The sequence below is a fragment of the Cupressus sempervirens genome, chromosome 10 (assembly GCF_028749045.1).
Source record: "Cupressus sempervirens isolate cs-2001-9-10 chromosome 10, ASM2874904v1, whole genome shotgun sequence".
In the NCBI taxonomy this organism is placed as follows: domain Eukaryota; kingdom Viridiplantae; phylum Streptophyta; class Pinopsida; order Cupressales; family Cupressaceae; genus Cupressus; species Cupressus sempervirens.
Window position 1 is genome coordinate 668,622,002 of NC_143127.1, and position 72,089 is coordinate 668,694,090.

Below are 72,089 nucleotides of genomic sequence, written 5' to 3' on the forward strand. Positions count from 1 at the left end.
GAGGATCATTTCCAAGCATTAAAAAAGCCACTAGCAATTAATGGTAGACATCAATTATGAAGACATGGCAGGGAGATTAAAGAGTATGAGAAGGATCAACTCACGCATGCTGAAAGGACCAATCATACAAACTATGAAGAAACCAATGCATACAGGCAAGGAATAGGGTAGAACACAATTAAAGTAGTCAAAGCCATTTTAGAGGAACTAGCCTACAAAATAGACATGAAGAAGTCATTCCAAAGCTCACTATTTTATAAAGGAAGTTCACACCATAAAAATAGCGAAACAAGTCACTGCTAAAAAAGGAAAACTCCACATGCTAGCTGAAGGGGACATATACAATAAAAAACACAAAGAAATAGTGGCATCAAAAGTAGAGAAGATGTATAAAAGAAAATCTCACGCCATTTTGAAGGAGATTCTCAACATTTTAAAGTGGCAGACCCTATGGAGATGCTTACGCAGAAGCCAGGTAGGTGAAAAGGAAGCCCATGTTAATGTGAAGGATCACTAGATAAAAATGCATTGCCGATGCAATAGTGGCAGTCAGAGGTAAGAAGCCAAAAAAATGACATTCCACATACATTCAAAAAAGGAGATGGTGTGAAAGAACAACCCACAGCTTCATTCTTTGAAGAGGGTCACACCAAATAATAGCCACAAGAAGGTGTTTCATAATAGGGGCACAAGAACAGTTAGCAATATTTATCCCACATTGGTTATATGCACAAACATGAAAATGTTTAAATATAGAAGCAATCATAAAGCCTAGTGTCTTCAAAATGGGCTCTTTTGATAGCCACAACCTTGGAGGAAGGGACCCACCCGTGCATCTGGTGTATGCTACCTAGAGGCAATGATGTCACAATTTTAAATGAAAAAACAAGTGAGATGATGTGGCAAAAGTGAATGAGATCATGACACGTTTCTTCATCCGATGGATGGTGCAAGCCCATAAGATGAAGATTCGAGGGAGATAGAAAATGTGGGAATGCAGAAAATTGACACATGGCATGGGTCCTAGCTAGTTGTGGGTGGCACCAAAGGAGCAAGTTTAGGTGGGAAACGTCTAGATTGTGACATGTGTCATGATCCCATGGTTGGCGCTATCCTACAAAAGAAAGATGCATGCCAGTTACGAAATGCGGGTGAGCGGGCATGTGACATGTGTCATTGGGCCCAAAGAAGAAGGTGACCTGGTGGATGCTACAACTCAAGTAGCCAATCCAGAAGTGCCAGGTGGCATCTGGTCAAAGGGAGGCTTGACCTCGAGCTTTAAGGGAAGGAAAAGTTTTAAAAGTCATAAAAAAAATTATTATTTCCTTCTTATGTGGATGCATGTTTAGTGATTATGCTTTAAGTTCAAAAAGGGTCATTTTCCATAGTTCCAACCTTAGAGCATTTTAAATTTTTGAAAATTCAAAATCAAAGTTACAAACAGACCTGAGTCCCCTACCAGAGGAACATTTTTCAAACTAACTTTCTAGAGGTTCCTGGTATGCAAAATAAGTTATATTATATATCACAAGAATCGGGAGAAACCAAACTTTTCGATTTTGAGGTCAGTTTTTGTATAGAATGCCACTGGTTCAAGCTATAAGAGGTTTTCTTTCAGATTCCTATCTTGCAACCGAATTTAGGTATCAAAGTTCAAAACTAATTTTTTCTAAGATAATGACCTGAATATAGGTAAAAGACCATGGAACTAAAGTTTGGGTTGATTTTACTCACATATTCAATAAAAATTGTGATGTCACCAGCACTTTCACGAAGTTATCAGATATTTTGATAACTCAAGATTTTTCATCATTGAACAGAACATATTTTCAAATCAATTATAGAGTAATGATGAAACCAGATCAAATAAAAATGGAAGAAGGAAGATTGAGGTTATTTAGTTGAAAGGGATTGAATTCCAAGTGGACAAATGTCAGGCATAGATCAGATCTAGGAATTCATCTTCCTCTATATCTTTCTTTCTTCGTAGGGGTTGGCAGTTTTCTCTGGGTAATACCAGTAGGGTTCTAGTGTTCTACTGTGAAACCATGGATGCGATTGGTTTTGCTTCCTATTTATTGAGCTGAGCTCTAGCATTGAAGACCACACACCCGCACCTGTGGAGATTTAAATTTCATTTTCATGCATTGTTTCTAAGATATGATAATGGATGCTAGATTATGTGACATATCCTAAGCTTCATTTCGTGTTTCCAATTTGTATATTGCATAAGAATGGGTTTTGGGGATTTCAGTTGATAAACTTGATTGTAATGCAAACAAGTTAGGTCATCCTGCTAGTAATGACTCTATGTTTCAATTGATAAGGCACTGATCACTAAATTAGATGTAAGCTGATATGAATGTCATTTGCACAAAATCTTTTATTCAAAATAAATTCAATATTTCATGTTTTGTAGTGGGCTGAAAAGAATTGACCCTCACTCAACTTATGAGATTCATAGATTTGCATTTAGCTACTATAGATCTATGTCATTTCATGAGTTAATAGGAGATATAAGGTTTTTCATCTGTAGTAAATAGATTCACATTTATGTTTTAAATGCACTAGTGCCATATATCAGAATGTCAAGGTTAACCTGCCTAGGTCTTGCAGAGCCTGAAGTGAAGAAGGGTCAAGCCTTATAGTTGGCCCAAGACTGTAGTCAAGTGCATTCATCATAGGAATTTGCTAGCCTTAGATGCATTTGTCTAGTTTCTTGGTTGTTTGTAAAACTATTAAATCAGGAGTCAACATTTTGATCAACGATATTCTTAAAATTTGTCATTGCTAATATTACTAATGGTGTAATATTTGTCATGTGTTTATCCTCTCTAGCTAAGAGGGAGTGTTGATGTTTTGTAACATAATGATAAGATTATGATTATATTAATGAATAGACATGTCTCATGAAGGGACATGTCTACTCTTTACTCACTTTTATATATAAATATGAGATTGTTGTAAATTGGAAAACACATACTGAATATAATGGTACTGCTAATACGTATGCAATAGATCTATGAAAATAAACATAAAGAACATCCATCTACTATTGCAAACTTCTCTCTTCTCTCTTTCCTCAACTAAAAATCAAATCCCATCATTTTGTTTGAAAAATATGCTTCAGGAACGATCCAAATGATGGAGAAAGAACTAATTGAAAAAGATGTCAGATCTACTCTTGAAATACATACCAAAATGAATTCTTAATGACTTTAGAGGCAAAATGATATTCTTAGTAATATTTTCGCAAATTTGGAGCCGATAAACTTCTCTAGTTTCTTCTTAACTAATTTTGAAACCCCATTAGGAAAAACATGTATTCTACTGAGAATGTCCCTATTTTCACAAATCTTCCTATATCATTTACTATTGATGACCTACTCATATTCTAACTACAAAAATTTAATTTTCATCTTCTCACCTTTCTAATGGTATATCACACTCCATATTTTGCCAAAAAATGTGGTCATTGGTGTGCATTTGAAAATTCTATCCCTCGACCATGATCAAAGCATTTAAATGTTGAAAGTATTTAAAATACCATATAGTCAAAATTATACAATATATTGCAAATTTATTTTAAACTTTCAAATCTTAGGATGAGTGCTTAGTATTTGAAGGAATTTCTGAATTTTTTTTATATTTTAATACTTTGAATTATTCATTTACCTTCAATTCTAACTCATTCTTAATCAAACCTTGAGTTGACTATCAAATGATCATCACCCTATTGGTCAAATCCACTAATTCATCACTAGCTCACCAATTCCTTACCACATGTCACATTTTTGGGCGTATGAAGCCTTTAACTACCACTATTGATTAACTGCTATGATAATGCGATAATCATGATCACACCCTAATCATGGTTAACCTTAACCAACCTCTAATTGTCATGATAGAGTGAATCAGTCCTATCGCCTCATCATTGTGGTTAACCTTGACTTGGCATTAACTATTGTAAAGTTGCACTTGATAGTTAACTACCCTCTATTGCAACTTTGTCATGGTTAAACCTAACCACTTAGTGATTAATCCTAGGTCACAAAATCTGGGCCCACCTCAAACTATGTTCCATGTGGTACTCACCAATTTTTCCTTCTATTTCCATGTCACATCCTACCACCTACATGCTGCATCAAAATTTTGTTGATGTCTTTCTACTAGGTTTCCATTCGAGTGGGACCCTTACATGTGAGCCTTGCCTCTAACTTGCATGTATCTTGAAAGACATAATGTTAGTGGATGGTAGGGTATTTAAACATTAAAACATTTGCCTTCCTTGTGAATGTGGGATAATAACCCCTCTATCTTTAAGCCATTCCAAACACTCATAGTAGTGGCTCCTCCATTTTTTGTGGTTATTTTCAAAAGAAATCTAAAGTGGTTGACATCAGAGAGAGATTATTATAGATTCAAGATTTTAAGTTGATTCATGGAAATCATTGTAGTATTAAGGCCAAGTTACAATAGGAAACCCTAAACACACAACTTGAATAATATGTTATGATAATAATAGGGTTGAATCCTCTAAACCAAAATAAGAGGGTAGTATTAAATGTGAAAATGTTCTAGGTTTTCAATTGCATCTAGTCCATGATAAGTACTAAATTTGGAAATTTATTTTTATGTAACAACATACGAGAAAGGATTTGTTAAAGTAATTCAAGGCACCTAGGCATTGTTTGAAATGGTGAGTTTGGAACCTGTAATTAGTCAAGACCGAACGACCTCTTTATGTTCTCTTAGTAGCGTTGTAGGTAGATCACTTTTCATGATAGTAGTAGGCTCTTGTACTTTTCTAATGCACAAAAAATTGACTACTATAGTGTCTTAATCATCCTTCATAATTAGCTATTTCATGGTAATTTTTTCATTCATTTAAACACTTTGATAAAACTTGACTATGTTCACTATGCAAAAAACCCTAAAAATAGAGAAATTAAAGACATCTTCATTTTTTATGATTAAAAAACCCCATTGATTCCCAAATATCTTACCAATCTAACAAATTCAGTTGGGCCCCTAAAGTGGGTCCGGCTAAAAAATATTCCAAACTAAAACACCCAAGGCTTCAAACTAATCAATTAATCATCTCACACTGATTAAGTTCAAATTTGATCAGTGAATCACCATTTAAAACTTATTTCACCTTGTTTTTGCAAATTTGTATTTCATGTTGAGAGGCCTACAAGCCAACTTTAAAAATTAACATAAATACTTGATTGATCCCTGAAGATAACCATATTGATTCTTTGTTCCACATTCTTGTACCCTATCAGATTTTGTGTCATGATGACATATGGGTCAAAAGATATTCATCATCAAATTTGCCTACTTAAAAGTGTTTGTAAACAAACATGTTTGAAAATCATAAAGTGCATTTAGTTTTGGTTTTGAAAATAGGTCAAACAAACACTTGGGAACATAAAAATTAGGGTATTAGTTTACTATCTTAAGAAAAGAAGAAATATGTGATTTGGGCTCATGATGAATAATTGGGCACATTTGGCAGGTGTACAAAATTATGTGCTTAGAATTGCAGAACTGAGAATATTAGTAGAACATTCATTTGCACGAATGGAAAGGACCTAGGAAAGTATTCAAATAGATTTGTCAAAACTTGAAAACTAGGAAATTTGATGTATTTTTAGATTAGAATATAGTGGTACAATCTATTTTGTCTCATCTATCATAGACTTAGAGTTATGACATCCATACAGAGCTACCAATCAATTTACATATTTAGATACCATAAAAACTTTATAAATTGCATTTGGAAACTAGTCAAACTGATTTTTCATAGGCTCAAATATGGAACATATCATCTATCTGACCCCTAGAATTCAATTTAAAATGAATTTTATCATTTTTTTAACTTGCTCAAAGTTATAACTAGTCAAACAGGGCTTCTTAGAATTCTAAGAAATATGCATCAGCATGACAACAATAAACAACCAACTACAAGAGATTCAAAACCTAGTCAAAATACATCTAAATGACTTGATAGCTAAAACATAGGTTCTATAATATGTGTATTGAAAAATCCCAAAGTGGTGAGTCATGAAACTTAAGAGGGTACAAGATATTCAGTTGCAAACTAAGCTTGCTCTCATTGTTTGATACTTAGGAAAAAGTGTAGATTTGAGCAATGCTCAAAATGAAACTTCATGAAATGAGTGGGAATGATAGTTTATAATAATGGGATGCATTCTCATGCTGAATGAAAATTGTTAGAAAAATAAAATACCTCATAGGCCTCAAAGTGACAAAAAGGTACACATGCATGAAAAAATGCTTATAGAGGATCAATTTCACTCTAATTTTTGAATGGTACTCAAAACAAGTGATGCACTTTTGAGTCCTACTAGTTAGAACTTATATAGAAGAATGAGATTATATATGTATGATCTATGAATGTGCATACCCTTTTTCCTTTCTTACTTTTAGTGGGTAGTTTCCTGTAGCTATGCATTATGAGCAAGGATTGATATACATATTTAATGTCTATCATAGATTAGTGAAGTAAATTTGTCTTAAGAATTATCTAATATTTTGTAGGAATAAGTCAATGGAAGGAAATTATGAAAACGTATTAATAATATAACTATAAAGTTACCTAATATGTATGAGTTTTTGAAGACTAGGTGAGCCTAACTTCTGACTACTACACAAATCCAAAAGTAAGTATGCCATGTGTTTAATAGTTGCATTTCTAAGCTCATGATGTTGAAGCTAGATCTTAGGAAGTTATTTTTTTGTAGTTTATTTAAATATGTTTTTGAATAAGGCTCTAAAGTTAATTCAATAGTGTCTGTAATTGCAATAGCATTTTTCTCTTAGATATAAACTATCATTTCTAATATATACTATTATATGAGTTGATATCAATACAACTTGTTACTATTGTGTGTTAATATTTGAAGTTTTTACTATAGTTTTTCACTTATCCAAGGGGGCCCACCTGGTAAGTGACCCTAATTGGTGGAGTTAGTTTCTCTTATGATAGGATTAAGTAAGATCCTTGTTGTTCCTATAGCCATTAGTAAAAAAACCAATAGTTGTTCTTGCATCAAAGATAAACAATGCAGTGTTATATTTGTATTTCATTTTTATCATTTACCTAAGGTTTCTTACATTTTTATATAGATTACATGTTCCAATTCTTAATTCCATAGGATATAAAATGATAGTTAAAGAGGTTTAAAGCATATTTTTTATGGACCCCATTTCAAGTTTACATCCCTAGTTAATTAAGTAAATTGGTCTAATTAATAGCTTAGGATGCTATGATGGATGTACAATCCATATGCACAAATCTTAGTTGCCAATGCAATTATTTCAACAAGCAAGGTGAATCAATTATCCAAGTTTCACATGTTCCAATTGATAAAATAAACACTTTTAGATATTTCCATTCAATTGATCAGCCTCTACTATAAAGTATTTGCATTGTTAATTGGCTATCCACTATTCTATAAATAAAAAACTAGTAGAATGTAAACTTCAAATCAGTAAAACAATATAATAATATTAACACAATTTTGACAATCGAATTTAATGTGGAAACCCAATTTGGGAAAAACCACCAGCAACATGTCAAATTAATTTTCAATCTTCTAAAGTGAGCCCTATTAAGAGCCAACCTTGTTAAAGGTTACAAAATACATGGTTAAATGTGACCTTGTTAAAGGATTTACATAGCCTATCAAGTCCTTGTGAATGTTAGGTCAATCTTGATTAAAGGATTTCAAATACTATTTATAATAGTTATAAAGTAACAATAGGTTTGATCTATATTAGTACAAGTCACTTTGGATGTTCATATTTCTATTTAGCTCCTCATAATGATTTACTATCTTGCCTCCATTCTAATCTCAATTTCAAATTTTCTTAGCAACCCTTCAAGAAATCACCATTCACTTGTTCTCAACTTAATTAAGCCTTCTTTTTAGATTCACTAGTCAACAACATTAGTAATAGCTCCAACTCTCTAGAACTCTTTCACATGTGCACAACTACTCTATACTCTACACTCTTCCACGCACACATGCATGACATAATGGCTATAAGTTTGCCTCTCTACCTCCTTAGATAGGCAGTTCTAATCTTTTGTCAATTAATCAACATTGAAGATCTTAGAGTTCATGATTTGATCCATCAAAAATAGTGTATCTAATCACCATTTTGTTTATCTCTTATTTTCTACAAACTTATCCTTGTATTCATCTCTTAGATCAATTTCCTAATCCTCTCCTAAAATTAAATGATCAAACTCATCAATCCTTATCTTGAACATGTTTTCCATATCCTAAGAAATCAACTAATTTGGCTAGAAATTAAGATTCCTTGCAAATAATTAAAATGTTGTTCTTTGGACAACACTAAGTTCTCACATTGGATCATCACTGAATTACTCAGTCTCTTGCAAAACTTCATGCTCGGCATCAACATTGCCACTTAGTGAATAGTGATGCTCAGTCAATATTGACTTTTCTCAGCACATACTATAGCTCAATTGACACTAGCATCACTAAGCATGTACATCAAAATTCCTTATTATTTTATTCTATTTCTCGGTCAAGTTTATATAAGTGATCTATCTTTTCCTACACTCTCAAGACTTTAACATTATTATCTTCTCTTTTATCAACATAAATTAAAAAAATCACTTTGTCTTGTCAAACTCTAAAACTAATCACATGTCTATTTGTAGTTTCATCTTCATAACTCAATCTTTCATCTAGATGCTCTTTTTATTAACAACTTCTCATATAATCTTCATCAATCAAATATATATGAGATTGAATTCAAATAGAAAACTATCTCACCAATATATTTGACATCAATGACAACACAAGAATTGTTCCAATTATAGTTTCCAACAATCTTCCTCTTTGGAAATGATGACAACATCTCAACAAATATGTTGTAGGAATACTTCAAGTTACCATATAATTCATGTTTGTATAGACTTTCAGTAACACGCTCAATTTACCAAATATTTTGATGAATATCCTTAGTTTCATTCTGATGCATATCTTTCTCTAAGTGATCACTCCCTCTTACTTAACACATCTCTGCCAGCATCCAATTTCTCCCTCTTTGAATCTCTCTCTCTCTTTAATATCTGGTATACCTTATGCAATCTCATGGAATCTCTCCCTCTTTGACAACAATGTGCAAAAGACACTATCTCTTGCTTATACATATTGATTATATAGATAATTTCATGTCATGCTTGAATTCTTCATCTCCCATCTTCATATGACTTGTTGGCGCTAAAAATTGCATGGTCAATTTTCAACACTATTGAAGAATTTGAGCCCTATAAATGCTTTTAAGTTCATATGTAACTGGCTGATGAGTTAACGCATAAATGGTGTTTAATATTTCTAGCACCTTTCATTTAGCCCATTCACATATTTTTTAATGATTAATTGACATCTTGAGCTATCTTGTGAAGTCTTGTTTTGAGAAAATGTCAAATCTGCATTTTTCACCAAACAACGACAAGAGGTTGTATTTGCAACTGAATATCTCACACCTAGAAATCTTTCATGACTTAACACTTTGAAAATATCTAGTGTCCATACCTAAGAACTTATCTTTCAGATTTTGAGTCATTTTGAGTCTGTTTCACTAGGTTTTGAATCCCTCAAAGTTGATCATTTAAATTTGTCATGCTGATGCACACTGCACATAATTCTAGGAAGCCCTATTTAACGTACTATAACTTTGACCCAATTGACCCAAATGTTGAAATTCTTGTTGCATTGCATTGTAGAGGTCAGAGACTTGTTATGTTTCAAGTCTTAGCTTATGACGAATCCATTTGATCAATTTTCAAATGCGATTCCAAATGCAATTTCTATCTTTTTATTGGTATCATAAAATGCAAATTGATTGGAACCATTGTTCGTGATGTTATAACTTGAGACCCATGATTGATGAGATCAGATGGATTTTACCCCTGTGTTTTCCTCCAAAAATAGTTTAAGTGTGTTAGTTTTTAAGTCATGATGAATCCATTTGAACACTTTTCCTGCTCCATTCCATTTGCAAAAAATGTTTTATGTCGGTGTTTCCAGTTGCTAAATTCTGAATAGCCCACTTTGACTAATCGGAAAACTAGCTCGATTATTCATCATGAGCCCAAATTGCAGATCCATAATTTCCTCATGAAAGAGAACCAGAATCTCTATTTTCATCCTCCCAAGTGTCCATTTGCCCAGTTTTTGATGCCAAATCTAAGCCCATTTTATTGTTTTCTGACATGTTTGCTTGCAAGCAATTTCAAATGGTCAACTTTGATGGTCAATATATTTTGACACCAAATTTTTCATGAGACAAGATCTGATAGGGTGAAATTATGTGGAGCAAAGATTCAGTGTGCTAATTTTCAAAACCTAGTCAGGTGTTCGGGTAAGTTTTTAAAGCCAGTCGATAGGCCCTGTTAACAGAAAGTGAAAGTTTGCAGAAAATGATAAAATGAAATTTGAATGATCAAATTAATGCTCAAAATCAATTTCAATCAGTTCAGGATGATCAAAGGATCAATTTAGCATTTTAGTTGTCCAGAAACAAAATTTTTTTTTTAGCCGGACCCACTTTGGGGCCCGATTAAACTTCTCTAGACCACGAGTTGAGGGGGTCTTAGCTATGAAACTTGGAGTGCACTGTCTTCTTATCAACATATTTATATTTCGGAAAAGGAATGAAGAGATGTTTCAATTTGTATTGCAAATGTCAAGTTTTGAGAAACTTAGAGATGTTGTTCTTGTGTCATTACAAGAAATCCATAAATAATGGTTAGATGCTACGAATATGTTTAAAGGACAGGTTTCATCTCTTCTTGGAGTTAATGGATTAGTTTCAAACTAGAAAGATGAATTTATATGCTTGAATTTGATTTAGATCAAATCTTATTCTCTCCATTCTTTTCTCCAAATGGGATTTTATTCTACACGATTCAAAGAGTAAAACCTAAGTTGAGCCAAAGAACAGGGGTCAAGATTTTGTTAAAGAAAAGATGTTACTGTCTCTTAGCTGGTAACCATGCACAAGGAGTTGCAGTGGCCACATAAAGACTCGGTTATAATGTAGTGATTGCAATGTCTATTACTACTATTGAGATCAAGTGAAAATCAGTTCAGCGTCTTGGAGTAATTGTAGTTCTTATTGGAGATTCATATGATGAAGCTCAAGCATGTGCTAAACATCGAAGTGAAAGGAAAGAATGCACATGTGCCAGGAATCAAAATGCATTTTTTAATGTTGAAGAAGCATGCACATATTCAAAAAAGGGAAACAAACAAGGATGATCCCTGCCAGTCAAAGAACATTTAAATTAAAAAGGAGGCTAGAAAGGCAAACATGAATTCGACTAAAATTTGTAGGTAAAAGTTAGCGTTCAGGGGCAAAGCTAGCTAACATAAAGGGATCATTCTTTTTTAAGGAAAAGAGACCCACATTAACAAAGAAGGAATAGGGGGCATCATATATAGAAGGAGATGCCATAAAAGAGGAAGCTCCACATAGATATAAAGAGACAATGCCAGTCAAAGGAGAGAACAATTAAAAAGGAATGCTTGGTTCCGTGAGCAGTAGGCCATAGTAGTTCAAAGACTAAAAGATCTGCATGAGAAGGCAGTGGCACTTGGAAATAGAGCAGCAAAGCTTGCAAGGGAGGTGGTCATAGACAAAGGAGAGGAGAACATGTCATACACCCTCTTAAAATGTTGTTAGAGGATCTTTATAATGGTGCTTCTAAAAAATTTATCATTTTCAAGGAATGTGCTATGCCCAAAATGTAAATGGAAAAGTTTTAACAAAAGAAAAACCACTGTTTGAAAAGGGGAGTCAACTTCAAAGAAGGAGGAGCAAAAGTTCAACAAATAATGACACCAAAGAGAGGAGTGAAGCCAATGGTGTCTGTGAAGAAGAATGTGGCCAAAGTGGTCAATCCTTTGTTTAAGAAGTGCCCCAAGCAATTTGGAATCAGAGGAGCACTGCCACCCAAGAAGGATCTGCACCACTTCATCAAATGGCCTAAGATCATCCGCATCCAACTAAAGTGCCACATCCTCAAGTAGCGCCTCAAGACTAGAAGACAAATCTGCAACAAAAGGAAAGACTCATAGTTTCAAGGCATGATCCACATTTCAACAAGAAATTGAGCAAGTATAAAGTGCAGGGGGACATCTTCAAGAGGTAGACGAATGATCCCACAGCTAAGAAGGAGACAGAGCAACAACTCATGAAGAGCAGGCATGGAGAACATAGGAGATGTCTAAGAACACACAGCCAAAAGAATATTTAAAAGAAATTTGCTAGCAAAAAGAAAGGCCAGTAAAAATAATATATCCCACATGGGTCATGGGAGAGAGATTTTAAAGGTTTCAATGCAATCCTAAACACTTTGCATTGTGTCCAATAGGACGTGGGCTTTTGTAAGCCATAGTTGTGTGGGTGTGGGGTCTGCCTATTGACAACCAATTGCAGATTAATGCTAGGTGATGTTAGCATAGTTTTACATGAAAAAGAAAGATCAATGACATGGCGCCCAAACCCAAATGCAACAAGATCATGCCACATGGCAAGATTTAGCAATGCTCGCTTCCTCACAAAAATAAAGTGCACACTAGTTAAATAATGTGAGAAAGCAGGATTGCACCATGTGGCAATGTAGGAACATGGCGAGATCCGGCAATGCCTACTTCCTCACAAAAACAAAGTGTGCACTAGTTAAATAATGTGAGAAAGAGGGATTGCACCATGTGGAAATGTAGGAACTAGGCATGGTGAGATGATGTTATAGAGCAGTTCAAATGGGAAGCATTCAGATTGTGACATGTGTCACGATCTGACAAACGATGCAATCCCACATTATGGAGATGCTTGACAAATAAATAATATGGGAAAGCAGGATTGCACCATGTGGCACAGGTCCCAGTTGGAGATGACATGGTGATTTCATCAGCATGATGAGGTGGGCAGTGACTGGGTAGTGACGAAGTAGCTAGATGACCAATCAAGGGCCACCACATGGCAATCTAGGTGGCACCTAGTGGGCCCAGAGATGAGGGAAAATTTTTTTGAATATAAAAAATAATGTTTTTTAATTATTTCTTCAAAAAGTGATTTCCACGTTCAAAAATTTTAAAATTCAAAAGGATTTTATTATAAAGTTTGATCTTTAGAATTGAATTAAAGTTTTGAATTTTTAATCTTTCCAAGATGTAGACCTGGTTTCTACCAAAGGAGTCATTTTTCGAATGAGATTCAGGGGGTTTCCTGAAGGCCAGATAGGCGATATTATATATCGCCAGAATCAAGAGAAGATGAACTTTCCGATTTCAGAGCCAATTATTACATAGAACATAGTTTGTTCCTACTATAGGGGGTTTTCTATCAGAGGTTGGTTGGCATGTTTTATTAGATGTTTTGAATCACCAGTTATAGGATTTAGTGAAAAGATGCCTAAAATTTATTCAATAACTTTTGTATCTGATTATTTTGTGTTTTCATGGTGTTTTAGCTAAAATTTGATCAATTAGCATGTGTTTGGATTCAGTTATCTAATTTCATCATTTAGCTGAGATATTTAGAAGTTAGTTGTAGAAAATGATGAAACAAGATCAGACCAAAATGGGAAGAAAGAAGAAAGAGGCTTTTTAGTTGCCAAAGGATTGAATTTCAAGTGGACACCTATCAGTTGTATATCGGATCCAAGAATTTCATTTTTTCCTATATCTTTTGTTCTTTCTTTCACTATAAGGGTTCTAATTTTTGTTACTAAGAAACCATAGGTTGGCAGTTTTCTCTAGGTAATACCAGCAAGGTTCCATTGATTTACTATGAAACCACATTCTTTCAGCATATTCTTTCTTGTATGAATAGTATTAGGAAGATATATATAGATAGTCTAGATCTATTCGGTGTTATTATGTTTACATTTCATGCATATGACTATATAATTTCAAGGAAATAATACAAAGAATAGCATATGGTTGAGTTTCATCTTTAATCCTATCTCCTTTATCAGATAATTTTCAATGTTTTACAATCTTTGACATAGTGCTTAGGTTGTATTTGCAGTTCCTTAAGGCTGTATGTTATTCATTTTTGCTTATGACCCAAGGGGTTGTGTAAATTCTTCAGGGAATCAACAGGGTTGCAAGTTTACTGATGAGGATATCATGTAAGAATAGGATTTAATTTGAGCATTGATGTCTATTTATAAGTTAAATAGATAGATAAGATATCTGAGTATATAAACAAGTATCAGATATCCATATGTATGCATTTGATTCATGGGACTGCCCAATGGTTAAGGCACTGATCAGCGACAGGATCACTAGGTCTTACTGCTGCATATTTGAGGTTTTTCTGAATTCAACATTATTAATCAAATGATCTTTACATCTTATGTTGAAGGACTTAATTGTTTTTCTGTCACTTAGCTTATGAATATTCTAAATTTTCATTTGGCTACTGTAGATTTATGTCATTTCATGAGTTACTAGGAGAAATAAGGGCTTGTATCTGCTTAATAGATTCAGGGATATGTTTTTGCATTGGTACATTATGATCAATTGAATTTGAGGTCTACCCACCTAGGTCTAGCAAAGCCTAAAGTAGAAGAAGGGTCATGCCTTATAGTTGGCCTATTGTCAGAAATGGCATGTTGAAAATGGGAGTTAGCTGCCCCTAGATGTGTCACTTTCTCAGTGGGATAATTGTAAACCCTCTAGCATTTTCAAAAACCAACATGACTGATCTGTTGTACTATTCTTCTTCTTTACTACTACCTTAGGAAATTCCTAAATTAGAACTATTTGTATCAATGTGTAGGATACTCTATTCAACACATTTGATGCAATGTTTCTCTATAGCTTAAGTAGCTTTGTCTAGGGGAATCACCCCCAATTTACCTCTAAGATATTCATAAGCATCCTTATATAAGGCTTTAGTGAATATGTTAGCAATTTTCTCTTATGTGTTCACATATTTCAATTTCACCTATTTTTCTTAAAGTAGCTATCTCAAATAATGATACTTGATAGCAACATGCTTTGTCTTTGTGTGCATAACAATGTTCTTTGATATATTAATAACATTTTTTTATCACAATAGATAACCATTGGATCAGTAATTTCTTCCTTCATTCCTTTCAACAATTATTTGATCCAATTAATATTTGAATAATTTACTATTTATGTCATATGCTCAGCTTCAGTTGTTAATTGAGAAATGCAATTTTGTTTCTTGCTTGTCCATGAAACTAGTCTCTTTCCTAGAAAGAATGCACCACCACTTGTGCTCTTTCTATCATCAACACTTCCTGTCTAATTAGAATGAGTAAATACCTTTAGTTCAAACCTATCATTCTTCTTGTAATAAAATCCATAGTCTTTTATTCCTTTCAGATATCTCAATATTATCTTTACTTCCATCATGTGATTGTCCTTAGGAGTTTGTAAAAATATAGCAACTATCTCAACAAATAATGCATTATTTGGTCTATTATGAACAAGATATTGTAGTTTACTATTGGAGTTGATGAAATCCAACTCTGAAGACGCCCAAGATCACCTACACGTGAAAACTTGTCAAAGAGAAGCCAAGGAGAGAAGAGCGTGGAGCAAGGGAAAAACCCTAAACAAACATGAGAGACCACAAGTATGCAAACACAAGAAAAAATGTATTTACAATATACAAGAAGTGATTATGAAAATACAATGAGGGAGCCTGAATATAAAAAGCTCCAGGAATCTTCTAGAAGAAGCTAGAAGATGTTAGGAGATAAGTGTCACAACTAAGCATACATCCACATAAGGTGGAAAGTCCTCAAACAAGGTGAGAGGATAAGTATGACTTAGGAGAGAACAAACTCTCATATTGTCAACAATTTATAACAAACTCCTAGGCTACAACTAATAAATAAAATGCATTTACCTAAGTAAGCTTAAGCAATAGAATAAATAATTAGTAAATTAATTATTTACTCTAACACCTCCCCTTAAGTGCAAAGGGCAATGCCTTAAGCTCACAAAACTAAGATGAAATGCAGAATGGGTCCTGGCAATGAGGCCATGTTAGGTACCCATGTACAATGCAACAAAATGCAACCTCTGTAAAATGGGGAAAGAGAGAAAATCACATGGGAAAAATCCTCCCCCAAAAAGAGGTGAAAACCTAGTGAAGAACTGAAGAAGCCTCCAACTAGGGAAATGTCCCCTAAAATAGGAACAAGGAGTGATCATGAAGCAGCATCACTAAAGCATGAAGAAGCCACAAATCTACCAAACTACTAATTTGAAAAACCTCCATGGAAGAAGATGGCACAAACCAAGCATGTCTATATGGTAGATAATCTATCTCACCAAAATGCATAGGTGGCCAGCCACTGCAATTGCCTTGTACATAGGATCAACCACGGAATACATAGTTCACACTATCAAACCATCAAACCATGGATGCATTAGAACAACAACATAACCCCCCCTTAATGCAGATAGGGTGAGATGACAGGCAACTGAGAAGGTGGGCCGAAGTCTCCTGTAGATGAACCAAGAATGACAAGAGAGGAAGAGATATAGACACCTATAAAGACATGGTCAAACTGACTCTGCATGGGCTAATGTCATGGAAGGGACACTCACTTGACAAAGGGAGAATGCCTAAAACAACAAACAACTATCCCCCCCCATGGTGCTTTATGAAAAGAGTGGATGTACAACTGACTCAAAAACAATGTTCATAACCCACGGAATGCAAAAGTGACACCTTATCTTAGTGCAATACATAAAAGTGCTTCAAAATGATAGCTACAATGATCAAAACTAAAAACAAGCTGATACAAAACATAGTACAACCTAAAAAAAAAGAAACCATGCTAGGAAAACAATCCTTGGGCCTAATACACTCAAGATATCCACCATATAGAAAAAATACCAAAACTATGATAGAAAGCACATGGGCCAAAAATTGGGAAAAAGGACCACATTTCTGAAAAGTACATAGAACCAACTTTTTAGAAATATAAAGTTTTCAAAAAATGGGCATGGGACACAAAAGATATGCTTGCCAGAGTCAAAAATATAACTTCAAAATTCAACCAAAAAAGGAAATAAAATGCATCAAAACCTAAAAATACCTACACCAATATCTCTATCTTAAAACTAGCTTTTCGGCGCTTCTTTCAGATCAGAAAACTACCTCCGTATGCTCAAGTTATGGCAAAAAAAGTAATAGTAGGTCAAAAAGTGACCCTGGAGATGTGAAAGCAAGGCTAATGTAGTATTGATGTCATGCTGACATCAGCAAGTCACAACTTTAAAATTGATAGCTTGGAGGTCATCAATGCAAAAAAGGAACCACGTGGCATGCTACGTGGAAGGTCCATGTGGCATATCACTGACATGGCAGGGGCCACGTGGCAAAGTGCCACATGGAAAACCTACCACGTGTCAGGCACTAACATGCTGCAAAATTCATGCGGGTGGACGTCTGGGCTGTTGAGTCTATGCTGATGATGTAGAAAACTACCAACTGTGCATGCTACTGATTGGACTCCATGCGGCTGCCGAGCTATCTGCTAATGGAGCGTACATGTAGGCAAGTAGAGAATAGACAAAGAATTGGAGGTGGAACCAGGCGGAGCAGTTGGGAGGCGGAGGTGCTACTGGCAGAGTGTTTGATCTGGCGGAGGTTGGGTGGCCCACTGGTAATAGCCGGGCCAAGCTTCTCACTGACAGCTCCACTAGTTGCAATGGCTAACAAGTGATGTGGAGGTGGCCACCTAGCGGTGCACTAGTGACACTCATAAATATATATTTTTTTAAGAAAAAATCATTGAAAATGTCCAACAGTCCTTACGGTAGCCTGTAGGGCTAAATTTTTTTTGCCTCCTAAAGCTCTATCTCCAAAATTAAAAAGATTAATATGAATCCTGACTGCAAATGGCCTTTCAAATCCAATGGCATTGTCTTTTTGGGCTGAAAGTGCTCCAAAAATTTGTTGATCCCCTGATTTGATAAAAAAATGCACAAACAAACTAGGGTTTGTGACTTCAAATCATGGCTTCAAAAATCTTCAACCAAGAAGTATCAAGGAGGCTCTGATACCATGTTGGAGTTGATGAAATCCAACTCCGAAGATGCCCAAGATCACCAACATGCAAAAACCTATCAAAGAGAAGCCAAGGAGAGAAGAGCATGGAGCAAGGGAAAAACCCTAAATAGACATGAGAGACCACAAGTATGCAAACATATGAAAAAATGTATTTACAATATACAAGAAGTGATTATGAAAATACAATGTAGGAGCCCAAATATAAAGAGCTCCAGGAATCTTCTAGAAGAAGCTAGAAGATTCTAAGAGATAAGTGTGACAACTAAGCATACATCCACATAAGCTGGAAAGTCCTCGAACAAGGTGAGAGGATAAGTATGACTTAGGAGAGAACAAACTCTAGTATTGTCAACAACTTATAATTAACTCCCAGGCTACAACTAATAAATAAAATGCATTTACCTAAGTAAGCTTAAGCAATAGAATAAATAATTAGTAAATTAATTATTTACTCTAACATTTACTAATTTTTGATCTGTATTGTGTCTAGTTTGCATCAGCAGAAATTTCATTCTTAGAAAGTTTGTGTCTAGTGACCATAGGTGTTTCCACTAGTTTAGAATCTTCCATTTGAAAAAAATTCGGTAACTCCTTGATAAATTTGGACTAATTAATGAAGATATCTTGCTTCATTTAATATACTTGTAAACTAAAAAATTATTTTTTCTCACCAAACATAGATATTTAAAATTCCTTCTTCATTTCATCATTAAATATTTTGCATAATTCTTCCTTTCCTCCAAATATTATATCATCAAAAAAGAATTGGATAACAAAACCTCTTTATTCTTTCAAATCATCAAATATAGATTGTTGTTATCATTTGTTCTTGCAAAACCAATCTTCACCAAATAGTTATGCAATCTTTCATACCATGCTATTGGGGCATGTTTCAAACCATATAAAGCTTTGTGCAACTTGCGAACCCTGGCCTTCTTGTCAAGGTCCACAAATTCTTCAGGTTGTTCTGTGTATACTTCTTCCTCAAGTATCCCATTGAGAAATGCATAGATGACATCCATTTGATATACCTTGAATCCTTTATAAGAAGAATATGAAATCAATGTTCTAACTCCTAATATTTGTACAAGGGAAAATGTTTCCCCATAGTCAACACCTTCCTCTTATGTATATCCTTTTCATACCAATCTAACTTTATTCCTTGTGACTTCACATTTCTCATTCATCTTGATCTTGAATACTAACTTTTTTCTAATAACATTTTTGTGTTTAGGTCTAGGTACTAGAGACTATGTTTTGTTCTTTTCAATATGTTCAATTTCTTCATTCATAGCTTGTATCTAATCTTCATTCTCCAAGGAATCTTTCATACATTTGGGCTCAAACTCACAAAGTAAGCATGTATCACTTTTGAGTATTTTTATTTTCTTAATACTAGACTCTTTATCTCCAATGATTTATTTAGGTGAATGACATCTTCTAACATATTCTTCTAGCACAAGCTCTTTCTTTCTTTGTTCTTTAATAGGTTCATTTGGAAAAATAATTTCAAGCTCATTATATCTTCCTTGATCAAGTTCTAGTTTGGGTTTTCTATGCTTGTCATTGCCTTCTTGTTGTTTATCTTCCTCTTTATTGGACTCAACATTGTTTATCTATTTCTTGACAACCATAGTCTATTGCTTGGCAACTAGCTATTGCAACTTGATATTCTTAGTCTATTGAGGATCTGTAGCTTTGATTCCTTGTTCAGATGGATTTCTTGGAGCACTCTCATTCACATATATGAATGAACTATAATCTTTAGGCTCTATCTTACATTTAGCTTCATTTTTCTCCTTAAATTCATCAACTTTTGGATTTTCATTTTCCACACACTTTATTAGTGTTAGAGTTTAAACACTTATAATATTTTCTCTTGTTAGAATATTCTAGGAATATACCTTCAAGATGGATTTCTTGGAGCACTCTCATTCACATATATGAATGAACTATAATCTTTAGGCTCTATCTTACATTTAGCTTCATTTTTCTCCTTAAATTCATCAACTTTTGGATTTTAATTTTCCACACACTTTATTAGTGTTAGAGTTTAAACACTTATAATATTTTCTCTTGTTAGAATATTCTAGGAACATACCTTCATCACTTTTAGAATCACATTTTCCATTCGAATTATCTTGAAGTATGTAACATTTACTTCCAAAAACTTTAAAATATTTCACATTAGGTGCATAACCATACTATAGTTTAAATAGTGTAGCATTTGTACTTTTCTTGACTTGTACTATTTTATAGTATAAATAGTTGCACTTACAACTTCTCTCTAGTATTTGTGTGACACTTCCTTCTCCATCATCAATGTTCTAGCACAATCCATGATTGACCTATTTCTCCTTTTAACTATTACATTCTAAGGAGGATTCCTAGGTGCAAACATCTATCTTTTGATTCCTCTGTCATTGCAGAATATGTTGAACTCATTGGAAATTAATTCACAACCTCTATCAGATCTCAAATACTTCATAATCTTCCTTTCCTCCTTTTCAATTTTGGTAAATATCACTTAAATATCTGATTTTTCTTTAAGAAATGTCACAGTCATCATTCAAGAGTAGTCATTAACAAATAGAATGAAATATGTGTCTTCACAGTAGCTTTGAACTCCAATTGGTCCACATAAATCAGTATGAACTAGCTCCAAAAGGTCATCAAATGAGTATGTTTTTTACACAACATTATCAGGTTTCTTCAATTTTGGCAAGCTTCTTACTCTTTTCATTTTACTACTGCTAACCAAATTGTCAAAGTTTACATGACATAACCTCTTGTGTCATAACCAAATATCTTTATATTGTGCAAACAAACATGTCTCATCAGATAAATCTACATAAAACAAGTTACCTCCTATTTGATCACCACTTCCAATCTATTTACCATCATTGTCAAATATTTTGGCCTTTCTGTGATGTAATTCAACTCTATAATTTGAATTATTTAACTATGAGACACTCGAACATGTTATAGTTAAGTCCTTTGACCTAGTTAGCATTATTGCGTTTAATTTTATCAACTAGTTGAATTGGCACTTTACCTTTTACAAGACATGGAATATCATTACCAAATTTTACACAACCACCCTTGTATGGTCAAATATCATCAAATTTACTTCTATCACCACTCATGTGATTGGACTAACCACAATTAATTATCCATCTATCACTTTTGTTCAGAAAACAAATTAAAGCAATTTTCTCATCTTCATTAGAATCTTCTTTCATAGAAGCATAGACTACCTCTTCATCATTACTTTTGGATTTAGTATTAGTTTCTTCTTTATTAATATAACAAGATTTCTTACCTTTGCACCCTTTTAGTCCTTGTTCTTCTAGAAGTCTTGATCATCTCTTCTTCCTTTGGACTTTCTCTCTTTTCTTTCATCCTTGTCCTCTTTGTTAGGACACCTTGTAGCAATATGACCAACAGTCTTTGATTCTTGTAGAGTATTTTACTATGGTCTCACCTTATGTCATTCTCTTTTCATGACATGTACCTCTTAGGTTTTTTGATTTGGCTCTCAAGACATTGTCATCTCCTCCATAGATGATCTTTAGTTTATCCCACATTTCTTTTGAATTATGTCATCCCTTTAGGTCATCAAATTGAGCATAGCTTAGGGTTGAAGAAATCTCCAACATTGATTTATTGTGTTCTTTCTTTTCTTTTAGTTTTTTTTTATGTCCACATATGCAGTATCTAGGAAATTTAATGTAGCATCACCAGTACTAGCTATAATTAGCCTCATCAATTTCTGTCATGCAAGAAAGTTGTCTTTGTTCAACTTTGGTACCTCTCACTTGTAAATCATAATCTTTTCCTTTGAGTACCTTGAAACTTCCCTCTATAAGAATCAATGCTCTGATACCAATTATTAGAATATTTAGAATAACTAAGAGAAGGGGGGGGGGGGGTGTGAATCAGTTATCTAAGGTCCAAATGTACCAACTAAAGAAATAAACATTTAAACAATTTCAAATCTTATCATTCCATTCGTCAAACTCTACTATAAACTATTTACAACATTAACTCATTGTCCACTATTCTATAAATAATAGACATGGAGAATGTAAAATTAAAATCAATAAATCATCATAATAACATTCACACAAGTTTGACACTAGGATTTAATGTGGAAACCAAATTTGGGAAAAACCACTAGCCACATATCACCATTTCTCACTCTTTTGAAGTGAGCCTTGTTAAGGGTCAACCCTATTAAAGGTTAAAATTACACTATTAAATGTGACCTTGCTAAATGATTTAATCACCCTGTTAGGAGTGGCCTTGTTAGAGGACTTTAGAAAATTCCATTAGAATGTCACTTGGTTAAAGGATTTACATAGACTATTAGGTCCTTATGAATATTATGTCAACCTTGATTAAACGATTTCAAATACTATTTACAATGGTTAGAAAGTAACAATAGGTATGATCTATATTAGTACAACTCACTTTGCATGTTCAGATCTCTTTTTTGCTCCTCATACTAATTTACTATCTAGTCTCCATTGTCATGATATCAATTTCATAATCACTTGGCAACCCTTAAAGAAATCATCCTTTACTTCTTCTCAATTTAATTAAGCCTTCTGCTTAGATTCACTAGTCAACAACATTAGTAAAATCTCCAACTCTCTAGAACTCTTTCACATGCACACAACTTCTATATACTCTATACTCTTTTGCACACACGTACATGACACAACTATAAGTTCACCTTTGTACCTCCTTAAATAGGAAGTTCTAATATTTTTCTAATTAATTAACACTTTAGATCTTAGGGTTCATGATTTAATCCATCTGATATGATGTATCAAACCGCCATTCTATTTATATCTTCTTTTCTAGAACCTTATCCTTGAATTCATCTATTAGATCATTTACCTAATCCTCTCATGAAACTAAATGATCCAACCCATGGATCCTTATCTTCAACATGTTTTCCATATCCCAAGAAATCAATCAATTTGACTAGAAATTACAATTCCTCATGAACAAATAGAATATTGTTCCTTGGCCAATACTAAGTTCTAACACTCAATTATCTCTAAATTACTCAGTCACATATAAAATTTAGTGCTCATTATCAACACTATCACTTAGTTGATAATGTTGCTCAGTCAACACTAAATTTTCTTGGCACTTACTATGGCTTAGTTGACACTAGCATCAATCAACATGTACATCAAAATTCCTTAGTCTTTTATTTTATTTTTCAGTCAAGTCTACATAAGTGATCTATCTTTTCTTACACTATCAAGACTTTAATATTACTCTCTTCTCCTTTATCAACATGATTTAAAAAATCATTTTTCTTGTAAAATTCTAACTATCCAAATGTACATTTGTAGTTCTCTCTTCATAACTCAATATTTCCTCTAGATTCTTTTGTTATGAACAACTTCTTAAACCCTCTTCATCAATCAAATAGATATGACATTTAGATCAGATAGTAAACTATCTTACCAATAGATTTGAGATCAATGACAAAACAATTGTCCCAATTGTATTCTCAAACATATCTAAGGGTAGATGGGTGAAATCAAATATTGTATATCATAAAATGTATAATCAACATAAAGATTTATTAAGTAAAGACAAGGAGTCAAAATCCTACCTAAATTTGGTATAAACAATAAGTATGTATAGTTTACCAATGATGTGTTATTAATAAAAACTCTATAGAAAGATAGGTCACAAATTGAAATCTTCTAAAGGGTAGAGTATGTGCACATTCTATTTGAAAGACTTGGAGTTTTTATAGTCTCATATCAATATCATAGATTATAAAACAAAATTTTAATACATTTTTGTCCACTTATAATTTATATGAACTAAGCACATTCTCAAATTAAGCTATATCATGGATATCTCTGCTAGATAAATAGAATGTCTTATTGAAATACATGACACAATTTTCACCTTAATCATTTCCTAATGCTTAAAAAATTTCATTTAGATATATCAATATGATTTCCTACATATATAATTTTATTCACATCAACAATAACATGTATTAAAACATCACACACACACACACACACACACACACAAATATTTAAGTTGTAATTAATGGAAGAAGAATTAATGTGACTACATATACATAAATGGGGGCAAGATTATGCCTTTTATGAAGGCCATGGAAGGGTTCAAAGAAATGGTGTCACTACAACTAGTTAATACTTGGAAGCATGAGAAATATACTATTAATGGAATCACTTTTAAAATCAATGAGGAAGTGATTTCATAGGCAACATGTCTTTCCATAGAAGGAAGAAAATGGAAGCAAGTTAGTAAGTTTATAATAAAAAATAACATGAATAGATACTTTAAAGTGGGTGGGGAGTTGATTCCCTTTAGAGGTGGTTTCAATCGGAAAAAAACTACCAAGTCCATGGAATGGTGTTTGTTACTTGATCATGAAGTATCTCACCCTAGAGCCACAAAGTTAATTATTATGACCACTTCCTTGTGTTAAATCGATTTCACTACCATGATAAAATTTCACTCCCTTTTTTTTTACTTCATGATCTTGAAACTTTGGTTATGGATGTTTGTAAGTGTAGAGGGGAAGGACAAAAATTAACTATCCTTCACCAATGTCTTATTTATTGTTGATATAATTTTCACCATCTCATATGTCCTCCCCATAACATTTCTTTGATTAAACCCCTAACACCTAATATTGCCCATGTTGTTGCATTGACTTATATTTCTAACTCTCTCAATGTTTCTAGGGATTTTCTTTCATGAAGTGGCTTGAAACCCAATTTCCCCCGACTGTGTTTTTTGCTCAACCAAAACCTAAAATAGAGGTTTTTCTTGATTTCAACAAAATTGGTATGGAATTAACTAGAGGTAGGAGACTCTCTCAAAAGCTTTCCTTAAACCCTAGCAAGAAAAAATATATTAGAGTATTAAATTATTTTCTTATTAATTAAATCATATTGATTTAATTATTAAGTCCCTTATTATCTCTAGCTTACTTAAGCTAAGCTTTGGGCATATAATAATTAATTTGTTTATTAATTATTATCATGCAACCTAAGTTAGATTTCTTCTAGGGTTTTTATCTTTTTTATAAGGATTGATCTCTTTGTAATAATTCATTCACTTTTGATAAAGCAATTTCTCTTTTTTCTCAACCAAGAATGTATTATCTATGTATCTATGGAATCCACCCTTCATAGTTTTTTCTTCTCTCTTTCTATTACATGTGTTCACATGCAGGTGATTCTTGGGAGTTGTGAGGTTGAGAGTCAACTTCAACATGGTATTAGAGCTCTAGATCTTCATGCCCCTAATCTATTTGTGAGATATTTGACATCAATTTTTGGATTTTTGGCTTTCATAGGACTTTGTATTGGATTTGGTGGGGGGGTTTGAATAAGTATTAGATACAAACTTTTTCCCACAAATGAATATTGTTAATTACATTATAACTTTCATATGAAACTAAACCAACAATTCTAAATAGTAAATATAACCATACACAAAGATAACTCATAACACCATTATTTCTTTAACTAGGTAAACCCTAGCCAAGGGAAAACCTTGATGGGGATGATACCTGCTAGATGATTTACTAAACAAAATAATCATGTTAAGGATATTGACCCTATTAGGAATCTATGGAGTATATATAGTGTTTTGAGCCCTTGTTAGAGGACTAGGCCCTATTAAAAGCCTCAACCTTGTTAGAATTTTCTTTAACCTTGTTAGGAGTTCATAGATCAAATGCAATATATGCAAGAAGAGCTCACTGCCCTAACATACAATAAACATTAAAGTTCTCCACAAGTATATGTATACACACAATACTTTCTCACTATTGAAACTCACACTTGATTTGATCATATGTAAGATTTCATATCATTTAATGCTTGCATATCTTTCAATCCATCTTCACAATAGTTTGCATGTCAAACATTACACATTATTTCCACAAGATAAGATCTTTACTTATATCTTGCAAATTAATAAATATCTGCTTAATTGTTCTTCATATCTTCACACACTTGTCTTGATATAAAATAACTTAGGGCTTAATGTTTGTAATGTTGGCCCATCATGAAATAGTAATTATTTTGTCTCCAAAATAACTCCTTAAGTTATACAACTCATATTTCTAATATGCTATGTTTTATCCTATCAAATACTTGAACTGGTAAATCAAATATAACTTGTTTCATACTATTCATACTCATCTACACACTAACCTACATCATCATGACATTTTCATATAGCTATCCTCTATTATGCATCATCTAATTCAAAGTGTGTCATTCATACACACAACATCAGTTTCTATACTGTTACAAATTGTCTAACACTTAGATAATTTTCTAACTCTTAATACATAATTTAAATAATGAATATATGTTGCCAAAAAAGAGAACACTCTAGACACTTAACTGACCATAATGCCAACAATCTTCTCCTTTGGAAGTAATGGAAACATTTGGGAAAATTGGCTAAGTCCCAAAATTATGTCATACAAAAATTAATACAAACAAAATATTCCTTCAAACATAAAATATTTTATTTATGTTTTGATCGAAATGATTACATTCCTTATCAATTGATTACATTCCTTATCAATCCTTACAATGGTACATAGGTGTACTCCCCCTTACATATAAATATATATTTTCCTTACATACACTTCTCTCTTAAACATCATAAACATATACAATTTTTCTTACATATACTTCTCCCCATTTGACATCAATGACAAAGGTGTCAAAAACTATATACAAAAGTTGTGTGGCCTTTTGTTGATCAACTTGTTACTCTAGAAAACTAGTTTCCATAAACAAGTTTCAGTCTCTCAACGTCTTTCTTCCAAATCTCTTTAATTGTGTCATACATGCTGATGAGTGCACAAAGTGTTTAGGATGCCTCTTCTACCACACTCAAGTTAGTATAAGAAAATTTTTCATAGAAGGCCTTGGATGCAAGAAACTCTTCCAATTTCCTCTGCAAACTAATGATCTTAGGTGATAAAATTTATCTAAGTCTAGAGAACCTTTTAATTACCTTTTCCTTATTAGTTTCTATACCACTTATTACATTGTGTATCTTCTCTACTTTGGTTCAAAATCTTCAATGTTGGTCTCTAGTAACTACAACCAGCTAGTGAGTGTATGAATCTCACTAATTTGACCCTTGATTTGATTCTCAAAATCTGATAGGTAATTGTATGACAATGTGCACTATCCATACAACTTCTTTCCTTCATTAATGTTCATTTGCAATCTCTTTATGCATACATCAAATGAATTTATGTCATTTCTCACATTATGCATTTTGTATCACACAGTGATGCATCATGCTTGGCCTATGCTTGTGTTGAAGTGATTTCAAGCAAGGGTGTCAATTCTTCATCAAAAGACTTCACCAATTCTTTGGCCTTAGTCTGCAAGTCTAGATTTGTGGTAGTTGTGTGCACTATCTTTTGCATTCTCTCCAAGACTTCTAATAATGTCTTCTCCAAAGACTTAATTAATTTATTCTTTGGCAAAAAAATTCTCTAAGAGCTCATGATTCCTATTTTATCATCATCATCATTAGATAATACTGCTATTGCTACTACTATTAGAGTTTCCATGTGAATAAGTGTAACTACTTTTAGTTTTGTACTCTTTTTACTCTTCCGCTCTTCTTCTATTCTTTCTTTCTTAGCTTCTTTTTGTTTCTCCTCTTCTTTCTTTGGTTCTTCTACTTTCTTTTTCTTTTCTTCTTCTTCTCTCTTTTATTCTTCTTTCCTCTTCTCTTCTTCTCTCTTTTCCTCTTCTTTCCTCTTCTCTTCTTCTACCTATTTCTTTCTTTCTTCTTCTTCCAATCTTTTATTTTCCTCAATTTTCTTTCTTTCATCTTGTTCTAATCTTTTTCTCTCTGTATCTTTCTTTCTTCTTCTTCATATTCTTCATCAGAATTAGTGTAGGTAATAATAATGCCAACAATTGTTGTTCCATAAGCATTAAAAGGGTTTTCTTTTGCATCTATTGTTATGTGTGTACTATCCACTTACATGGATTTAGTACCCATAACTATGTGAGGAGATGATGCTGCATCTTGTGTCTCTTCAACATCTTCTTCACCATCAATGGGAATACTGGCTTTCACATAGACTAGACTATCTAATAGTAGTTGCACACTCTCCTTCATAACTAGAGAACCATGTACTGAAGTCATGTGTTTCACAATGGCTTCCTCTATTTCTTTCCTTATTTCCTCATAGTTTTCTCCCATAAGAAGAATAGCTCTTCTTTTATTCCTTAGTAGGGGTTCAATGCCTTTCAAAATCCTCTCCAAGTCTTCCTTGGTGTTTAATTCACACAATTTGTTAACCATGCTCTCTTTTAGAGTGGTGTCTTCTTCTACTACTCTCCTTTTTCTATTTAGTAACATGTTATATAGATCTTCTAGGATCTTTCCTTGTATACTATCAAATCTTTTGTTCCTCAAGATCACATTCCTTACTACAAAATTCTCTAATTGTCTTCTATCCATATTATTATATAAGCTATAATACTTATTCAATTGTACAAAATTATCATCATTAATAATATGCATGTTTGGATTTTCTACCTTAGGTTTCCATGCCTTCTTGCCTATTGGCATTCTTCCTTCTTCTATTGCTTGCTCAACTGGTTTCTCCTTAGTTTTATCATTAGATTCCTTAGAATCACTTACTTGCAATGTCTTTCTTCTTTTCATGTGTCTACTTTTGGTTTGCTTGATGCTTTTCTTGGAGGATGGTGTATGTTCCTACTTTGTCTTTGCCAATCTCTCATATTTTCTCTATGCAATAGGTATGTCATCCTATGATTGCATCCTTGGTTGGTCATGTTAAACTTTGATTGGTCTCACTTGCACAACTACTACATAGAGTAAGGATGTATGTGCACTAGGTTTTACAATTGATACCCCTTCTAATGGTGGTGCAATAGCAATTGGTGTTGAATTATAGAATGAACTTCCCTTACCTTCTCCTCATAGGTACCCCATCTAGGGCATTTAATGTCATTATTTAACTATAATATGATCTATGCATACCCTTCTATGAGTTTCTCACTCATCTCATATCCCATAGGTTCAATGAATTTTACCCTTGGTTCTACTAGTTCCATATAAGTATTATCAGTTTTGCCATGAATCATATGTCATCTTTATACTTTTCCACCATGGAAGGAGGTACTCTATGTCTTTGTTTTATGGCATATTGAAACTTATTCATCATTCTGTCAATGTCACTATCTCTAACATTTTCCAATCTTTCCCTGCAATAATGTGTTACCATCTTCATAGTACATTCATCATTATCCCAATTTGTCATTATAGGGAATTTGTTAGTTGCTTCAGTAGTAATGCTTAATTCAATCTTACTTAGATCAGATTCTTTAAGGGATTCAACAATTAGATTTGGTTCTTTTCTAATTTCAATTTTCCTGGCATATTTCTCTCCAATAAAGTAACCAAGGCATGTCTTATCATAAGGTCTCTAATGAAATATCTATTCATCAATTTTCTCAATACTAGAATAAAGTTTCTCTAATTTTTGTTTAGCTTGTGTGAATTCTCCTTTCACAATGGTATTGTGATTTTCTAATTATGTATGCTAAATCTTAATGTCACTTGACTCGACTGGGATCTAAGGTTTGCATTCTCAGATTTCATATTGGATTCACTCTTACTGTCATTTTTCTCAAGGCTCAAGTTAAGTTCAACAATTTTTAACTCATGCTTCAAGATCTCATTTTCTTTCTTGATATTTCCTACTTCATCATTACCACTAGTCTGGACATTTGATTTGTTTCCATATTTTAGATCATCTATCTTTCCTTTTAGTTTACCAATGTATACTTTTGCATCCTCATATCTATCTTTCAGGTTATCTCTTTCTTCCATAAGGTTAATCTGCTCAAGAGCTTCTTCAATATTTCTCTTCAACTATTCCATATCTATAGGGATCTTACTTAAGTTGTTAAGCCTCTTCAGAGTAACTGTGCTCTAATACCAATTGTTAGAAAAGATAATACTGAGAGGAGGGGATGAATTAGTATTCTAGAAATTTTTAGCCACAAATGAATATTATTAAAATTTTACTTTATAACTTGCATATGAAAGTAAACCAACAATGTTTAATATTATATATAACCATACACAAAGAGAACTCATAACACCATTATTTGTTAAATAGGGAAACCTTGGCCAAGGGAAAACCCAAATGGGGATGATATCTACTAGATGATTCTGTAAACAAAAGAATTATGTTAAGGATATTGACCCTATTAGGATTATATGAAGTACATATAGTGTCTCCAGTCCTTGTTGGAGGAATAGGTTGTATTAAGAGCCTCAACCTTGTTAGGAGTTGGTAGATCAAATATAGTGTATGCAATAAGAGCCCACTTCCCTAACATGCAATAAATAATAAATTTCTCACAAATATAGGTATACATACAATACTTTCTCACTACTAAAAATCACACTTGATCTGATCATACATCAGATCACATAAGGTTCACATATCTTTCAAGATTTCTTCAAAATAGTTTGCATGTCACACATTACACATTATTTGCACAAGATAAGATCTTCACTTATATCTTTCAAATTAATAAATCTTTGCTCAGTTGGCCTTCATATCTTCAAACACTTGAATTGATATAAAATAATTTAGGGATTGATAGATATATAATTTTGGCCCATCATGACTTAGTAATTATTTTTTCACCAAAATAATTCCTTAAGTCATACAACTTATATACTTCTTATATGCTTTGTTTTTTTTCTATTGAATACTTGAATTACTAAATAAATCAAGTGTAACTTGTGTCGTACTGTCCATACACATTTGCGTACTAACCTACATCATCATAACATATAACTATCCTCAATTGTGCATGAGTTAACTTGAAATGTGTCATTCATATACATCACATCTATCTCTATACTGTTGCAAAGAGTCTAACATTTAGACAATTTTCTAACTCTAAATACATAAATGAAATACTAAATATATGTTGCCATAAATAAAAACATTCTAGACATCTAACTGACCTAATTTCCAACACTTTGAGCCCAAAATGACATCATTGTTGAACTCAAAGCAGTTAAAAACCCCCATTTTCATATTAAATACATCTAGTTTGATGTTGTTGACTTCTGCAATTTTTTTTTTAATCAAGCCTTATTGACCTTGACACACATATCAAGGCAGTGATTTTTTAAATCAAAAAATTAAGAACTAGTGATTTTTTTTTTGTCCATTTAACAAAAAAGTATTTTGTATGGATTTCAACATGTAAATGCTAGCAAGGAGGGAGGTGTTCATTTGTTCAAGGCCCCACACTGGTTCTTCATTAGACCCATCATACCTTCCTGCTACACACACATGTCTTTCTTGGAGACTGCGCTCATGCCTTTTGGGCCTATAAGCACCATCTTGTTGCATGTTGATGTTTTCAACATAAACTCTGTATTTTTCAGAGGAAACATTTTTGACAAGGAGTGCCATGGAAGTTTAGTTTTGGGAGATTGGCCTAACCTTCTTGGAATTTGTATGTGATTTTTCCACTTAGCACTCTGTTTTCCTGATAGTCTCAACATTTTATGTGGATCATTTTCAGTGAAGGCAGTATTATTTTGGGATTTCAATTTTTTATTGCAAATGACACACATTGATGGCAAGGTTTCTACCCATGGTCTCTTTTGCCTCATACTACTTTTTTTTGGCATGCTTGAGGTAGTATTTTCCTTTCCTGTTTGACTCAATTTACATGTTAACTCCTTCTAATTGGTGCACAATACAACCTATGCCTTGTTCTATGGTCTACGCAATTGTATGGACATGCACCCTCATTCTCTTTTCTGATCTCCATGCATGAGTTTGACGAAGGTGCTCTCTTGGTAGCACTTTGTATTTGGTAGCTCCTTTTTCTGAGGGCATATTTGAAGACCTCATACTCTAAAATTGGGAGCTATTCGTGTGCATGATATTTGGATTTTGGAGTCCCCTCCATGTTACAAGCTGATATTTTTTGGGCATTGCACCATGTAACACCACCTCCACCGTGCTTCCACTGCATTCACTATTTATCCCAGATCATTTGAGTTGAGTTGCTTTTATGGGAACACTTCTTCTCACATGATATTATTGGCCCACATTCCTCCTACCATGTGGATGTTTTGAGCCTTTATTGGTCCACACATGATGAATTGTGACCCCCACATAGTTCTTTACCATTGATAGCTTTTTTATTGACATGGAGGTGGTTTTCAAGGTTCCTCTAGGGGCTTCTCAATTAGGCAGTGGGTTCAAGTTTATTTTGGTCAATTATAAATGGTACTTTCTACCTTTAATAAAGTGGTTTGGATTTTTTCAAAAAACTTCTTTTCTCAATTTCTTGCAACTCTTTTTGATGGAAAATTTTGGTTATTCACATGGTGGATTTTCTCATTGTTTTAGGCCTCATGCAACCATCAATTTTTTGGGATATATATTAGAAATTAATATTGTCTTCCATGTCAATTGAAATTGAACTATTGTTCTATTAAGTGGATGTTTGCTGACTAAGTAAATTTGTTTCTCACATTGCCTATTTCACAGCAAATAGTTAAGGACACTTTCAATGATGTCAAAAGTAATAAGTCATACTACTTCCACCATAACATGTATTTGGCCATGTAGAAGGTTGTTAAGATTAGTTTTAGTTCTGTCATTTTGTGGCACAAGTCAAAGATCATAAGTTGATTCTAGAAAGATGTAAAGGCATCTATAAAAAGAGTGTAATCATAGCCACTTCAATAAAGTAGTCACAAAAATTTGTCAATAAAGTTAGTTGCATTTATCTATTATTTTCTTGTTCTTATTTGGCTTCGTGGTTCAATAGTGTGTTATTTTATATCTCAATTTTTATCATGGTATCAGAGCATTATTGATTCTTGGGTTGTGGCAATTTTTTTCCATGTGAATTTTTTCTATTGTAGGTTATAATCTGATTGGGTAGCATCAAAGAAACCCTTGGGTGTTTGGAAAGCCGAGATGGGTGATGGAATAAATTATTTTATTTTTTTGAAGTTGTTGCCTAAAGGAGAATAAAAAGTGCCCAGTAAAAGATTACTTAAGAGAAGGGAAGTTGCTTATTTGTTGTCTATTGGTACATTAAGAGAAGAATGAGATAGTTGGAGGTAAAATTATATATTTCATCAATGTAGAGAAAAGGTCATAGAGTTTTGTGTGATGTTGTTGAGATTGTGATCCTGTCCAATAATCTTACATTTGATTTTTTAAGGAATAGATGAGAAAATTTGAAATTATCATTGTGATTGTGAAGTGTGGTAATAATACAAGGTTAATTCAAAGAAAGTGTTATTTGTGAGCTAATTGCAATGGGGAAGCAAGGTAAAAGAGTGTTGAAGGAAAATACAAATTTAATTTTTGAGATAGACATTTTAGAAGAAGAATTAATAAATGTGAAGAAAGAAAATGGAGACTTAATTTGTGAGAAGAATTGTTTGCAAGAAGAGCTTACACAGTTAAGAAATGAAATGAATATAGAAAGATGCAACTTTTTAAATCAAATTAATGACTTTATAGATGCAAATGGAGAGCTAGAGAAAAAATTAAAGTTGTTGGATAATGTTAAGAAAAGAAATGACAAATTAGAGGAGGAAATGAAGAAAGTAAAAGAAAAAAATTACTTGTTACAAGATGAATTAGTGGAGAAAATGAAGAAAGTAAAAGAAGAAAATGACTTGTTAAAGGATGAACTAAATCAATCCATCATTGAAAGAAATGCATGTGTGAAATAAAAATTAGTATGTGATGTTTCATGTAGTACAGATGATTTGAATACACCACTAGAAAAGTGTGGTTTTGTTGAGGTTGTTTGTGATAAAGAATATGAAAATGTGGCATCAAATACTATTAGTTATGATAATAGGAATGTTGGATGGAATATAATGAAGAAAATGGGTTACAAATGTAAAGGATTGGTAAAACATCAACAAGGAATCATAGAGCCTATTAAGCCAATAATGAGACCAAAGTATGAAGGACTAGGATATATGATAGATGAAAGAAATGATTATATGGATTCAATCAAATATGTCCAATGTAAGAAATATATGCAATGTTCAAATTATAACAGGAAAGGGCACTTGAAAGAGAAGTGTTGGGATCTACATCCATGGAGCCTTTGTGGATTAAAGACTCATTGTGAAAAGACATGTTGGAATAGAGAGTGTAAAAATAATTGTATGGAAAAATGCTTCAAAATAGACATTGGATGGAGTTATGGATCAAGTTGGTAAAACATCACAGGTATGATTAAAGATTTGTTTAGATACAAATGTTTGAGTATGAGGAATAATCAAAACCTATCAAAGTGTGAACTCTCAAGAAGGATAAAAATGGTTCATGCAAATCATAATCTTCATCTACGAAGACATCCATGAAAAGTGAAAAACCTAAAATTCTTGAAGGGTTTCTGGTAAGCCAATACCACTTATTTAGGTGCAAGACCTAAAAGTTTTGAAGGGTTTGTGGTAATCAAAAACCACTTGTTTAGGTGAAAAATCTAAAATTCTATTGAAGGGTTTGTGTTAATCTAAAACCACTTGTTTAGCTAAAAAACCTAAAATTTTATTGAAGCGTTTGTGGTAATCCAAAACCATTTGTTTAGGTAAAAAACCTAAATGTTTATTGAATGGTTTGTGGTAAGCCAAAACCACTTATTTAGGTGAAAAACCTAAAAGTTTGTTGAGGGGTTTTTGGTAAGTCAAAACCACAAGAGGAATGAATTTTACATGGTGATAATGATAATGGAAACTTTTTTTTAAAAAATTATGTTGTAAATGGGTACCTCAAAAGGCTTAATGCCACTGGAACCTATCCTATTTGAATTTTTTTTTTAAATTTATCCCACATATAAAACCTTTAGTGGTAGAAATCAAGGGAGGGTGTTAGAAATTAATATTGTCTTTCATGTCAGTTGCAACTAATATGTTTCCTAACTAAGAAAATCTATTTCTTACATTCCCTATTTCCCAACGAATAGTTAAGGACACTTTTAGTGATGTCAAAAGTAACAAATCATATCCCTTCCACCATAACATGTGTTTGGCCATGTAGAAAGTTGTTAAGATTAGTTTCAGTTCTATCATTTTGTGGCACAACTCAAAGATTGTGAGTTGATTCTAGAAAGACGTAAAGGCATCTATAAAAAGAGCGTAATCACAACCATTTCAATAAATTAGTCACATAAATTTATCAATAAATGTAGTTACATTTGTCTATTCTCTTCTTGTTCTTATTTGGCTCTGTGGTTCAATAGTGTGTTAGTTTAAATCTTAGTTTTTATCAATATTGGGTGGAGGAATTTTTGGTGGTATCCTCTACCTACAAAGACATAGATTTTTTTGGAGACCACCAAGATTTTTTGTAATCTACATAGTGGAGTTTATTATCTCCCACATCAACACTCCTCTAGTCACTGTGCCAAGCTCCCCACCAAGCGACATTTTTGTTCTAACATGTGGATGTTTACTTTCTAACAAATGTGATTTGAGGGTAGTTTTTCAAGATCACCAACAATTTACCTTTATTATTAAAGGTAATTTTCTAGCAAGGAAGGAAAATTTTGTGGCAAGGAAGGTTGACCAACAAAATACTGAGAGTTTCACCAAAATGCATGGGAACTATTTTTGGTTGTGGTGTTTCAGATTGGCATCTTTGCCATGAATTTTGGCCAATTTATTTGCATAGGCAGTGTTAGAATATTCCAAAAAAAAATTCCACATGTATCTTTATTGGCCACTAGATTTTTCCAACACCAACTCTTTTACCAACAAGGTTTTTGGAACTATAATCTTTTTTCAGCATTTTAGTTGTCTATGATGATCAGATATTTTTTCTAGTATAGATCATTTTTTAGGTAATTTTTTTTCCCTCAACAACTAGTAGACTATCAAATTTGTACTCATCACTTGCTAATGTCAGCATTTGATTAGCACTCATGACACCCCTTCAGGACTTGTTTGGACCTACCTTCATTTTTTTGCTTATATATCTGAGGCATATAGACTCCATATTCCACAAATGAGATATTCTCGAATAGCTAGTTTTGAGCCTATCTCAGTGGTATGATTTTTTTTTGTTCGATGCTTTTATTATCACTTTTTTTTTTCTGCTATCAAAGTCAGGGGTACAATTTTGCGTTCCAGGAGACATATCTTGAGCATCTAATCTCTAATTTAGGAATTATTTGAATATCATTGGAAAGGTCTTTCAGAGGTTTTTCCAGTGAAGCTAGTTATTTTTTAGATTCTACTCTAGGCACATTCTATTTAGACTTTTTCAGTTTTGCATTTTGGTAGATATCTTGGTTGTTTTAGGTCAGGGGATCGATTTCATTCCCTCAGATGATTCGTCATGGGTTGTAATATCTATTGTATCAACTTTATATGCTTTCCAAAAAAACCCAAAACATATGACACAAAACATTGATAAGACAAGTTTTAATCTAACCTCATGTATAAATGGCTCATTTATAACATATTCCTTAGATTATTTGAAATCACATTCAAAAACTCAATTAATGGTTTTTATGTACAATTTAAAATGTTCTCACTTTTATTTTCTCCATCTACAACTTTAGGTTTAATTGATAGAATATATATTAAGTGTATACTATAAACCTTGATTATGTTTCATATATATATTTTTAAAGGCAAAATAAATAAAAAATAGTTATTATATCAAATTTTAAAATCTTAAGTTAATAAGAGGTTATAGTGTTATTGGTTGAAGAGCTTTTCTTATTTTTTATGATATGTTTATTTAAATTTAAATTTTCTATCGATATAATATTAAGAGTGAGAAATTTGTTTTAAAAGATCAACGGTAGAATATAAATAAGTGTATAATTTAGTATATTTTAATGATGTTATTTACTTTAGATCTAAATGTTCAAAGGTGCAATAAATAATGATGATACCAAGATCATGTTTTCAATGGTGTATGACATGATCTAGTTTGAATTTTTTTATTGCTATAATAAATAAAGAATATGTTTAATATGTTAGCTTGACAAATCAATATATACTATCAAATTCTATTTTTTGCGAGTCTCAATCACTATATAGTATACCACAATACACTTCAATTTCAAACTTTCTAGAACTGATATAAATAAAGAATGTGACCCAGATGGTCATCCAAAAAAATAGACAACTTCAATATCTTCGATCATTAATTCTAAATGTAAATATTGTCAATTAAATTTATAAATTTTAAATGTATTTTATAATAACTTATAAGTACCATCCAAGTCTAGTATTTTATTTTTTCAAATTAAAGTTGTACATTATAAGTTCCATGCAATTTTTAATTGACTAGTTGAACCAATAAATTTTATTTCTTATGATGTCGTTGACTTGTACTCAATTTTCCAAGAATGTAATAGACTAGAATAAACCCAAATCATAATCTAAATGAATAAAGAGTCACTTTTATATGTTGATTGGGAAAATCAATTATATATGTTATCAAAGTCTTATTTTTAAAGTTTATCTAAATACTTACAAGGTTATAGTTTTAACTGGTTGGATACAATATGAAAGAACATGGCAAGTTACATGATGTTTATGTTTATCCAAGAAATAAAAAGTAGACTAGAATGACATTCCAACAAATTGAAAAACATCAATTCTTTGAATCATTAACTCTAACAAAAATATTGTCAATCATTTACATAGCTTAAAAACGTGTACTCTTAATACAAACAAAACATAAATTAAAAGTATTTCTCCATCTCTATGTTTTTCAAATCCATGTAAATGAAATGTATATTATCACACTTCACTTTTAAGTCAAAAATTATAATATGATATAATTTAGACTGAAAAGATCAATAAAAACTAAAAATGTTTATTATAAGCATTTGTTTATTGATTGTATATGGGCCAACCCCCTTTCTTTTGGTCGCTTTTAATTTCAAAAACATTTGCTTATTTTCACTCTTATAAGAAATATAGTAAATAAAGAATAAGATCTCTTAATCTGTATGTCTTAAAATGTTCACCACTCATTCAAAAAATCAGTATATTTTTAGTACATGTGCGATAGGCTATTAGTACAACTAGTTCAATCAATTTTGACAATTTTTTAATATTCGATAATAAATAATAAATAATATCTGTGTTATTTTTTATTTATTTATTAATCACCATAAAATATTGAAATCATCCATGCATAGATGCTTCTACTAATATACATGTTATCATTTTTTGAGACTTTTTATGAATGATAATTAAAAGAATCTATAACATTAGACTTAACCTTAATTAAAACTGCTCCTAATCATCTCCCCTATTATGAAGAAAAGTACCTTAAAATTATAATAAAACATAGAATGAAAGTCAACATTATGCATATAAAAAACAATAAAAAGCTGACTTCAGCCATAAATTGTCCCCTTCATAATTTATTGAACCACAAGTTAAAACGTTTGAATGGCATTGAAAAATCTCTTCATAACATCATCCTGCATTCATTTTGTAAAAGGTAATATAATAATAATAATAAAATGAATTGATAGTGTAAGTTTAGAAGGCTCAAACATCAACAATTGTTCGCTATGTCAACGGTTATAACAACCAAGGCCGACATTTTTGTCTTTGTCTAGTTGTTGAAGCTGGATTATCAATTGCCTTTTTAAGATTTAATGAAGTTGTTTTTATAGAATATGTCAACTAAATCATTTTCGACCTGGTAAAGAACGAAAGAAATATTTGTTGATAAAGAAAGAAGGCTTATCACATTATTTTTTCATTTGCTGAGATTTCTCTAGTCTATGTATGTATATAATCAATCTCCAAGTGAGAAAGAGAGAATATAATCTTTTATTTTTTACGTGAGGCTGACAATTTATATACATTTTTATAAATAATTTCTTTGTTGTTAAATATGTTGAACTTGACAATTGACAATTGATAATTGATAATACAAAGAATTTATAAAATTCAAAGTTAAAATAATTTCAAAGTAATAAAAAATTTAAACTAATAAATATTAGAAATTTAATAAAATAATTAAATTAGATTTATCAAAATTTTAAAAGGAATCTTATATTGATAAGAATCTAAAATGATGACTCTTTTGTTATAGATTCTTATTTATAAAATGACTACGCTTGATCTTATGATAACAATGTTTTTTTTTTTTTTGATTGATAAGAGGCCAAAGTCAAGGTAAATAATAATTATTTTTTGTGATTAATTATTTCAATTATTAGTTAATCTTGAGTAGGTACGAACTCAAGAACTCCCAATTAAGGGACTCACGATTCACCATTGTGTTGTAGGCTCTTTCCTACTAACAATGTAATTATTGATGAAGTAAAATAGATTCAAGAATAAAATCATTTGCAGTTTAGTTTTATTGCTTAAATATACTTGATAAAGTTGAAAAGGATATACAAATTGTTTTTAAAAGTAAGGATTAGAATTGGACTCATAATTACACCTTATTCCTAATAGAACTAAGTTTTCTATTGATCCTATCCATGGTTATAGTGATAAACAATCCTTTTTTGTTGATGGTTTATAATAAGCCTTTAACTACTATTATGATTTATATTCTCTCTACAAAGTATAGCTTAATTGATTTACTTGTAATGATTATGACGTGATGTCCTTTTAAGGATAATTTGTTGTTTGTTACTTGCATCTACTTGACAATGTTCTGATTAAATAAAGAAAGAATGGCCTGAACCCCTAACAATTAAAGTAACATCAAGTTTTCCATAACCCTACCAAAAAATAAAATAGAACTAGATCTAGCAACTACAACTAAACTAAAATGAAAATTTTTAACTAAACCATGTTGGGAAAAAAACAAAAATGGCAGCCATAAAAAAGAGTCTTTAGATGGACCCATCTGCCACCAGCATAATGCATAAGAAATTAAAAATTGCAAACTAGTAATACAATGTCATACCAAACAAACAATTGTATCCATCCACCACACCACATCAACCAACAACCACCACCCATCACCAAAAATTGCATCACCAGCACAAAACCTAAAGTGACCCAACACCATTAGGAGGCACAAGAGCATGAACCAACCACATACCTTAGTCATTCCTTAAGCCAGTCCAACAAGGAGTTCTTAGGGGAGAAAGAAATCTTGAGCCCACTAAAGCCTTGGGAGGCCTCTTGGTTTCCTTCTTCCTTTCTTAGAGTCTCCTCCTTGTGTTTCCTCTTAGTCACTCTCTCTTCAAGTTGAACCTTCAAACTCCTAGTTTCCTCCTCCATCTTGGTCTAGGCCCAATTTCTCTAAGATGTAAAATTATTCATTTTCTCCCCAATTGGGCCTATTCCTTCATAATAGACACTAAGGCCTTAAGCATTTTATTTCACTCTTCCTCTGAAGGCACTTTGTTCTTGATGTTGTCCACTTGTTCCTCCAGCTTCTCCTAGCTATTGAGTTTGTCTCATAACTCCCAAACCACTTTCTACCAAACCTCATCCCTCGGGCCTGTTGTATATTCAACTGAATTTCTCTTTGGTTGGCCAATTCCCTCGAGCCTATTAATATTTATGTAGGCTATGTGCATTTGAAAAAGAAGCTAAATGACAATCACTTTCAACTTGTTATAACAAGAGGTCATCTATATAAAGTGTAGGGTTAGATTGTCCAAATCAATCTTACCATCATCTTTTTTGGTACAAGGCCAGTCAAGGGCTCCCTAGAAACTTGGAGATCATCTAGATAAATTAAATACACAAGGGTAAAGGGGTGGTACATTATTGAACCTAGGGATAAGGGAGTAAAAAATGGGATCGGGTTATATAGGTTCCAACCAATTTTAATGGAAGAGGAGCCTTTCTCTGAATTATTTAAAATATTTATGGTATCATCCTAGTTATTTTGGAGGTCCTCCTTTCTATTCTTGGATTTATAGGGAGGGAGAGTCATAACCACAAAACTAGTGGGAGTAGAAAGAGTGTGAGACTATCTCAATGAGGAGGAAATATCCTTAAAGATATGCTTATTAAGATTAGGGGAAAGGTTAGGGGAGGACTAAAGGGTCATATTCTAGTGGAATTCATCGAGTCTGAATAAAATCCATTGATTTTTTGGTAGGAAATCTTTAGTTTCACACTTTTCAAGAGGCGGAGAAAGAGAGGAGTATATCCAATAAGGAAAACAAAATAAATCATTCCTATGCAAGTTATTCAACATAGGGAATCTATGTGAATGAAACCTTTTGTACCTTCCTTTGGAGGTGGAAAATTGGATCGACACCTTCACCAAGGCTTGTCAAACCCCTTCCATCACCTCTTTGTTAAACCCATAATGCAAGCTGGGGACTTCTTCAATCATCTCATGAAATGCTCCACGACATCTTTGAAAGGTATTTTGGTGTTTCTTAGAGTCTTGACCCCTATCATGCTCAACCTAGTGATGGTAGAGATAGACTCTAAGATGATGAAAAAGAAAACATGGCCCACAGTAACATTCCCACCATCTCATGACTCCATAATTTTCAAAGAAAGACCTTGATTGTAGCCCTTCATTTCCATATTATATTATATTTTTTTAACCTACTCAAGGGTCTCCCAAAGCTCCTTGTCATTGTGGTACTCTCCCCATTCATTAGGCTCAATCTAATAAGGGTCTCCTCCCATCCTTGTATTCCATTGAAAGTAGAAAAAAACTCACAAATTCAAAATCTAGTAGACTCACAAAATCTAAGAGAGACAGACTCAAGCTTTTATTCAAAACCATGTTAATCTATAAAATCAAAACAATGCATCTCATAAAAATATTTGGAAAATGAGCCCCATAAATAGTAATAATGACAAGATCATTAATGTGAAATTTCTATACGATCATGATAGATCACTTCCTACACTTCCACCTAGATAGACAAAAGTTCATCCCAAATTTTGAAACCCTTTGTATATCTTCCAATGCTCATTGATCTATTTCCCTCTTGATAGGTACAATGAAATTAAACATCCTCCATATTTCATAACACTTGTCTTATTATTGAAATTACATCCTTACCATTCCAACTTGTGTTTTCTACATCTTTTAAAAGGTTGATTACATTTGGGTCATCCTCTTTGATGATTGTCGTTTTTACTTTTTTCCCTGTTTAGAACCAAGACAACATGATAAAGGGCTAGGAGTTTATTCATATAAGAAATTTGAACACCCAAGTAAATCAAGTAAGCTACCAAAAAATCCCTCTGTGATCTTCTTAGAAGGTCACCCCCACCTGCTTGACTTAGGTTACCCATAGAGGAACTGTCAAAGTTCAGCTTGACCCAATCTGATTTAGGGGGCCCATTCAATAATCCTTCTGATTAAAAACAAAAACTTCTAAAACTTCTCAAGTTATGTAGGGTCTTCATTTTCTCCTTCTTATTATGGATGAGCCTCACACTCATTGTTTTTGCATTTTTGCATTTGTCCCTAAAGATCCTATTGTTGTTTTTGGTCCATAGGAACCAATAGCCATTTAAAAGGGACTATATCCATAACTTTGTGATAAATGCATGGTGAGAAGGGGATCTCTAGGAGTTTAAGATCTCCCCAAGGTCATTCTTCTAGAACTATTACACTTTGAGCATGTGCACTATCCTTTGTCTTACTTCCCAAGAAAAGGGCAGTAGAAGAGGATGTAGGCAATTGACTTAGCATCATTTTCATAGAGAACACACCTATTAAAAATATTCATATGACTTTTTAAGATATTATCAAGAGTGGGGATCTTATTATGATATATTTTCCAATCAAGGAACTTAAGTTTGAAATGACTTTATTATCCCAAATCGTCCTCTAGTCAAATAGATTTGGCTAGCTAGGAACCAGTAGATCAAAACTAGTTTTAGTAGTATAATCTCTCGATTTGGAATTCTTCTAGATCACTTCATCAATTTGGTCCATTATAAAAATCCTTAAGGTATTCAAATGAATTAAAAATTCTAAGGAAACTAGTTTTGAAGAAAGTACAAATGAATTGATGTCAATCTTGGAATTCACCTTGTAGTCAATTCTTTCCTACTAGTCCCTAACCTTGAAGCCCACTCTATTGGTAACCACATCCTATAGACATAGGAACATAGGACAGAATTCCAATGCAAGAATATCTTCCCAAGAATCCATCCAAGAATCTAAAACCCCATTCCCCAGCTAACAAGAGTAACCTTGAGAGAGGAGGGGAATGATATCCTTCAAATTATTTTAAATAATCGATCCCTAATTAAGGGGGTTCCTTAGTAGGCTTATCACATTCTAATTATTTAGATACTTACCTCATACAATCTTAGCCCATTCAAAATCTAACTTCATCACATTCCATCCAACCTTTGAAGTGAAGGCTAAGTTCATAATGTGGGAGTCTCATACATTGAGGTCATCTTGATCCCTAAGAGAGCATACCATTTCCCATTTAACAAGTGAGATCCTCTTCTTGTCTTCTACTCTAGCCCATAGGAAATTTATTTTTATAGCATCCAACATTTTTGTCTATTCGATTGGCATATAAAATAAGGATATTACATACTAAGTGGAGCTCAGTAGAACTAGCATGAGTATCTAGAGTTTCTCAACATTACTAACAAGATATCCATTCCAAGCTGCTAATTTCAGATCCTTTAAACCAAATATTATTATCCAGCTTAGCTGAAGTTGAGGGCATTCCAAGATATACAATAGGACGAATAGTAATATGGAAACCAATAGTCAAAGCTATAAGATTTTGGAGCCTTTAGGGGGTATTGAAAAAGGAGAGAGAACTCTTGGAAAATTTAAATTTTTAATCTAAAGCTAGGGAACAATCCTCCAGAAAGGACTTCTTAGCTTTATCTTTAGCTATAGTATCTTCTTCAGCCATCTGGGTGTCATCCAAAAATTGTTTGTGTGAGATAGAATCCACCATAAAAGATGGTTTAAAGCCTTTCATAATACCAGTGTCCACTATTGTGGTAAGATTTATACAAAGAGCATCAGCTAAAATAATTAAGATATAGGCAAATAAAGGATCACCTTGTCTTAGACCACCTGAAATACTAAAGAAACCCTTTGAGGAATTGTTAACCAACACCAAAAACTTAGGCATTTTGAAGGATTCCTCCATTAGCTGAAGTATTCTCCCTCTAAATCCTACTTTCTTGAGGACCTCCATTAGAAATTCCCATGAGACCATGTCATAAGATTTAGAGATTTCAATCTTAAGAATCATGCTTTCTTGTCTCCCCTTATCCATAGAGTGAACTGTTACCCATTTTTCCACCCCCCTCCAAAAGAACTTGAATTTCCAGGGTGATAGTCATGACCAGCATTCAAAATTGACTATTCAAATATATTTTCCATGCAAGTTGATAAGGGTACAAAAAAATTTTTACCTTTCCTTTTTATCCCTAAGACTTGAATCTTTTATGTTCACATGTTATAAGCTTATACAAATTCAAGTTGTGATCTTGCTATCATATCCTTGATCACATGATTGCAAGTAGTCATGACTTAATTGTCAAAGGGCATATGAGAGTACAACATAATAAAATTAGCATCTTTGCAACTATTAGTGCTAATAGTCAATTTAATGTTGCGAAGCAGTCATCCCCTTTATTCACAATGTTGCATGGACTCAATGGAAAAAAAAAAGTTATAGCTACGAAGTAGCAAACTTTTTGGTTGAGGATTTGCATGGTAAAATGAAGATATTTTTTGTGGTTATGATTGGGTGATCATAGTTAAGGTGTGATCTTCACATGGTTGTATTTTTCAAGGATATAGTCAAATCTTAAGCCATAACAGTGTGATTTGACCATGGAAACAATTAAATTCAGTGGTTGCATCATAGCAAGGGTAAGAAACAACTAATATAATTGATTTCAATGAAAATTTTCATTGAATGAAGTAGATATATTAGACCAATGACCTTCTTTCGAAAAGGCTTCACACCTTCAAGTTGCAACATCGAAAAAATCAAGAGCATCAATAGCTATTAATCCCCACTGTGAGATCTTCTAGAATCAATGCTCGGTGTTTCCCCACTTTCTAAAGGTGTATGATATTTAGACAAAGTTGGAATATGAGGATTGGACATGTGTCTGGGAAGACACAATCCTTATGAGACCGCCAGTCACAATGTCATACAGTTAAGCAATTTTCATGTTGGGTAGATGTGAAGGAGTGACAAAGGAAAATATTCACACATCACAACATCATAGGGGAAAAATGCCAAATCCTTAGCTACTATGAAGATGCAATAAAGGAAATTTTATGATGTCCTAGGGTTGCAACATTCTAGGGGCTAAAGAGATAACAAGATACAAAGAAGCAATCAACCATAAAATACAAATGGTCATGGTTTCACAAGGACATATAGCTAATGAAGAAAATCAATTGCGATGCCACCAAAAGATGAATATATAGGGTCAACACAATAGTTAGACTATTGGGTAGGATGGTGAAATATTTCAAGGGTATAGGGCCATGTGGCAAAGGAAATGATTGACTTCAGGTGACTTTCTGATTTGGTTAATCTAACATGATGGAAATGAAGAAATGTAGTTGTTGGAAAGATAAATATGAAATGATTTGTCATCTACAACCATTTTTTTAATGTCCTCAACACTGCTACACTCCATGATCCTTAAAAGCATATCATGATCAATCTAGCCTCAATTTTATCTCTTACAAATGAGTGCATGCTTTCCCTTTTTCTTTCTATCATTTCTTGCGAGAAGTTGTACTTCATGATTAGATTTTCACCTGATCTTCAAGTATTGCTCTCACCTATATTCCAATCTCATGGGCATGTGATTTTAAACTTAGGGTTGTATCTAGGTAATGCCGACATCATATAAAGGAAAGTTTAAATTTTTGTTCAAGGATCTCTCTTTTTCTAGTCTTTCACATATTTTCTCTGTGATTTCTTTTCCTCTTATTTAATAGAAATCTCCTCTATCATATTAATTTTTGATCAGTTAAGTTTGTACACTTTGTTTGGCCTCACTTTCTAAATGTATTTTGATAATTGTAATACCATATGATTATGTCCATTTTAGATAACTGATCTAGTCGAGTGAATCTATTTTAATCCTTTCATGGTTATGCGATCTTTTGACTTGTGTATGATATTAAGATTGAACAAACATAGATAATGATATATCTTGTGAAATCTGTTAGATTATAGCGTAGTTATTAGAAAAAAAGTAGATCAAAATACTATTTGGTGTATCACCCCCTCTAGACTAGAATAGGTAATTTTCTTTAATGCATTCAATCTCCCTTTTTGTTTCAAGAAATAGTTAGATGTGCCTTGATATTAAGGAAATGAGCCTTCTCTAGAGACTAACTCTCTAATTGTAAAGTCCCAGACTTTGAAGATTGTGTCAAGAAAATATCTTCAAATGAATGCTAAGGAGGTAATATTTCTCTCAATATTTGAGGCCTTCAAGAGGCTCACATTCAAGAACCTGGTGACTACTTCTACACCTTAGTTTAAGACCAAGATTGTAGTTATTCATGCCCCAAGCTCAAATAAGGGAATCTTCTAGAGGTACTTTTCAATATACCAAACTTTTAGTTTCAAATCCTAGGAGGAAGAGAAGTAGATTCTCTCTATCACTAGTTAGGAGTCTAGAAGTAGCACATACACATGCAAGATCCCTTTCTACTCCTCCTATTGATAGGATATAGTCTTGGGTAAAATATATCCATTTGAATAGAGCATTATTTCACATGGATCTCCCTAGAAATCAAGTTCTTGCCACCTTCAATGGTGGAAGTCCTCTCATCCTATCCCAAAGATATGATATTTGAGTAGCCACTCTTAAAAGTCTACTAGATTTTAGGAGTGAAACTTCCATTTCTCATATTAAACATATTCAAGAGATTTCAAATATCTGTAACATACATGGTATTACAAAAGATGAATTTTCTTTTAGACTGTTAGCTTCATCTCTTAAAGGAAAAACATTACAATGGTATAGAAATTTGCCACATAACTCTATCACTAATTGGGATGGGCTAGGAGAAGGATTGTGTAAACACTTCAAAGATAAGAGTGATCATTTATCACTCTTGTAGCAACTAACTACAATCAAAAGGGCACCTTATGAGTTAATGATATATTTCAAACATAGGTTTCAAAAAACATGGGATAAGTGTTGAAAATTTGCTAATAGTGATATGTAATTATTGTCATTTATGGCAATACATAATGTACATGTTCACAGGAAACCTCAAAAATAAAGCTACATAGTGTTCGGTAATAAGAAAATTGTCTAAGTATAGGATCTAGTTTATAGTAGTGTACTATATTTTTTATAATCTATTATTGACATCATATTATGACTAGAAAAGTTACATGGAAATTATATATATGTTGGTGATGACATGTATAACCTCATAAGTTTGTATGGACTGTATAGAATATTTGTTGATAAAGAAAGAAAGCTTATCACATTATTTTTTCATTTCCTGAGATTTCTCTAGTCTATGTATGTATATAATCAATCTCGAAGTGAGAAAGAGAGAATATAATATTTTATTTTTTACGTGAGGCTGACAATTTATATACATTTTTATAAATAATTTCTTTGTTGTTAAATATGTTGAACTTGACAATTGACAATTGATAATTGATAATACAAAGAATTTATAAAATTCAAAGTTAAAATAATTTCAAAGTAATAAAAAATTTAAACTAATAAATATTAGAAATTTAATAAAATAATTAAATTAGATTTATCAAAATTTTAAAAGGAATCTTATATTGATAAGAATCTAAAATGATGACTCTTTTGTTATAGATTCTTATTTATAAAATGACTACGCTTGATCTTATGATAACAATGTAATTTTTTTTTTTTTGATTGATAAGGGGCCAAAGTCAAGGTAAATAATAATAATTTTTTGTGATTAATTATTTCAATTATTAGTTAATCTTGAGTAGGTTCTGTTGGTGTTTGAAAATGTTACCTATTTCCAATTACCCTGATGAGAACAAGATGCATCTAGGGGCAGCTAACTCACATTATCAACACATCCATTCAGACACCAGGCCAACTATAAGGCTATACTCCTTCTGCACTTTAGGCTCTGCAAAACCTAGGCGGGTGGACCTATAGATTCTTTATATGGTACCAGTTGTCAAAGCATACACTGAATCTAATGCAAAGTAGATAGAAACCCTTATTTCTCCTAATAACTTATGAAATAACGTATATCTGTAGTAGCTAGATGCAAAACAATGAAATTCATAAGCTGAGTGAGGGCATTCTGTTTAGAGCTCTTCAACATGAAAGGGAAATTCATTTGATTAAAGATGTTGATTCAACAAAACTTCAAAAATGCAACAGTATAACTAGTGATCCTATAACTGATCAGTGCCTACTCCATTGGGCAATTCCATGAATTCAAAACATACATTTGTGACATCAGGGCATATCTCATATACCCAAACATCAGATCTATCCAACCACCTTGTGATTCAGACATCAGTGTTCATTTAGGTCTCATTCTCACAAAATATCCTTCTCAAACAACCAGTAACCTTGTTTAAACATATTGAGCATTTACTTGGCCCTTTGGTCCAACAGCAAAATACATCAAACATACAACCTGAAAGGGATGCAAATGGGTCTCAAATCTTTGTTCCAAAACCACATAAGACTTACAGATTACTAAGACAGGAGACAAGAACCAAAACAAAACTAGTGAAATTGTTGCTCATATGTATTCCTTTCCTTGAAACTATACATTCAGATGCATAAAATTAAAACATGAAACAACCTAATATCTCAGAACTATCTATATTATCTCTACAATGCTGTTCACATGAGAGTTCTGCTGAAGAAAATGGTGTCACAGTCATGGAAACATGTCAAGATACTGGAACCAATGGTCTCACAGTGCAAAAACTGGAATCCCCAATGGTATCACAGCAATGAACTTTTTCTTCCCAAAAATTGGAACCCCTAAAAAGTGAAGAAAGAAAGAAAGATATAGCAAGAAATGAATTCCCAGATCTGATATGCAATTGCCAGGTGTCCACTTGAAATCCAATCCTCTATAACTGAAAAACCTCTTTCTTCCCTCTCTCTATCAACTGGCAGATCAAATCTTCATCATTATACCTCTCAAAGGCATCAAAATATCTGAAAAAGTAATGATGAAAAGATGCAACTGATTCTTGATGCATTCACGGTAAGAAGTGAAAAAATAGTTACAATGTGATTTCAAGAAGCCAAGGAAACAACCTCAAATTGATTTTCTTCACCTTAAGATTGCAACTAACCCCTAAAACCATCCTCTAACCAATCTTAATTATCACTGAAGAACTCAGCCTATTCTGTCGCCAATGCCTTTGATTTCACAAATTGTCCTATAACTTGAACCAAGAAGCACCTGTGCAAAAAAAAACTCCAGATTTGGAAAGTTCAGGTTCTCCCGGTTCCAACGGTATATTGGAGTGCCTAATTCGGTTAAAATTTTCCCCAGATATGGTCGTTTGAAAATTAGGCCTCTGTTTATGTCTCTATGACAATATTTCACAAATATATGAACTTTCAAAAGTTAAAACTATATCAGAAGTTCAAACTTTATTTTTAAAAAAAAAAGTCCATGTCAGTTTCTTGGCAAAATAATTTTAAAATGAAAATTTTAAAATCATTTTATTTTTTCTAGCCTCTTTAATTTTGGGTCAACTCCAGGTTTGACCAATGCCACGTGTCACTTTCTGATTGGCTGTTGACTCTTGCCGAATTCCTGAGTTTTTCGGCGACCTCGCTATGTCGCTAGCCGGATTTTTCAAGATTTTTCGGCAAGCGACATAGCGACCTGCCAGATTTTTGACTTTTTCGGCCGCCTATAAGCTGCTGATGTCATCATTTGGGCATGCATTTTCTTTCAAAATTTACTTCACTCCTTCTAGCTGATTGGGACCCACGTGCACCTACCTTGCCTTTTCAAAATGCTTTGTCTTGTTGACACTATATGTTTGGGTGCAAAAGCATATAAAGACTAAAAATACTTCCCACTTGCTCAATGTGGGATAATGTTCTTCAATGGTTCTTGCTCTTTGTGTTTGCTGTGATTGCTAAATGCATGAGTTTTCTTATTCCAAACATGAAACTCCATCTTGTTGGTCGTTTTTGCTATGAATCTACAGACTTTTCATTGTAATGGTCATTTCTTATGCACATGGTCATTTAAAATGCTGCTACTCCCTTCAAAAACGTGGCTGCACCTTTAGAGAAGCCATGGGCTTGAAAAATGGGGGTTCTTTGCTTCCTTTTTTATGCACATATGGTCTTTTATTGATTGCTTGCTGCAAAAACGTGAATCACATGCTACCTTGAGCTTTGTTTCACCAACAAATTTGTTCATTTCTCTAAAAAACGTGGATGTTTCTTCCTCTGTGGATGTTTGCTGCTGTCCTCTTTGTTTTCTCCAGACATGGAGCACATCTTCTATGTTGAAAACTACCTCTTAGCTGCAACTTTCAAATTGAGACTACAATGTGGGAGAGAGCAACCTTTATGCAATCTTTTCCTTAATTCAATGTGCAAACTCACAACAAAAGGCTTCATTGTGCTCGTGGATTTTAATTGATGTGAAAATTTCTTGATTAATACTATCTTTTGAAATTGCCGGCAAATCAGCATCATATTGTGATCCTCTAAACCTCTTTAATGGAACACTTTCCAAATTCTCTCTTTCTTGAATCTTCACATGCTCCTTGTATTTTGCTTTTAAGAAACCATTTCCACCATTTACTTTGTCATAAGATTGAATCATATGCATAATGATCATCAATTCATTATTTTAAACTCACTTTTAATCAATTATACAAATTGTGAATTAGTGTCTGGATACCTGCCGGTTGTAATTAAAACTTGATCCAATCAAGTTACCAAGCCACGAAAATCGGCATGAGTGTTCAATCCTGCATACTCTATCACACTGCAAATTTTCAACCCATGATGGATTCCCAGTCAAGATATTTTAATTGCCGAACATCCATACTTCAATTACTCTACAGGCAAACAATGTTAAAAAACATAAACTGGGCTCGGGTTTGGCATTATAAACTGGGTTATTGATCACTTGGGGTTTTGAAAACTAGGATATAAGTTCTTTGCCATGAAGAGAATATAATTCCATGTTTTGGGCTCATGAAGAATCACAGGGCACATTTTGCGAATTTCTGAAAACAGGCACTTGGAAATGTTAACTGGCAAATGTGTCCAAAAGTGATTTTTGGCAAATGTACGGACATAAGAAAGTATGCAAATGGATTCATCATGACTTAAGAACTGGCATACTTCAAGGATTTCTAGGACACAACACAATGTTACAATCCATTTAGGCTAGCCAATCACACGATCAAAGTTATAACATGCCGAACAGGGGTACGGATCAATCTGGATACTGTAGCTGTAACAAAACAATGCAAACTGGGTTTTTGATCATGTTAGCAAACTAATCAAATGGATTCGACATGATCTCAAAATTGGAACATATGAAGTGTCTTACCCCTAGAACACAATGCAAAAAGGATTTTTTCATTTGGGTCAACTGGGTCAAAGATATGATTGGTCGAACAGGGCTTCCCAGAATTGTCATCAACTAGTTAAATGCACAAAACAGTAAATAACCAACTTTGCGGGGTGCAAAACCTAGTCAAACGGATTCGAAAAGACTTGAAAATTGAAACATAGGTTCTTTGTTGTACACACTAAACATCCCCAAAGTGACTAGTCATGACACAGTCTTGGGTAAAAGATATTCAGATGCAAACTAGGCCTCTGATCGCTATTTGACACTTGGTAGAATTGCAAATTTTGACACTAGCTCAAAATGGGACTTCAGAGAATGATTCGGGATGGCAAAATAACATTGTGGATCATATACATATGTTAAATGAAAGGTGTTAAGCCACTCAAACACCATCTAGGCCTCAAGCTACCAACTGAACACATGCATAAAAGGCACTTTAGGACATGATTTTCCAAAATTTTCAAAATGTGACTAAAAATGAAGCATGCAATTTTTAGTCCCAACAGGTTCGAACCCAAGACCTCCCAATTAAGGGACTCACGATTCACCATTGTGTTGTAGGCTCTTTCCTACTAACAATGTAATTATTGATGAAGTAAAATAGATTCAAGAATAATATCATTTGGAGTTTAGTTTTATTGCTTAAATATACTTGATAAAGTTGAAAAAGATATACAAATTATTTTTAAAAGTAAGGATTAGAAATTGGACTAATACTTACGCCTTATTTCTAATAGAACTAAGTTTTCTATTGATCCTATCCATGGTTATAGTGATAAACAATCCTTTTTTGTTGATGGTTTATAATAAGCCTTTAACTACTATTATGATTTATATTCTCTCTACAAAGTATAGCTTAGTTGATTTACTTGTAATGATTATGACGTGATGTCCTTTTAAGGATAATTTGTTGTTTGTTACTTGCATCTACTTGACAATGTTCTGATTAAATAAAGAAAGAATGGCTCGAACCCCTAACAATTAAAGTAACATCAAGTTTGCCATAACCCTACCAAATAATAAAATAGAACTAGAACTAGCAGCTACAACTAAACTAAAATGAAATTTTTTAACCAAACCATGTTGGGAAAGAAACAAAAATGGCAGCCATAAAAAGGAGTCTTTAGATGGACCCAACTACCACCAACATAATGCATAAGAACTTAAAAGTTGCAAACTAGTAATACCATGTCATAACAAACAAACAATTGTATCCATCCACCACACCACATCAACCAACAACCACCACCCATCACCAGAACCTACATCACCAACACAAAACCTAAAGTGGCCCAACACCATTAGGAGGCACAAGAGCATGAACCAACGACATACCTTAGTCATTCCTTAAGCTATTCCAACAAGGAGTGCTTAGGGGGGAAAGAAATCTTGAGCCCACTAAAGCCCTAGGAGGCCTCTTGGTTTCCTTCTTCCTTTCTTAGAGTCTCCTCCTTGTGTTTCCTCTTAGTCACTCTATCTTCGAGTTGAACCTTCAAACTCCTAGTTTCCTCCTCCATCTTGGTCTAGGCCTGATTTCTCTAGGATGCCAATTATTCATTTTCTCCCCAATTGGGCCTATTCCTTCATAATATACACTAAGGCCTTAAGAATTTTATTTCACTCTTCCTCAAAAGGCACTTTGTTCTTGATGTTGTCTACTTGTTCCTCCAACTTCTCCTAGCAATTGAGTTTGTCTCATAGCTCCCGAACCACTTTCTACCAAACCTCATCCCTGGGGCTTGTTGTATAGTCAACTAAATTTCTCTCTACTCAGCCAATTCCCTCAAGCCTATTAATATTTATGTGGGCTATGTGCATTTGAAAAAGAAGCTAAATGACAATCACTTTCAACTTGTTATAACAAGAGGTCATCTATATAAAGTGTAGGGTTAGAATGTCCAAATCAATCTTACCATCATCTTTTTTGGTACAAGGCTAGTCAAGGGCTCCCTAGACATTTGGAGATCATCTAGATAAATTAAATACACAAGGGGTAAGGGGTGGTACATTGTTGAACCTAGGGATAAGGGAGTAAAAAATGGGATCGGGTTATATAGGGTCCAACCAATTTTAATGGAAGAGGAACCTTTCTCTGAATTATCTAAAATATTTATGGTATCATCCTAGTTATTTTTGAGATCCTCCTTTCTATTCTTGGATTTATAGGGAAAGAGAGTCATAACCACAAAACTAGTGGGAGTAGAAAGAGTGTGAGACTATCTCAATGAGGAGGAAATATCCTTAAAGATATGCTTATTAAGCTCAGGGCAAATGTGAGGGGAGGACTAAAGGGTCATATTCTAGTGGAATTCATAGAGTCTAAATAAAATTCCTTGATGTTTTGGTAGGAAACTTTTAGTTTCACACTTTTCAATAGGCAGAGAAAGAGAGGAGTATATCCAATAAGGAAAACAAAATAAATCATTCCTATGCAAGTGATTCAACATAGGGAAACTATGTGAATGAAACTGTTGTCACAAAAGTTTGCACCCACATCCAAAGATTTTACCTAAGGAAAACCTTGTGAAACATTGAAACAACCTCCAAGCTGTGGGACTTGAACTATGAGGTTGAGTCTCCAGAGAAGGCCGGCTTCCTTTAGTATTAGGGTGCACCTAACTACTCTTTGAGAGGAAAAGGGAGAAGGAAGACATAGAAGAAAATCTACCTATTCTAATCTAAGGGGGTGATGCACCAAAATAAAGTGTTCAAACCAATCTCTACCCACACATGCACTATTGAACCATCATGACACTAAAAGATATACACATTCAAACTTGCTTTAATCTAACGATCACATGCAGATCAGAAAACCCAAAATGAATGACATAAGGAAAGAGAATATTTACTTATATATCATTCACAAGACAAAAGAGATACAATCATGCAGATTGCAGATCTCTACAAAACACCAATGAGAGGCAAATAGCTCTTGCACTTTCACATTAATGGTTGAAGGAGATAAGGAAGAATGTCATACAATTCAGAGGCAAAGGGAATTTACACTGAAGTTGCAAAGCAATATCAGAGAAGTTAGAAAAGAGTCAACCTTTACAAAATTTTTCCTTTGTAGCTCAGGCATAACTGAGATATTTTCCAACTAAAATTACTCTACAACTACTACCATTAAGCCCTACAGAGAATAATCATGGAGATCTGAAGAAAATTTGATCTAAGCATAGATCCAAATTCAATGATATCTAATCTCTATTGTAATAGGGCCCTAAGAAGACAGAAACGATGCCATTAAATATTCTAACCAAGTAGATCAATTGGATCAGAGGTGATGGAGTGTTTTTCCATGTTCACTAAGTTCAACATTCATTTGAGGGTGGTTGGAATTGATCACAAGGACTAGATTCTGCAAAAAAACCTCAATATCCCCTATTTCTAACTTGTGAATCAACAGGGTTAGTAGGTCAACCTAACTCCATCACCAAGATGAGCCATGTGGATTAATGATCCTTTTTTATTTTGCCACTCCACAAAGTCTCTGCGCAGTTGACCACATCTTCTTTACTAATTGCGCCACCTCCTAAAATCCTCAACCGTGACAGTCACATAACTACCAACCTCTAACTATTACTGCCTTACCAGGCCCACTCGGACACATGTCCCTTAGGTGCTTTCTTGCATTGCTTAAAGTCCTCATATCTTCATATTGTGGGGAAGCACCGATCATTGATCTTTGAAAGATCAATGACCATGAAGATTCTCCATATATTGTACTTGTCCTTCAAGATTTTGGGGCCCACAAAACACCTCGACATCTAACTCAGCCTGACCTATCCCCCACTAGCATCACCCTAGCATACAACTAGCACCACCCTAGCATACAACTAGCACCACCCTAGTGACCCACACAAGAAATAGGTCCCATAGAGAAATGCAGAAACAAGGCACTTGCCTGCATTTTTTAAAGTCCTCGCATCTTGTTATTGTGGGAAAGCATCAGCCCTCAATCTCATTCGAATCTACAGTGATCAAAGCTCTATAGAACCGCATACTTGGTTAGCTGGATGTGCCAATGAAATGCCCTCTTCATATTTTGACTCATCTGACAACTACCACAGAGGATGAGTTGTTGTTACCTCCTAAAAAAAGTGGCCCCATGATGTCACATCATGCCACATGTCACAAGGGTGCATACCCACATTGTTTAATTTCCTTGCAACTCCTTATTGCAGGCATGTGCAAGCCATTGATCCTTGAAGATCTGATGGTGGAAGGTACAACGAGGAACATGTGAGGTCATGGGATAGGTGTCACCAGGGTGCTTGCCCACATTGTCAAAAAGTTTGACGAAGCTCAGAATTAAGGAAATTAGGCACCAATCAAACTGCTAGCTCACCAACTACCTTGTCTACAGAAGCCTAAAGAAAGTGGACCCACTTACCACGTAGCCAAAAGAAGAAAGCTGCAGAAAAGAAGAAGACCCGCTTGATCATTTTATTTAATTTTTTGCATTTTAAATTCTCAGGCATTAAAAATAGTATAAAAGATGGGAAATAGTTGTTGGGTGGGGTAGAATTCAAAGTTCAAATTTTGGCGGGAGGCAAAATGGGTAACACTTCTAGCAACTCAGAGGGGATGCAAGCCTGCTATGTGCATGACCAGTGGCCTTCTACATCCATTGGGCTGTAAAGTGATAAAAATTTGGATCTATGCATTGTAAAAAATTGTAACCCTACCTCTGCGGCAACAAAACATTGGAAAACCCCATCTCTGCAACCTTCAAAATTTCAAAAACTGGCTGCCTCATAGAGAGATAGCCTATGCTCATGCACTTCTTGGAAAAAAGGAACTACAGGAAAAAAAACTAAGCTACATATGTACATGAAACTTCAAACCTTATTAGAGACACGGCTTGAGATGGATCCCATTGATTGGGATAGGAAAAATTTGACCACCTGGCTTGCTTAATTGAAAAGCATTGGTCTGCTTGCAATCAAAAATCATATAGGGACCCCTCCATAGTAAATCAAATTTTGAGTGTCTCCCTAGTTTTCCCTTGTCTGCATCCCATTTTAAAACTAAGTCACCCTCTCTGAAGGTTTTGACCCTAGCCTTCTTATCAAAACTCCTTTTCATCTAATGCTGATGTGTCTCTAGGGTCTGCATGACCTGACTTCTTTTCTCTTCCAACTCCATTAGCTCTGCCATTCTTACTATCATGGAATCATCTTCAATTAGCTCTAGCTGATGAGCTAGTTCTAGAGATGGGAATTCTAATGAAATTGGAAGCCTTGCTTCTTTTTCATAGACCAACATAAATGGTGAATTCCCTATTGACCCCTTAGGTGTTATTTTATCAGCCCACAATGCAATCCTCAACTTTTGATGCCAACACCTCTGGTTATCCTCTATAGTTCTTTTCATGATCCTACTCAAGTATTTGTTGGAGGATTTAGCCAAACCATTGCCTTGAGGATAGTAGTTTGAGGATGTACTTAACTAGATATTATGATCAACTGCCCATGAACAAATCTGAGCTCCAACAAAAGATTTTGTATTATCTAAAATGATAGTTGAAGGAGCACCAAACCTAGTCACAATTCCATCAAGGAACTCAACAACTAAAGATTCTGTGGCATCCTTCAATGCAACTACCTCTATCCATCTAGTGAAGTAATCTGTAGCAGCTAAAATCCATTTGTGACCAGCACTAGAAGGAGGATTGATAGGGCCTATGAAATACAATCCCCATTGAGAAAAAGGCTCGTCCACCTGAATGGGATGAAGAGGAAGAGCTGCAAGCCTTTGCTTGCAAAAGAAGAAGGCACATTTTTCACATTTCCTCACATAATTATGACAATCATGGAATAGGGATGGCTAGTGGTAACCAGCCCTCATGACCTTCATTGTAGTTGTCCTTGCGAAGAAGTGACCAGCATCAGGACCATCATGAAGCTCTCTGATCATTCTTTCAACTTGGTCTATGTCAATGCATCTTAATAGGGCTCTTTTAAAATCTCTCCTAAAAAGGATACCATCAATTATGATGTAAGGGATTAACTGTAATCTATACTATCTCATTTTAGTTCTATCTAACCCTTGAGGGTATCCATTGCCTAATAAGAAATTTTTCATATCATCCATCGAGTTCCTTGGGTCATCATCTCTTACTTCTTGTTGCTCTGTTAGTATCATAGAAACTTCCTCATCTAGTTCTTGAGATGATATCATCTGTTTTCACAACCCTTTCCCTCTTACTAGCTTGGTGATCTAGATGTCAACATCATATTCCATTACTTTATTAATCCAACCAACTCTTTTCTCACTAATATCTTTTCTCAAAAGGAAATCTTTCACACTGGTATGGGGTACTAACAAATGAATTTTATTATGAGACGAGAGGTGTCTAAATTTCTTTAAGGTTCTGATGACTACGAGGGTTTGCTTATCTACATAGCTGCATTTGTCTTCATACTCTTTAAGCCCCTCACTAAAGAAGGCTATGGGTTGCTCTTCATATTTATCATTCATTTGAGTCAAGATAGCAGAAATGCCTTGAAATTTCCCTTTTCTGATTTGATATGGTATTTCACACCTCTAATCAAATTTTCAAAAATCAAACAACTGCTATCACAAAGATCCACCAAATTTCTCAAGAAACCCCAAATCGGGTATGTTGAAAATAGTGCTAAAAGCTTCACAACTTCACAAATTATTAATGAATCTGAAAATGGAAATTTTTACAGAACTTTCAGCAGCATAACAGCCTACAAATTGACATTTCTAGATCCGTATAGCCTTTACACAATAGCTTGAAAATGTAGGACCAAAACTATGCTCATCGGGCTCCCGAAATAGCACAAAATATGCCCGGAAACACCACAAGAACACTAATAATCTATCTCAGAAGTTTAATCACGTCCCAATATATATATTTAGATCTATTTTAACAGCTTAAAGTATAAAATACAGCAGCAACCAAAACTGATATGAAATACTCAACCGGAAACACCAAACTCTTACAAAAATACACCCGGAAACTCACAAATCTGCACTGTTCAGCACAAAGGCAAACTCTGTATGAGCATGCACATGGAATGGCTTCAAACTCCCGTCTTTAGCCTTCCTGGAAACCTGCAAACTCCCATTCTTGGGTCTCCCTGGAAACCTGCAAACTCCCGTTCTTGGGTCTCCTTCTCCACAGGTTTGGCAGCCTCTGAAGAATAACAAAGAATGAGTGAAAATCAAGTCTGGAATCCCCCCCCAAAATGCCTCCAAACTCTTTAAAAAGGGAATAACTGTAACTCACATCCAAGAGAGGTTAATGAAACATATTTTAATAATAATTATCATTTATTAGTCCAACGGTTTCCAAAGATTAACTCCCTTTTTCCGAAACTTCACTTTCTTGGGCCTGCCTGTCTTAGCAAAGATTATTATTTTTTTATTATTTGAAAATGGGACATGACAAGTCCTCCCCTCCCAAACATTGCTTGTCCTCAAGCAATGGCTGAACAATAAACCAATCAATCCTCCTGGATCCCAAATGTAGTCATGAACTATACTACTACCAATTAACACAGACTCCTGCAAGATCCTCTGCAATATGACCAAGAGGAATCCATAATCAAACTGGCAATTATAGCTCAACCAAACTCCAAAATCACCATTACCACAGTAAAAAACCCATGAGACACAAACTCTTAGAATATCAAGACCCAAGTAAAGTGGACTACCAACATAGTAAATACCATCAATGCATTCCACTGGCCTATATGGAATGTACAATCCAACTCTGCAACAATGGTGAATGCTCTCAAATGAAACTATACCAAGTATGGAGAATCCACACACTGTACAACTCCTGTAGTCAACACAACTCTGTAGATCATTGGCCACTATCTCATAACCATAACTCCCATGCACCCCTGATGGTGAAAAGCCATCACAAGATAAACAACAAGAAATGGAACCCAAACCAAATTTTCCTGCCATCAACTCCTCAGCATAAGGATCAATTGTTAACTGATGTACATACCCTGCAATATAATATTGATTAAAAAAACCAACCTCAGTCAATAGCTCACCATGAACAAGTGATACAACCCACTATGACTGATCACTAGCTAAGTCAGGAGATGTCATAGCCAAAGGAGTAGAATCAATAACAACACTTGCTGAAGCATCACTCCAAAACTCCTGCTCTAAGTCATGTATTATCAAGCTATCAACTACAGAACCTGTCTCCATGTCGTGCCCATCACAACTCTCATCTCGAGGCATCAAACTATTCCATAACTGATGATAAGCACTAGGAACCAAAGTACATCTCTGTATCATAATCTCATCAACATGGTCATCAAAGGTAAATTGATGAGCGTACCTCACAGTGTAATGCCGATAGAATGCGCCAATCTCAGTCAGTGGCTCAGACTGTAATCTAGATGAAACTAACTATAATTGATCATCAACCATGTTGGAACTGACTACTACCTCCAAAGATATCACCAAGGGAGTAGTATTACTAGCAGGAACCATGCCAACTGTCGACTCACCAACATCACACATGACCTTTGATACATCTCTAGTCTCTGTGCCTTTAGTACTAGAGGCCACCACCCTGTCAGGCATATAATAATCTGCTACAATACCCAACTCAACTAAACTTGACTCTAGTGGGAATGAACCTGATATGCCGATGTTAGTATCAAGGATGGATGCATCCCCATCTCCACTGTCTCTGACAATCTCAGCCATGGACATCCTCGAATCACCAAACACCATAGCTTGTGACTGTATAGAATCAGATAAAGACTTTAGTCACTCTAACTCCATGGTCACCTTAGCCAAATGAAATTGTGACTCCTTGAAAGCCAACTGTGTACTCTCAAGAATCTCAGAAATCACCTCAAGCTGCTCAGTAAGCTCACTCACCTCATCTTCCTTGGCCAACAATGCATCATATGCTATACTACCCCACTCCATAAGATAATCTCTGTCAGCTACCAACTGCATATAATTCTATCTCAAAATCCGAATAGCCTCCCATAAAGAGTGGATATCTGTCAAGGAAAGATAACTTCCTTCCTGCTCATCACTAGTAGGAGAACCCCATCCATAAACTGCTAATAACTGACGAGCAGCATCAAAATGTTGGCAAGTGATAGCAATGTCTCGGTCACTAACTCTCAACTGATTAGACACATGATGGCATTGGCTTGACTGTCTCCTACAAACCTCCTTTGATGCACTGTCTAAAGGAGTATCCTCAAAGTTACTAGTCTCTAGAGTATTACCATCCATGTCCCGTGAATCAACTCTAAAGCTCATATCAACATAGAGAGTATCAAAAACTGTAGCACTGCTGTCCAACTCCTCTGTACCCAAAGAAACTAAGTCTTCAAAATTTCCCACTACATCCTCCTGGATGTCATCAATGCCAATATGATCTTGGGACTCATCTGTACACACTGCCAAATATGAAAGATCATCAACACATTCCAGCAAGTATGGTTGACTGGATATATGAACAAAGCCCAACATCGGTGTATAAAAACTAATACCAACATCAGACAAGATACTGGCACAAGAAAAGACAACACCATGTAATCTGCTAATCAAATCCATGATAGCACCCAAACAAACACTGCTACCAAAAAGTGTTAAAGATCTCTAGTCAACTGAATCCCAAATGCCAATATAACAATCTCGAGTCCATATCCGTAAAATAGAATCAATTGGTAACTCAAGCAAACTCCTCACCTGAGTAATATGACCAATACCAACTAACTCCACATACCTGTCATGATGAGATAATGAAGTCACAATACTATCTGTGTTCACCTTTAGCTGGTTGGACAAATCATGTGAAGTACTACCAGCCTCAACCTCATGTGATGAAGCATCTAACTGTGCCTGGTACTCTTTCTCAGCAAAGTCATGAATGCTCAATGTCTGCTCATCTCTACCAGGTATCTCACCATCCTGCACAACAACATCCTTATAATCATCATCTGAACCCACTACACTGTAGTCACTGCCTGTTGTAACTATACCATCCTGAATACCTGTGGCATCACCCTTTGACAACCTGTAAACAATTGTCTCAATTTGAGTATCAAGTTGACCGTTACTATCAATTTGTGTAATATCCTTTCCCACCACCTCCTGTGGCAGAGTAGAATCTGAGACCTCTACCTGGCTATCAGCTAGTTTCTCAAACTCCTCATGCAAGTTCTTGGAAATTGTGTCATCTGTCCTGTGAGAAAATCTGCCAAATAGAAATCCAGTCAACTTATCCACCTTAGCTGGGTCAGATAACATGTCATTTATATGGTGGTGCTCAACCAACTGTTTAGACATGTCATGGCTTATTTTCATAAGTTTATCTCGAATGTCTAAATAACCATCCTTTCTACTATTTTAACTCTGGCTATCAATTGTCCAAGATCGTTCCCTCTGAGACTTTGTACTATACCTGTCCATTCTGGATAAAATAGAGTGTAACCCCAATAGGATATAACTTCTTCAAACACCAAGAACTAACATGAAAATGATTAGAAGTAGCATGCAACCATAGATTTGGACATGCAGCTGATTAGAAGCAACATGCAATCATAAATTATGACATGCAAGATTTGGGTAGTTCTCAAAACTGAAATGCAAGATCTGGGTAGTTGTCAAAACTGACCTGCAAACTTCTACAAACCCTCAGGCTGGCAAGATCATGGCTCTGATACCACTGAAATGTCCCTTTTCTGATTTGATATGGTATTTCACACCTCTAATCAGATTTTCAAAAATCAAACAACTGCTATCACAAAGATCCACCAAATTTCTCAAGAAACCCCAAATCGGGTATGTTGAAAATAGTGCTAAAAGCTTCACAACTTCACAAATTATTAATGAATCTGAAAATGGAAATTTTTACAGAACTTTCAGCAGAATAACAGCCTACAAATTGACATTTCTAGATCCATATAGCCTTTACACAATAGCTTGAAAATGTAGGACCAAAACTATGCTCATCGGGCTCCCGAAATAGCACAAAATATGCCCGGAAACACCACAAGAACACTAATAATCTATCTCAGAAGTTTAATCACGTCCCAATATATATATTCAGATCTATTTTAATAGCTTAAAGTATAAAATACAGAAGCAACCAAAACTGATATGAAATACTCAACCGGAAACACCAAACTCTTACAAAAATACACCCGGAAACTCACAAATCTGCACTGTTCAGCACAAAGGCAAACTCTGTATGAGCATGCACATGGAATGGCTTCAAACTCCCATTCTTAGCCTTCCTGGAAACCTGCAAACTCCCGTTCTTGGGTCTCCCTAGAAACCTGCAAACTCCCGTTCTTGGGTCTCCCTGGAAACCTGCAAACTCCCGTTCTTGGGTCTCCTTCTCCACAGGTTTGGCAGCCTCTGAAGAATAACAAAGAATGAGTGAAAATCAAGTCTGGAATCCCCCCCCAAAATGCCTCCAAACCTCTTTAAAAAGGGAATAACTGTAACTCATGTCCAAGAGAGGTTAATGAAACATATTTTAATAATAATTATCATTTATTAGTCCAACGGTTTCCAAAGATTAACTCCCTTTTTCCGAAACTTCACTTTCTTGGGCCTGCCTATCTTAGCAAAGATTATTATTATTTTTTTATTTGAAAAGGGGACATGACATGCTTGACTCACCACCTAGGGTATAGAGGATGAAATCCTTTTCAAAGTTTGGATTAATGAGAGTAGGGGCTGAGGCTATGGCTGCCTTGATCTCTTCAAAACTTTCCTTCCCTTCCTTGGTCCATGCAAATACCATACTTTTCTTGAGCATAGCTGTAAGGGGTTTTACCATGGTAGAAAGATTAGGGATAAATCTTCTCACAAAATTTATCCTACCAAGGAAACTTTACAACCCTTATGTTTAGGAAGAGGGAGAGCAAGTATTTCTTTTGTTCTCTCTGGGTCAAAGATTAAACCATCCTTAGATACATTGTGTCCCAATAGTTTTCCTTAATTGGTAGCAAAGACACACTTGCTTGGGTTAAGGGATACCCCAAACTCTCTACACCTTGAGAACACTTGTTTTAAATGATCAAAATGATCTTCTACATTCTTTGAATAAACTATGATATCATCAAGGTATACTAATACAAACTTTCCAATCACATTTTTGAAGGGCATCTCCATTGCCTTCTAAAATCTATCACCTACATTGGTTAGCCCAAATGACATCTTACAATAAGCATAGGTACCCCATTTGGTAGTAAATGAAGTCTTGTACCTATCAAACTCTTTAACTAGCACTTGATTGTAGCCAAAAAATCCATCAAGAAATGAAAACATCCTTGAACCACTGACCTTGGACAAAATCTGCTCCATGGAAGGGAGAGGATGGTGATCTTTAAGGGAAGCATGGTTAAGCTCCCTAGAGTCCAACACCATCTAATTTCTCCATTCTTCTTCCTAATAGGGACAAGATTTGGTACCCATGATGAGTTCTTGATGGGGAAAATTATATTGGCCTCAATCAATTTAGATAGCTCTTTTTCATTAAGGGTTCAATTTTGAGATTCAATGGACTCTGATTTTGTCTTATTGGTTTGACATTATCAATTAGATCTATGGTATACAGAAATAACCTTGGGTCAAAACCCTTTAAATCATCATATGTCCAAGAAAATATATCATTAAATTCTTGAAATAGATGAATAAAACTTTTTTGCTTAGTCTCAAAACATACCTTCCCCATGTTTAAGGATTTTCCATTAGCAATCATGACTGGGGTATGATCATCCTCATCAATAGCTAAGTTCATGATTATGTCTCTTGCTTGGTCATCAGGATTAAAAACACCCTCTAAGGTAATGAGACCCTTAGGAAATTTTTTGGAACTGAGGTTAATGATTTGATCACCATATTGATCCTGCAGTCTCAACTGGTTTCTATCTGAAAATTCTACTTCATTATGCAAGAATCTTACAATTTGTTCATCAGATTCAAAGACTTGCCAATGGATATTATTGTTAGGGATGGTAGCCCTTACTACCATCCAGATTTTTTGCTTCTTCTCTTCCTCAAGATTCCCTAGCACATCATAAGGTGCACCTATTGTTGTAAGTCTATCAGGATGTCTATTTTCTCTTCTAGGGATGCTTTGAATATTAAATGCATTGAAACCTTCAAGAAAATCCCATACCCTATGTTTATAAGACTTGAGCAAACCATTCTTGGTGATATTCTAATTTCTCACTTGATTAACCACCAACTTACGATCTCCATATACACTGAAAGTTTGAATTCCTCTTTTCTAATCAAGTAGGAGACCCTGAATCAAGGATTCATACTCGACCACATTATTAGTGCAAGTGAACTAGAGCCTAAAGGAGAAGTAGTACCTTACTTGTGTAGAAGAAATCAACATCACACTAGCCCTTGATCCATTCTTATTCCTTGATCCATCAAAGTACATACTCTATACCCCACTTATATCTTCTTTAGTCTCCACAAGATTGGGAACTAGAGCATCTTTCTCTAATATGCAATATGTACTGAGGCTTGTCTCAAGGGTTTCTAACATAAGATAAAATTGATATGCATTAGCCCATTCATCTAAGAGAAAATTAGGTATCTCTGCTAGGGAAGTACTAGGCTCATTCATTATGTCATTCTCATCCACTTCTAGGATAGTGTAATTCATGTTGATGAGATTAGGGGTGTAGGATTCAGTATGATGGAGGGCTAGAGGCTTTGCTCTGATTGAAGCTTTTGCCCCATATCTTGTCCTAAAAAACATATATGACCAATCAAAAGATATGTAACCACCTATTTGGCTAGTGAAATCTCTTGACAGACAAGCAGCAAAAAGTGGCTTGACTTCAACAATGGATATTTCTTAAGTTACAGTACAACCAGGGCATGCATGTAGGGCCATTTCCACATTCCTAAGGATCCCTACAATCTTGATAGTACTACCATCCAACTATAACACATCCGTAACAATGGGCTCATATTTCATTCCCAAGGCATCGGCAACACACCTAAGCATCACTGAATTGCTAGCCCCTAAATCAATCAAGCAATTGTGGACTAGTTTATCCCCTATAATTAAAGAAACATAAAATGGAGGGGGTCTAACCTTTTTACTTGTTTCTACCTCCCTTGATGGTTGTACTAGGCTTGTGGCACTTTCCATGCTGGGTGGCCGATCCTTTGGTTCAATACTTTCCAATTCTTGCTGCAGCAACCTCTTTTGCATGGGTATAGTAGCAACAACATCCCACATGGAAATATTCACATTTGTTTTCTTCATTTTTTCTACCACATTATATGGCATAGTAGGTGCTTTGGTAGAAACCTTGGGAGCTTCATTTGTAGAAGGTTGAGGTGGAACAACTTGAGGATCACTTACATTCTTTCTGCCATTATTTTGCCTCTGCTGCTGGAAGATATTTGATTGATCATTTATTGCTTGCTCATTAAGTATTACATTTGAAGTTGAGGCATGATTGGGAGGGGAAGGGGTATCATTTTAAATAGCTCTTGTTTTTCTCCTAGTGTTGTGAGCAATGGAATCCTGGTTTAGATTACAATGTTCCTCCACCTGATGATTCATAAAGGAGCAATCACCTTGTCCTTGTATATACGAGGCCTCTTTAAATTAGTCCTCCTTGTATGATTGTCCTACTGTAGGCTCTTGGATGGTCAAAGCCAAGTAAGATTCAGCCTTCTGAGGAGTAGTTATAGGAGGGACAAAAATCCTAATCTTGGGCCATGTTGTTTTGAGGAACTATGGCCCTGCTTTGGTCTACATTTGAGGTTGAAGCATGGCTATTCTACCTATTCTGATCAAAAGAATTTTTCCCATAATTATGATTTGGAGACCTACCACTATTCATAGTTTGATGTTGCAATTGGTGAGCCTTACTACCTTGAGCTTGTTGTCTCTCTAATGTCACCACCTTGTTGCTCACTTTATGCATCACAGAGAAGCTATCTTCTAGCTTCTTCTCTTGACCTTGCAATCTTTTATCTATGTTTAGCATCATAGATTGCATCATCTCCTTGATCTCATCTATTCCATTTGAAGATGTGGAAGGTTGAGAGACTAGAGCAAGGGATTGTGATGTAGAAGTTGTGGGAAGAGGAGCCATTTCTAGTTGGTGGTTTGGAACATCAGGAAAGAAAGGTATGAGAGGCCTTGGAGCTAGCTTACCTCCTTGTATTAGGATGTTCTTTGACCTTATTTCTATGTCATAGGCATTAGGCAAGGTATCTCCTCCCCTAGTTTGGATTGTAGTGACAATGTCACTGTTAAAAGCTCTAAGGTAATGCAGGAAGGCATTACCAGGGGTAATTTTTACCGAAGTAGGTATTCTATCCCATGTCTTTTGAAATCTATAGTTCAAAATTAGTCATACATTCATGGGGGGATCTTCTTATAGTAGTCAACTATTCTAAAAGTGAAAAATGGTCACTTTTGTCCTCAAAGTGTTTGCATAGTCCTCCTCCTAATCCATCCCAATATGTTATAGAACCATGAGCCAAACCTCTATACCATTGTAGTGCTTTTCCTTTCAAGGATGAGGCTTGGAGCCTAACTACAACATCATCCTCTATAATACCATGGATATTACAGACATTTGCAACCTCTTGAATGTATTTCAAGGGAGAGATAGAAGTTTCACCAGTAAAATTTGGTATGCTTTTGAGTGCAGGTATCAGTATGTCATGTCCTTGGGCTAATAAAAGAGGACTTCCACCATTAAAGGTGGCAAAATCATGAGCTCTAGGGAAATGCCATATAGACAAGTGATCTACTGATATGTCTTGATGGCAATCTAGATTGAGATCTAATAGCAAGAGGGGTAGAAATAGATCTTATACGTGTATTTGTTGCTATTGCACTCCTAACTGGTGGTAAAGATACTCTAGTCTTCCTTCTTCTAGGATTTAAAAATGAAATCTCTTGGTATTGAAACTTACCTCTAGAAGATGCCCTTGTTTTAGCTTTGGGCATGAATTACTGCAACTTTGGTTTGGAACTAGATATATTTGAAGCTCAGAGTTGCCAAGTACTTGAAGAATGAGCCTCTTCAAGGCTTGAATACCAAAGCGAGTACTATCTCCTTGGTATTAATCTTCAAATCTTCCTTTTGACACTAGTAAACTTGAAATTTTCTGAATATTGTCCCACCAGGTGTGCCATAAATTGTTGTCACAAAATTTTGCACCCATGTCCAAAGTTTTTACCTAAGGACAACCTTGTGAAACATGGAAACAACTTCCAAGCAGTGGGACTTGAACTATGAGGTTGAGTCTTTGGAGAAGGCCGACTTCCTTTACTATCAGGGTGCATCTAACTACTCTTGGAGAGGAAAAGGGAGAAGGAATGCACCAAAGAAAATCTACCTATTCTAATCTATGGGGGTGATGCACCAGAATAGAGTGTTCAAACCAATCTCTGCCCATACATGCACTATTGAACCATCATGACACTAAAAGATATACACATCTGGATTTGCTTTAATGTAACAATCACATGCAAATCAGAAAACCCAAATGAATGACACAAGGAAAGAGAGGATTCATTTATATACCATTCATAGGCCAAAAGAGATACAGTCATGCAAGATTGCAGATCTCTACAAAACACTAATGAGAGGAAAATAGCTCTTGCACTTTAACATTAATGGTTGAAGGAGATAAGGAAGAATGTCATACAATTCAAAGGAAAAGTGAATTTACACTGAATTTGTAGAGCAATATCAGAGAAGTTAGAGAAGAGTCATCCTTTACAAAATTTACAAAATTTTTCCTTTATAGATTAGGCATAACTGAGATATTTTCCAATTGAAATTACTCTACAACCACTACCATTAAGCCCTACAGAGAATAATCATGGTGATCTAAAAAAATTTTGATCCAAGCATAGATCCATATGCAATGATATCTGATCTCTATTGGAACAGGGTCCTCAGAAGATAGAAATGATGCCATTAAATTGTTTGACCAAGTAGATGGATCAGATCGGAGGTGATGGAGTGTTTTCCCATGTTCACTAAGTTAAAGATTCATTTTAGGGTGGTTTGAATTGATCACAAGGATTAGATTGTGCAAAAAAACCTTGATATCCCCTGTTTCTAGCTTGTGAATCAGCAAGGTTAGTAGGTCAACCTAAATCTGTCACCAAGATGAGCCATGTGGACCAATGTTAATTTTTTATTTTTCCACTCCACAAAGTCTCTATGCAGTTTACCACATCTTCTTTACTAACTATGCCACCTCCTCAAACACCTGACTTTGATAGTCACATAACCACCAACCTCTAACTATTACTGCCTTACTGAGCCCACTGGGACACGTGTCCCCTAGGCACTTTCTCACATTGCTTAAAGTCCTCATATCTTCATATTGCAGGGAAGTGTCAATCATTGATCTCTGAAAGCTCAATGACTGTGAAGATTCTCCATATACTACACCTGTCCTTTGAAATTATGGGGCCCACAAAACACCTCGACATCTAACTCAACCTAACTTGGCCCCAAATGGCATCATGCTGGCATACAACTGGCACCACCTTGGCATACAACTGGCACAACCTTGGCATACAATTGGCACCATCCTGGCAACCCACACAAGAAATAGGTCCTATAGGGACATGCAGCAACAAGGTGCTTGCCTGCATTGCTTAAAGTCCTTGCATCTTGTTATTGCGAGAAAGTGCCAACCCTCGATCTCATTCGAATCTATGGGGATCAAAGCTCTACAGAATCACATACCTAGTTAATTGGATGGGCCAATGAAATACCCTCTTTTTCCTCTGAATCATCTAAAAACTACCAAAGAGGACAAGCTATTGTTACCTCCTGAGAAAAGTGGGTCCATGATGTAACACCATGCCATGTGTCGCAAGGGCACATACCTGCATTGTTTAATTTCCTTGCAACTCCTTATTGTGGGGATGCACCAGCCGTTGATTCTTTAAGATCTAATGGTGGAAGGTACAACCAAGAACATGTGAGGTTGTGGGGCAGGTGTCACCAGGGTGCTTGCCTGCATTGTCAGAAAGTCTGATGAAGCTCAGAATGCAAGAAAGCGAGCACCAGTCAAATTGCTAGCTCACTAGCCACCTTGTTTGAGAAAGCCTAAAGAAGGTGGACCCACTTACCATGCAGCCAAAAGGTGCTTCCCCGCATTGTCAAGAAATATGACAGAACTCAAAATGCAGGAAAGTGAACGCCAATAGAATCGCCAGCTAGATTGAGACTTCCTCCCTCTGTGGCCCATAGAAAGAACATAGACCCACCGATCCACGTGTTGCAAAGGGGCTTCCTGCATTACATAAAGTTCATGCATTTGGAGAATGCGAGAATGTACCCATGATAGATCATCGAAGATCTGACGGCGTAGAAAGCTATAGAAAAGAAGAAGGTCAGTTTGATCATTTTATTCAATTTTTTGCATTTTAAATTCTCGAGTATTAAAATAGTATTAAAGATGGGAAATAACCATTGGGCGGGGCAAAATTCAAAGTACAAATTTTTGTGGGAGGCAAAATGGGTAATAGAAGCCTTTTCTACCTTCCTTTGGAGGTGGAAAATTGGATCAATAGCTTCACCAAGGCCAGTCAAACCCCTTCCATCGCCCCTTTGTTAAACTTGTAATGCAAGCTGGAGACTTCTTCAATCATCTCATGAAATTCTCCATGACATCTTTGAAAGGTATTTTGGTATTTCTTAGAGTCTTGACCCCTATCATGCTCAACCTAGTGATGGTAGAGATAGACTCTGAGATGATGAAAAATGAAACATGGCCCACTGTAACATTCCCACCATCTCACGACTCCATGATTTTCAAAGAAAGACCTTGATTGTAGCCCTTCATTTCCATATTATATTATATTTTTCCAACCTAATCAAGGGTCTCCTAAAGCTCCTTGTCATTGTGGTACTCTCCCCATTAATTAGGCTCAATCTAATAAGGGTCTCCTCCCATCCTTTTATTCCATTGAAAGTACAAAAAAAATCACAAGTTCAAAATCTAGTAGACTAGCAAAATCTAAGAGAGACAAACTCAAGCTTTTCTTAAAAACCATGTTAAACTATAAAATAAAAATAGCAATTCAGCTCATAAAAATATTTGGAAAATGGGCCGCATAAATACTAATAATGACAAGATCATTAATGTGAAATTTCTATGCGATCATATGTAGATCACTTCCTACACTTCCACCTAGATAGACAAAAGTTCATCCGAAATTTTGAAACCCTTTTTATATCTTCCAATGCTTGTCCATCTATGCATGACATGATTTCCCTCTTGATAGGTACAATGAAATTAAGCATCCTCCATATTTCATAACAGTTTTCTTATTATTGAAATTACATCCTTACCATTCCAACTTGTGTTTTCTACATCTTTTAAAAGGTCGATTATGTTTGGGTCATCCTCTTTGATGATTGTTATTTTCACTTTTTTCCCTATTTAGCACCAAGACAACATGATAAAGGGAAATGAGTTTATTCATGTAAGAAATTTGAACACCCAAGTAAATCAAGTAAGCTACCAACAAATCCCTTTGTGATCTTCTTAGAAGGTCACCCCCACCTGCTTGACTTAGGTTACCCATAGAGGAACTGTCAAAGTTCAGCTTGACCCAATCTGATTTAGGAGGCCCATTCAATATTTTTTTTGATAAAAAAACCAAATTTCTAAAACTTCTCAAGTTATGTAGGGTCTTCATTTTCTCCTTCTTATTATGGATGAGCCCCACACTCACTGCTTTTGCATTTTTGCATTTCTCCCTAAAGATCCTATTGTTTTTTTTGCTCCATAGGAACCAATAGCCATTTAAAAGGGACTATATCCATAACTTTGTGATAAATACATGGTGAGAAGGGGATCTCTAGTTCAGGATCTCCCCAAGGTCATTTTCCAGCACTATTACACTTTGAGCATGCGCACCACACTTTGTCTTACTTCCCAAGAAAAGGGCGATAGAAGAGGATGTAGGCAATTGACTTAGCATCATTTTCATAGAGAACACACCTATTAACAATATGAATGTGACTTTTTTGGATATTATGAAGAGTGGTGATCTTATTATGATAGATTGTCCAATCAGGGAAGTTAAGTTTGAAATGACTTTATTATCCCAAATCGTCCTCTAGTCAAATAGATTTGGCTAGCTAGGAACCAGTAGGTCAAAACTAGTTTTAGTAGTATAATCTCTCGATTTAGAATTCTTCTAGATCACTTAATCAATTTGGTCTATTCTAAAAATCCTTAAGGTAATCAAATGAATTAAAAAATCTAACGAAACCAGTTTTGAAGAAACTACAAATGAATTGATGTCTAT